This window comes from Xyrauchen texanus, chromosome 47 (genome assembly GCF_025860055.1).
Source record: "Xyrauchen texanus isolate HMW12.3.18 chromosome 47, RBS_HiC_50CHRs, whole genome shotgun sequence".
NCBI lineage: Eukaryota > Metazoa > Chordata > Actinopteri > Cypriniformes > Catostomidae > Xyrauchen > Xyrauchen texanus.
In genome coordinates, this window is record NC_068322.1 from 10,868,084 (window position 1) to 10,940,172 (window position 72,089).

General features: G+C 38.0%; 3 protein-coding genes across 5 annotated transcripts in view; all 3 read left to right on the plus strand.

Annotated features, from left to right (window-relative positions):
• The first annotated feature begins 4,386 nt into the window (after positions 1 to 4,386).
• LOC127638733 (cullin-associated NEDD8-dissociated protein 1) lies at positions 4,387 to 23,920 on the plus strand. Its single transcript, XM_052120425.1, has 15 exons — positions 4,387 to 4,665; positions 7,006 to 7,149; positions 7,629 to 7,783; positions 8,270 to 8,393; positions 9,014 to 9,270; positions 11,542 to 11,647; positions 13,751 to 13,896; positions 15,704 to 15,996; positions 16,186 to 16,327; positions 16,574 to 18,067; positions 18,200 to 18,295; positions 18,917 to 19,086; positions 19,186 to 19,350; positions 19,739 to 19,846; positions 21,983 to 23,920. The coding sequence occupies exons 1-15, from the start codon at positions 4,598 to 4,600 to the stop codon at positions 22,205 to 22,207; spliced, it is 3,693 nt and encodes a 1,230-aa protein (XP_051976385.1). The 5' UTR covers positions 4,387 to 4,597; the 3' UTR covers positions 22,208 to 23,920.
• A 1,328-nt stretch (positions 23,921 to 25,248) lies between these two features.
• LOC127638736 (uncharacterized) lies at positions 25,249 to 31,516 on the plus strand. Of its 3 annotated transcripts, XM_052120430.1 has the most exons (7): positions 25,250 to 25,479; positions 25,629 to 25,810; positions 26,499 to 26,562; positions 26,827 to 26,929; positions 27,167 to 27,360; positions 27,543 to 27,665; positions 29,717 to 31,516. In XM_052120430.1, exons 3-7 carry the CDS (start codon positions 26,543 to 26,545, stop codon positions 30,318 to 30,320), a joined length of 1,044 nt encoding a protein of 347 aa, XP_051976390.1. In that variant the 5' UTR covers positions 25,250 to 25,479; positions 25,629 to 25,810; positions 26,499 to 26,542; the 3' UTR covers positions 30,321 to 31,516. The 3 variants fall into 3 exon arrangements, with proteins under 3 accessions (XP_051976393.1, XP_051976390.1, XP_051976391.1); XM_052120433.1 differs by lacking the exon at positions 25,629 to 25,810 and having other exon boundaries at positions 25,249 to 25,479; XM_052120431.1 differs by lacking the exon at positions 25,250 to 25,479 and having other exon boundaries at positions 25,529 to 25,810.
• A 31,940-nt stretch (positions 31,517 to 63,456) lies between these two features.
• Positions 63,457 to 72,089, plus strand: part of LOC127638735 (dual specificity tyrosine-phosphorylation-regulated kinase 2-like) — a 14,485-nt gene continuing 5,852 nt past the window's right edge. The window contains exons 1-2 of the mRNA XM_052120429.1: positions 63,457 to 63,903; positions 64,555 to 64,685. Of these exons, the coding sequence (XP_051976389.1) occupies positions 63,855 to 63,903; positions 64,555 to 64,685 (180 nt within the window). The 5' untranslated portion in view covers positions 63,457 to 63,854. The remainder of the gene's footprint in view (positions 63,904 to 64,554; positions 64,686 to 72,089) is intronic.

Sequence of the window (72,089 nt, forward strand, 5' to 3'; positions counted from 1 at the left end):
TTTATTGAGTGAAAATACCTGTCTATTAACATACTGAATGTTTTATCTACATTACATTATTACATGCACATTTACATTATTATGCAATTACTATTTCTACTGCTTTTTATGCATCATTTACTATTCTGTTTCATGCATTTCTGTGAACTTCAATAGCATATGGAAGAGCAAGGTTGTGTTTCACTGCATGACCATACTCTGCACTGCCAAGAGTGTCAAAATTGTAATCCTAATTAGATTTGACTTCCTGTCTCCAACTGATTTAAAAAAAACAATGTGAAGTGCATCTAACCTTGCAATATTTAATCTCAGATACAAATTAGAGATGACTGTGATTTTTTATTTTTTTTTATTTTATGCAATACTGATTCTGAATGCAGATTTTGTACTGCGAGAGCGGGTCAGACAATGCCGGGTTATCACGGCCCATTTGGACGTTTTGCAGACGACCCACCGGACCGCTTGGTTCTCCCAATGGCCAGTCCACCCATGATCGGCCCCAAAGTGCGTCGGCCCACCGGGACAGTGCCTGGTATGCCAGATTACAGTCCAGCCCTGGATCGATTTTATCTCAGTTGATTCCATGAAGCATTGGCTTTGATTATATTCAGACCCTCAATGCAACCCTGATGAAACCAAAACCCAGCCAGTGAAACATGCATTATGAGAAGGCTTAATCTGAATTTCATTTTCTCCCTACACTCAAAGAAAGAAAAAAAAGTGATGGTATAAACTTAATCCAAAATTAATGAGCTCAAGTATAACATTTTTGGTTGCTGCTGCTCATAATGAGACTGCAGACTGGCCATAATTACACTGTAAAAATATCTGTAATTTGAACAGTAAAAGACTGTAAAAATGCTACAGAAATTAAACATTTATTGACTAACAAGTATTAACTGTAAAATATACAGTACATTTTTTAAATATATTTTAAAAGATAATACAGCAGTTTTTACAATAAAATATATTTTTTTATGTAAAAAGTATGATTTTCCTGTATAGATAATAGTAAAAATGTTCATTGTTTAACAAAAGAGTACATGTACTTTTTACAGTAAATTGTTAAAATTACAGTCAAAAATACAGTAATCGGGTGTTCCCAGAATTCCCTGAGTGACCCATTACATTTCATTATATTTTATGGGAATAGTTATGTTTCTTCTGATTTTTAACATCAGCTATGTACTTTGGGGTGTTCTGTTTTTTATTTTATATAGTTTAGTTAATTTTATTACATTATTTTCATTTCTGATGGTGTTTAGTGTTTGTGTGAGTGACACTGAGCACTATCTCTACATGTTTATTGATCATTGCTCCTGGAAGAGCCCCTATAGGTGAACTTCATGTCATCATGTGCCCTTTTGTAGTTACTACGGTGATAAACAAATATCTTATAAAGTAACAGGCAGATTTTTACAGTTTCAGATGGCTAATATCAAGTTTGATATTTTTTTTACAGTGCCACTGTGGTCATGTTACAAAAGTTTTAAACTGTAAAACGTACAGGTTGTATTTTTAACAGATATTCTGGCAACCACAGCTGCCAGTTTTTGGTAAAAACAATAGGATTTATTTTTATTGTGTACAAATAAGCAATGAGCAAAAGTGCTTGATCATAGACAACTACTAATCATGATGTGGAAGTTTGTGACCCTTGTCTACTATTGTTTCTTAAAGCCAATTTCAGTCAAGTCAATTTTCACTTAGTTGTTATACTTAACATATCTGCAAGTTAATGCTTCACTTTTAGTGTATAATAGGTTTCTATGTCAGAGTTGTATCATTTACAAAAAGATAAGGCTGTATGAATGTGTGTGGGCTTTCTGTATTTGCTGAAGGCTACTGTAAAGAGATATTTAGCAATTATTAAGGTGTAATAATTTGAGTTTCAAACCGCACCCTCTTTTAGTCAGTCGGCTAGTTTCTGAAAACCACAGAAAATGCAGAAGTTCTTGGGGGGGGGGGGGGCATGCATAGACTAGACCGATTGGCAGTTCGAGACTTCCATGGGAACGTCAATCGCGCCATCCACGTGGCAGTGGAAAACACAGAGGGAAATCATGACCAACCACACAGACACACAGGAAAAATACAGAAGACACACCAGAACCATGGCAACAGCCTTTTATGATTTATTCTGCTTGTAGAAAATCAACAGTGTTTATTTTAGAGCTACAAGTACATACATATTTCACAAATGAATCTCAAAATTGGCCCACTTTGCACATCCATGGCAACAAATCCATTCCTTACCACTAATGTCAAACAATTTGTTGCTGAGTTACAGGGGCTTAGGAAGGTCTAAAGTTTCTAAAGTTTTTGGAGAAAATAAGCAATATGTGCAATAAGTATTTTACCATTTATCATATAAAACCATGTTATTAAATTTACTAACATATTACCTGTTGAAAACTGTAAATCATACCTGTTTGAGAGGAAAGTATGCAATTTATGGGAAAGATACAATACCCAGTGGAGCACAGAACATGGGCTAACATTTTGAAAATGTGAAATATTTTCCAGGTCAAATTTGATTCACAGATGTACAAAAAATGATTTAAAGCTCTATGCCATTTAGAAAGTCAAAACAAAAAGGTGAAAGGTCAAAACTGGTTCTTTCCAAATGAGTCAACATTTTCTTTTTACTTTATTTATTTGTTTTGTTTTGATGATCTTGACAAACCACAACATTTGGTTCCATTATCAAAAGCTATGCAGTATTCATATATTTTTTTATTGACTTTAAGTCAATAAAAGGAAAATTCTCTCAAGATTTACTCACCCTCCTGACATCCCAGATGTGTCTGACTTTCTTTCTTCTGCAGAACACAAATACAAATGTGTAGAATAATTTCTCAGCTCTGTAGGTCCTCACAATGCAAGTGAATGGGTGCCAACATTTTGAAGCTCCAAAATCCACATAAAGGGAGCATAAAAGCAATCCATATGACTCCAGTGGCTAAATCCATGTGTTCAGACACAATATGTTAGGTGTAGGTGAGAAAATGGTAATTATTTAATTAAATTATTTATTATTATAAATTCTCCTTCCTGCACAGTTGGGGGCGATATGCACACATAATGTAAATCACCAAAAACAGAAGAAGGAGAAAGTTAAAGTGAAGGAAAAAGGACTTGTGCTGCGATCCATTCAACTCGGAAAGTTGGATTTTCCAACTTCCTACTTGGAAATGTGCATTGGAACGCCACTTTAAGTCGTAATTCCAGCAGAAATTTTAAACTCCAATTTCAGGTGTGTGATGTCACACTTCCTGGCACCCAGGAAGATATAAAAAATAAGTGATAAATATTCACTTGTATTAAATTTTATCGATAAATGAGTCAAAGTTCCTACATTACATGATATTAAAGCATGTTTAACAAACGTTAGCAGAGTAGCAGGTGTGCAAAACATGGTAATAATACTCTCTTTTGAAAATTGTACACATGTAGCACAAATGCTTGCGTTGCAAATTGTTTATGAATTGGGTTGCTAGGAGACATCACTGTTGACAGTCAAACACATGCTACGCTAACAGGAGTGTTGCAGTTTTGTTTCCTTAAATGTCATCTTTCAATTATCTGGCAATGAAATGCATTTATGGTTAGAGATCGGAGCTATCAAATAGAAATATCCCACATCCAATTTGAATGGAATGCAGCATTACATTTTTATCTATTTCTCACTCACACCTATTATATCACTTCTGAAGATATGGTTTTAACCACCAGGGTCATCTGGAGTATTTTTATGTTGCCCTTATGTGGATTTTGGAGCATCATCTCATAACATCATCATGATCTTAATAATCAACAATATCAGTAACAGTATCATTCATTTTCTTTCAGTGGATTTAGAGCAGAGATGCCCAAACCAAAGTTGGACAGTGATGACTTTTGATTTGGCCTGTCTTGCCTATGACAAGAGGAAAAAAACATAAAAAACAATATGCCATTGACACAGCTCTTCATTGCATTAATTAAGCAGACTGAAGAGTAGTGTTATATACACAGTATAGCTACAGCTATTATGGAATTATAAATGTGGGGAACCAGGGTAACTTTTATAATGTAATACCATACAGTTTGATATAATGCAACGTTTACTTTCGGCCCACAGCTCTCAACAAGTTTGATGTTTGGCCCTTCGTAGGAAAAAGATCGGATATGTCTGATTTAGAGGTTCTGAGTAATAAGCTGTCTCAAAACATTGACTGTATTTGTGGGCAGAATATGCTCGTTGGACCTCATAGTTCCGATCGTTCAAATCGAGCATTTCTGGCCCTCATAACAACGTTTCGAAGCTGTCCACATAGGCAGCTCACTTGGTTTTGAACACACAACCACACTCTCACTCAAGACTCAGCTCCACCCTCCTGCAGATTCAGAATTGTGCAGCACCTCCATTCAACCCCATCCAAATTCAAGGCATGAGCGTTTGTTCTTCGCTGCACCGCTGCTGTTGCTGCTGAACACCTGCCTGCACAACAAACTCTCGTGATTTTTATTATACCCCCATTTACCTCCAAAAACGAGGCGGACTGGATAATTCTGGCCCTAAACACACACACAAGTGGTTTCCCTTACTGCAAACATGGCGAGTGCCTCCTACCACATCTCTAATCTTTTGGAGAAAATGACATCCAGCGACAAGGATTTCCGGTCAGTGGCGATGCATATGTCAAGAATGAGTGTAAAAGCGCATGCATGTACATTTTGAAACTTGTGATGTTGTTTAAATGTTTTGAATAGGAAAGAGACGATCGCAGAAAGTTTTAGGCCGCGAATCGCGCGACAGTTGTTTAGCTAGTTAGCTTAGCGCGTCATACGCGTACTGTGTGCTTTAATTTAGGTTCTAAAGGGTATTTGTTTGATTGTAAACTAACAGTGCACACTACATTGCCAGATATGGCGCGTTGATTGTCTTTCCCGTTGAAATAGAAGCTGTCCAAAGTGTTTGGGGGTGTATGCATGAATGTTAGCCGGTTAGCAGCTAGTATGTTAGCCGAATAGCTTTAGCGGCTCGCATTGATTTCAATGAACTAGTACTTTGTATTAAGCTTTATCCGAAACGTGCATAAAAGTTACTGGAACAAAATAAAATTATTTATTTTATCCTTCCCAACCTAGTGGTCATATAAGATGGCTAATGCTAGCGACAATGCTTGCCAACTTGTCATAAGAGCACGTCCGAGATAAATGCATGAAATGACAGTCAAACTAACCTCTGGAATAGCAAGGGAATCCTTAATAGTTGACACGTCTTTAATGCAGAGTGATCAGTATCTCTACATTTGTTTAATACTTGGAACAGTTGGCATATGTCACCTCTGAGTTATATCTATTCAAGTAGGACAGGTTTTATTTAAAATAATGACAATTTGTTCAGATTTACACGTATTTGTTAGGTGTTTATCCACTTATTAATACATTTAGAAACCCCTTTTGTTATGTAAAAAATGTCAATGCAGTGGCTAGATTCCTCTTGCTTATTAAATTGTCTCTCTAGGCTCTGACTATCTGATTTGAACATGATTGATTTGCTGTCTAGTCAAGCACTGGGAAATTTTAGCAGTGAAACCAGTAGCTTTTGCAGTTATATTTTCTAAGCAATCAATGCTGTTACTGTTACAACATTGTTTTTTTATTCTCCTTCAAAAGGGATTCCCTTCAATGATGTAAGTTCTTATATTCAACAGCTGCTGTCTGGAGGTTAAATATTTTTGAGTTTCATATCTGACAGTTCTGAATAATAATATGAACATGAATACTAATGCAGTCAACGGATCAGATTCCCAGAGCCTTTCCTGCCTGTCATCCATGTCAAACTGCTAGCAGTTCTCATTCTGGCTCTTTCTACATTTCACAAGACTACCCCCCTGGGAACATTTCACTTGCGCACCATTCTTGGTCTTTGTGAGTGTGTGCACACCAGTTTGTGTTGGTGCTCCTTCTATCATCCTGCTATTGGAGCGTATGCTTCTCATGCATTATTCATTCTTAATTGAGCTCTTGTTGGAAAAAGAGATTCCATGCCTTCAAATATGTGCCAGAGCAGCCATGCCTAGGACTGTGTGTGTGTGTTTAAGATGGCTTGTAATATGGTATGCAGGAGGTTTTCGATGAGATTCAAGTGCAGTGGCTTTGATGTTGGCACCCAAAGACAAGATTTCATTTTAATCCACTCCAGTTTAAACTCGGAAGTGGATTATGAATTTAGCAAACCATGAAAGTGAGATGAAAAGAGAAAAGTGCTTCACTCGGCCTGCCTGTTCTGACATAATGCCTGTTTGCATTTGCTACCAGCAAGCACACCATACAGGTGGCCATCACCTTCGGGCTATATAGGTTAACAGAGTTTTTCTAGAGCAAAATGGGTAATTTTTCAGTTCAATATTTTCTGTTAGTGCTGAAATTATGTGAAACATTCCATCTTGTCCCATCTCGTATTTAAGTGTGTCACTGTGTCTAGATCATCGGGAACAGCTGAAAAATGTCCTGCAACTGCTAGTCATGACTTGGAATGTTGGAATTTTTCAGACCTTAAACTCAACATGAAACAGCATTCACAATGTACATTCCGTAGTGTCATGTGTTTTCAAGTGAAACAGTAAATTAAACGAGAAAGAAATGAAAGAAAAGATTTGATCCATCAAGTATTAATTGGATCATGAAAAGTAGTCTTTATATGACAGGTGGTTTGATGGGAGGGGTTGAAGAGAGCTTAATGATGTCAGTCAGCCCAAAAAGAAAGTCATTTCTGAGGCAGGCCAAAAAATAAATAAATACATTTTGATTAAAAATTGAAAAGAAAATATATGTTTTTCTCCTTTGGAATAATGTGCACTGATGAATCATGTACAATAAGACCAGGAATGTGTATTAGAACCAACATTTTCAACACATTTTACAATTAAAATGTGTATTAGAACCAAAAACATCAGAGATGTCTTTAACTTTTTTCTGTACACACCATCACTGAGGTCTTCTTCATTCCCTCAGATTCATGGCTACCAATGACTTGATGTCTGAGCTGCAGAAGGACTCCATAAAGCTGGATGATGATAGTGAACGGAAGGTTGTCAAGATGATCCTAAAGCTCTTGGAGGACAAGAACGGAGAAGTTCAGAATCTGGCTGTAAAATGGTAAGAATTTTGCCATCATTTGTTTATTTCAATCTTTCTTTGATGAAGCTATGTCAATTTGAAGCATATCTTGCTTAATGTGTTTTGAGTTGGTTGTTCCCTTATTGAGGGGTATTGCTATTAGTTACATTAGTTTTTCTTATTTATATACTCTGAATATATAAAAATATACTCTGTGGTCTTTATTTTTAACCTAGATAGTTTTGAAGGGATTGCATGAATCACCTGCAGTAATCTGTCATTGTTTGGTTTAGTCTTCTTTGTCCTAAAATGCAAATTTGCTTGCAGTGACTGCTAAACCTGATGCCAGTTCAAGCCATCTTGCAATTGGATTAAAAAAATGGATTTAACCGTTAAGTACCATTTTGCAGTACTGGGACCAGTGTTTATTTTTGCAAGAGGTTCAGCCTATTTATGCATTGCAGATAAAAGGGCAGCTTTTTGCAGATTGCCCTATATACCTTTGTTATTTGTTGCAGTTTGGGCCCACTTGTCAGCAAAGTGAAGGAGTACCAGGTTGAAACCATCGTTGATACGTTGTGTACAAACATGTTATCAGATAAGGAGCAGCTTCGAGATATTTCCAGCATTGGCCTCAAGACTGTGATCGGAGAGCTCCCGCCAGCATCCAGTGGTAAAATTACATGTTTTCTCTGCTTAATGTTCCTGTGGTTCAATGCAAAAACTCCTTAAGCATTCCACAAAATTTTTTTTTTCTCTATCATGTGTTAAAGAGGACAGAGAATTCATTGTCATATGAAAGGAGCTGTTTGGTTATTTTTTAATATGAGCAGTCTTCCTCGTTAAAGTTCAACCAAAAATGAAAATTGTCATTTACTGTTGATCCAAACCTTGATGAATTTATTCAGTGAACCACAATAGGAGATATTAGGCAGAATGACAGCTTGAGGAACCATTCACTTTCATTGTTTGGAAAAATATACAGTGAAAGTAAATGGTAATTAATTCTGTCATTCTGTCTAACATCTCCATTTGTGTTCCACAGAAAATGTGTTCCACATAAAAGAGAAAACCATGAATTTGGAACAATGCAAGTAAATGATGACAATTTTCATTTTTAAGCGAACTATCCCTTCAAGTCCATGTCTCTTTGCTTTAGGCTCTGCTCTTGCTGCTAGCGTTTGCAAAAAGATTACAGGCCGCCTCACAAGTGCCATTGCCAAGCAGGAGGATGTGTCAGTTCAACTGGAAGCATTGGACATCATGGCAGACATGCTGTGCAGGTATGTCAGTCCAGCCTTGTGATGACTACTGCTTTTGTTTGGACCCAATAAATTTTATAAGAACATATGAGTTCCTGCCAGGTAAGTTCTGGATGTTTGTGCATACTTAAATGTGCATCTCCCCTCAGCTCAATGAGCTGAATATACATTTGTCTTGTCAGTTCGTATGCTAACTCTCGGCTCTGTTGTTTGTTTATGTACAGACTTTTTAATGTGATGTTGGTCAATGAATTGAAAGCACGAGAATGGTGAGAAGTGTCTGTCCAGGGTAAAGACTAAATGTTGGTTTAATGCACATGTTTAGCTGTGGTGCTCATTTTGGCATTGCAGGTTTGACTCTAGCCTGTAACGTGTGCTGATCTCTTTCCAGTAATTTTCTGTCACTCTCCACATATGTGGAACATCATCTGATCTGGGTATTTCATGCATACAGTAAATTTGAAAACCGTGCACAGGATACATACAATATACAGCAGACGATGTAATAGTATGGCAGTATGCTATTCTAAAAGCATTCTGTCTGATAAACAGGTAAAAGCTCAAGAATGGTGGTCAGTGTGTTGCCTCTCCAATGAACCCTTTGCTTGAATATCTGACATTGTTTGTGTTCATTTTTCCAGGCAAGGAGGTCTCTTAGTGAATTTCCACCCTTCCATTCTGAGCTGTCTGCTGCCTCAGTTGACGAGTCCTCGCCTGGCAGTGCGGAAGAGGACCATCATCGCCCTGGGACATCTGGTCATGAGCTGCGGAAACCTGGTCTTTGTGGACCTCATCGAGCACTTACTGTCCGAGCTCTCTCGCAATGAATCCATGTCAACCACACGCACTTACATCCAGTGCATCGCTGCCATCAGCAGGCAGGCTGGCCACAGAATCGGTGAGGATCATCCGGTGTTGCAGATCTCGGCGTTAACTTAATGTCTTCAGAGATCAAGACCTCAACTCAGTTACCCTTAAGTGCTGAAAGCAATTTTAGCGTGCACTTATTGAAGCCATCAGCTGTGATCTTCTCAAGGCGGCCATTAGTTTCTCACTGATCCTGTAATTTGGACTCCGCTGGAATGAGCGAAAGCAAACCAAAGCCATCTTCAAAGGTTTTTAATGAAAATGGTTCAATTATTACAATTACTGCTTAGAAGGCACAATATAAATACATTTGTGGAATGATCACTTCTCTTAGGTATTGCTTTTGACTGCAGTGCTTTATGGTTTGCTCCTGCAGTCCTTGGTCCTTTCTTGTGATAGAAAATGTTTCACTCAAGATTGAGGTCACCAGTATTGACATGGAATCTTGATTACATTTTACTTTACTTTGCTTAGATTGGAGATCGCATCTCGGTCTGATTAACTACTATCTTGTTTCATATTCATTTTGTATTGATGAAAGATTATAATGCCATTTCATTAAAAACTAAATTAAGATTTGTGATACATTCAACAATTAGTTCTGGACAAGCGGTGTTTCAGGAGTGCTGATATGTCTTATAACAGAAATAGGACGCTTTATTGTTTATATTATTCAGCTTTTTTGTTTTCTCTGAATTCCAGACAGACAGTCTGTCTGTACATTGCTTTGTGACACTCACTGAGTTTGATCCTTCTTTTGAAACTTCTCATTGGCGGAGCAAATATAAAATAGCTGGTTATGTTGTGTCTAAAATGTAAGTTACTAGTTTTGTTGTTTATGGAACTGTTGTATAAAGGAATATCGCTCTCAAAATAGGGTTGGGTGATACCGGTATACACGATAAACCAGTAGAAATTTGGCAATACATTTTATAATATCGTCTGTATCATGGCAAGAACTGTGCAACTCATTCTATCCACATAACAGATATGCGGTACACATTCTGTTATAGAAATGGAGAAGGTAGGCAGAGCAGCTTCACGTGAGACTGGCATTGAATTTGCTCATTCTTCTTGTGATCTAAATATGTTTCTCATCTCACACATGCAGTTGTGTTTCACGTGATTTTTTCTTGCGCTGTCACTGAAGCATGAAAGTGCGTGTGAGTCCAGCAGGCTTTAAGACTGTGCTGCACATACAGGAGAACACAGCGTGTGTGATCACTCCCAGCCACTACTCTATCCGGTTTCTCTTTATCGTGGCACAGGCTTCAAAACTTCTATGACCTATTTGAGTTTTTTACCTTAAAGCAGTATGGAGGAAGTTAAACATCTCAAACCTCGAGAGCCCGACATTCTAACCAACACTGACAAGGAAAACAGCTAAAACCATGTCATGCGAAGGGGTGCAACTAACGATTATTTTGAGTATTCTAAATATCTTATGCTGCTTCTCAGGTTAATGTGTCTTGGTTCAAAGATTTTTAGATATTTTAAAATATTTAATTATATAATATTATATTCAACATTCTCAGATAAAAAAAATATATATATAGCTCCTATAAAAGTATAGCTCCTAACGTAAATGTAAGTTGTTTACACCCCTAACTCGCAATCATTCTGTAACCTACGAACGAATCGCAGTTGTGGTGATATTCAGTACAACAGCACTCTTGCTTGTTATATTGCTTCAATACTATAGTCAAACATTTCAAAGTTGTCCTTAAATATTTACAACTTTGGAGATGGAAATGTAGAAACAGTAAACAAAGTGCAATTGTATGGGAGTATAGGCTTAAAGTCAATTTTCCTTGAAGTTTAACTGAAAAAATTTCCAGAATGTTATTCCTTGACAGGAGATAGAACAATCTCCAGTTCGGTCATTATTACCTGTCACCTTGTCATCCACATTGTACCATTGCTGCAATGCCAAGGCGATTCATGTGGCACAAATGAAATGAAGGGAAAAGTCATTTAGGTTTGCTGCCGTGATGCGCTGTTCCCCCATCAACCAATTATCGCCCTCGTTTGATGAAACAAAGGCAGCTGGAAATAAGATGTGCAAGATTACTTAAGTAGAATACACTCAAAGCTGCTTTGCAGCTATTTCTTATGCTACTGTTTTAATTTTTTGTTCCCCCATATTAAGAATTTTTCTTCAATTGTGCTGAACTATATCTTGCAGCTCTACAAAGTCAGTTATATTAGACCATGAATTGTTATTGAAGTTTGATTTAAAATTTTTGCTACCCAATGTTTGTGTGTTGGTAAATTAATTTAAACAGTGATTCAATCTCTGCAGGTGAGTACTTGGAGAAGATCATCCCATTGGTAGTGAAGTTCTGCAATGTTGATGATGATGAATTGAGGGAATACTGCATCCAAGCTTTTGAGTCTTTTGTAAGGAGGTAAGTCTACATCTAATTACAAATGATATAAAGATATGATACCAGTCAAAGCTTCACCTTTGAAACTGATGGAAAAGCTTCCCAAGCGGAGACCTCATGAAGTTGGTTAATAGTGTGCAGAGCTGCAAATGTTGGCTACTCTGAAGAAGCTAATATTTAATTTTGTTTAATGTTTACACATGTATCAGATGGTTTTACTATTATTCTAAAATGTGGAATTAATTCAAAAGGTTCAAGTAATGAAAACTCATTTTTTAACCACTCCACAGATTTCATATTAGCAAACTATTGCTTTGGCAAGTCGTTTAGGAAATCTACTTAGTGCATGACACGTCATTTTTCCAACAATTGTTTACAGACTGATTGTTTAACCTTTAATGGAATATATCACAATTCCAGTTGGTCAGAAGTTTACTAATCTTTAAGTTAACTGTGCCTTTAAGCAGCTTGGAAAATTCCAGAAAATTATGTCAAGCCTTTAGGCAATTAGCTTCTGATAGGCTAATTGAAGTCAACTGGAGATATACCTGTCGGTGTATTTTAAGGCATACCTTCAAACTCAGTGCTTCTTTGCTCGACACCATTGGAAAATCTAAAGAAATCAGCCAAGATTTCAGAAAAAAAAAATTGTGGACCTTCACAATTTCCAAATGCCTGAAAGTACCATGTTCATCTGTACAATCAGTAGTACGCAAGTATAAACACCATGGGACCACACAGCCATCATACCACTCAGGAAGCAGACTCATTCGGTCTCCTAGAGATGAATTTAATTTGGTGTGATAAGTGCAAGTCAATCCCAGAACAACAGCAAAGGACCTTGTGAAGATGCTGGAGCAAACAGGTAGACAAGTATATATTTTCCACAGTAAAATGAGTCCTATATTGACATAATCTACCATAAAAACTGCCATAAAAAAGCCAGACTACAGTATACAAGTGCACATGGGGACAAAGATCTTACTTTTTGGAGAAATGTCCTCTGGTCTGATGAAACAAAAATGTAACTGTTGTCCATAATGGCCATTGTTATGTTTGGAGGAAAAAGGTTGAGGCTTGCAAGCCGAAGAACACCATCCTGGCCGTGAAGCATGGGGGTGGCAGCATCGTGTAGTGGGGGTGCTTTGCTTCAGGAGGGACTGGTACACTTCACAAAATAGATGGCATCATGAGGAAGAAAAATGATGTGGATATATTGAAGCAAAGTCTCAAGACATCAGCCAGGAAGTTAAAGCTCTGTCACAAATGGGTCTTCCAAATGGACAACAACCCCAAGCATACCTCCAAAGTTGTGGCAAAATAGCTTAAGGAAAACAAAGTCAAGGTAATGGAGTAACCATCACAAAGCCCTGACATCAATCCGATAAAAAATATGTGGGCAGAACTGAAAACCTGACTCAGTTACACCAGTTCTGTCAGAAGGAATCGGCCAAAATTCCAACAACTTATTGTGAGAAGCTTGTGGAAGGCTACCCAAAAAGTGTGACTCAAGTTAAACAATCTAAAGGCAATGCTACCAAATACTAACAAAGTGGATGTAAACTTCTGACACACTGGGAATGTGATGAAAGAAATAAAAGCTGAAAGAAATAATTCTCTCTACTATTATTTTGACATTTCACATTCTTAAAATAATCCTAACTGACCTATAACAGGGAATGTTATCTATGATTAAATGTCAGGAATTGTGAAAAACTGAGTTTAAATGTATGACTTCATGTAAATGTTGACTTCAGCTGTATATCAAAGTTTGTGAATCCTTATAGTTTTACAGCAGTTGTGGGAGCATTTGACACAAATAGTCTTTGACTCACATTTTAACTTATCTTGGGTTATTTAAGTTGTCTTGTTGAGGTTGATATACATTTCATAATTCACAGCAGGAATGTCATAATGTGCATGGTATTAATTTTGATGACTACTGCGTTTTGAGAGATTTAAAATGTTCTCTATGTGTACTAGTGTTCCCTGTGGGTGAGATGAATATAGCCAATGAAAAATTATAACATTGAAGCTTTCCAGTTGCAGCCTTTCAATGACTTGATGCAGTTTGATTGCTTAAGTATACCTAATGCAAATTCTCTTCTTTCCTCCAATTCCCAGGTGTCCGAAGGAAGTCTACCCACACATCCCAACAGTCATTAGCATATGTCTGAAGTATCTGACGTACGACCCCAACTACAACTATGATGATGAGGATGAAGATGAAAATGCAATGGATGCTGATGGTGTAGACGAAGATTACCAAGGTACGAGACTGGGCTCATTTCTCCTCTCTGTCTGAGGGAAGAATTTATTCTCTCTCCCGACCCAAACAGTTCAGTTAGATGTAAGTTATCAGCTCGTTTTGTGAGCTCTGGTGCGTGTCGGCCTCTGCTTTGAGAGTAAAAATCTCATAACATCAATAATGGCAACTTTGGGTTTATTTATTTCACTTTTTGAGGGAATCTAGCTCCAAGATTATCATAGTGTATGAGGAAATGAGTTGTTCGACATCTGCAGGGACTCTTGGCCAGATCATCGAAAATCATCTTGTTATTGGAATGAATGAATGGTGGTGATTGGTCCAGTCTCACAGTTTTGAATAATGCCCAAGTCTTCACAGCTTATAAAATTGGATCTAAGGTTGCTTTTGAGTTAGACTGAAATATGTTCTACCGTAAAAGTAAAACTGTAGACTCTGTAATGTCCAGACAGGCTGAAATGTTTGCTGCAGTTATTTTCATAACCTTTGACATTTCAGTAAAGCATGCACCTTTTACCCTCTTAAATGCATGTGCAGAGCTTGTCATGCCTTGTGTCTCTGACAGCTGTTATGCATTCTAGACATCTTTGAAAAACTAAGCGCTCTTTTAGCCATTAGTGCTCTGAAGCACAACTGAGTGTGAATCTACTCAACATTGCATGCTGAAAGTGTAACGGTGAAAGTGTTGGGATGAAGTGTTTCTTGTGGAAACATGCGTGAGGAAATGTGGGTCATTGCACTCTAGAATTTGACAGGATATGGCCATAATGACAAGCAAGCCTTTTTCCAAAAGCTTGAGTTTAAGATTCACTGTCTGAACAAAACCACCCTGATGACTGCTGCCTTTGGTTTGCTTGATCCTTTCTGGCAAAAAGGAGATTTATTTTCAACCTCTACTTTATCCTTTTCCTTTATTATCCTTTTCATCCATAAATCATACTACTACCTATTTGCTGTTTTCTTCTTAATAATTGATTGTGCTGGCTTGTAAGCAGCCTTAGGTGGCTCACAGGCTTTGGCAGAAGACTTGAGGGAACTGATGTTTTTCTCTCAGAAGACCATGCTTTAGAAATCCATGCTCTTTGTGCTACTGAAGAAGAGGGATCAAAGAACAAAATTGCTGCACCATATATTCCACAGTGTCCTGAGTGTTGACAAACTTTTCAATACTGCTTACTTGGATGCAAACTATCCATGCTGCCTTAAAAGTCCTACTACCAAGTTCCTATGTACAAGATCAGAAATCCTAATTATGACCTGATTTGCATTGGTTATTATTTTAGATGGAAAAAATGAACACACTGGCCAATTTTAAGAAAAAAAAAGTACACTATATATTATAGCTTTCTCGTTTTGCCACAGAGTATGAAATACTGGCTTTATCAATGTTCAGCAGCCACATATAAAATGTGTAAATTGTCATTTGTACAGTCAGCATTTACAGATTAATACCAATTAGCTTCCAGTTAGATTCAGTAATCATTCAACACGCCCTAAACTTAGAGATTTGTAGCTCTATGAAATTCTAGTGTTTCCCTCTGGTAATTACAACAGTTTGGTAGTGTTTGTGTACTTTCTTGTAAATACAATTACTCCAACATGACTTTAAGGCAGCACCAGACACATCTACAGACATATTATGCCAACTATTGGCTATTTATGCTATTATTTGCTAATAATGATGCTGATGCCTAACCCTGCAAACAGTATGCAAAATAAATGCTGTATTTGCAAACAGGTGGATTATGCAAATTAGTGACTTTGCTTTTAATCATCTAATTCTCTTTCATTTAATTCATGTGACCCAACAGGCAGCGATGATGAGTACAGTGACGATGATGACATGAGTTGGAAAGTGAGGCGTGCGGCAGCTAAATGCTTGGACGCCGTGGTGAGCACACGGCACGAGATGTTACCCGAGTTCTACCGCACGGTTTCACCAGCACTCATCGCCAGATTTAAAGAACGGGAAGAGAATGTAAAAGCAGATGTGTTCCATGCCTACTTGTCACTTCTCAAGCAGACACGTCCAGCCCAGAGCTGGCTCTGTGACCCAGATGCCATGGAACAAGGAGAAACTCCTCTCACAATGCTGCAAAGCCAGGTAGAGAAAGATACCCTTTTAGGGGTTAGTTTACACTCATCTCAGAAATTGTTTTAGGTGTTGATTATGTCCATAAGCAACTTGGAAAAAATAAAACAATACTGGTTCCTCCAAACTTTCTGGCTTCCTAATTATTGAAATGTATTTATAGGGATTTGTGAGGACAATATATAATTTGTGGCTTTGCAGGTGTCCATGATAGTGAAAGCATTGCACAAACAGATGAAGGAGAAAAGTGTTAAGACCAGGCAGTGCTGCTTTAACATGCTGACAGAACTTGTGAATGTTCTGCCAGGGGCCCTGACACAGCATATTCCAGTTCTCATCCCAGGTATGGGCCACAGGCAAGCTGCTACATGTTAAAACTAGGACAGTCATTTCTGTGGTTATTATATGCTTAATGCTAAGTGTGATCAGCATTACATCTGTGACATTTATAAAATCGCCAAGAGGTAAATCTTGAAATGTTGGCTCCCTTTTAGTTGAAAATCCTATGTAGTCATTAAGTTAAGTCTCTCATATTCTTTTTTTTTCCAGGATGTAGTGACATTTGTGAATTTGTTTTCTTTCTTTCTAGGAATTATATTTTCTCTCAATGATAAGTCAAGCTCCTCCAACCTGAAGATAGATGCCCTCTCCTGCTTGTATGTGGTCCTGTGCAATCATCAGCCCCAAGTCTTCCATCCCCATGTTCAGGCCATAGTGCCTCCTGTAGTTGCTTGTGTAGGTGATCCATTTTACAAGATCACCTCTGAAGCCCTGCTGGTCACCCAGCAGGTGGTCAAAGTCATCAGGCCCCTGGATCAACCAGATGCTTTTGATGCTTCACCCTACATCTCTGACCTCTTTGCATGCACCATCAAAAGGCTAAAGGCAGCAGATATTGACCAAGAAGTTAAGGAGCGAGCTATTTCCTGTATGGGGCAGATTATTTGCAATCTTGGTGATAGCCTTGGAGCAGACCTACCAGGGACTCTCAACATCTTCCTGGAGCGTTTAAAGAACGAGATAACAAGGTTGACCACTGTCAAAGCTTTGACGCTTATTGCAGGGTCACCTCTGAAGATCAACCTTAGGCCCATCTTGGGTGAAGCTGTTCCAATTCTGGCCTCCTTTCTGCGTAAAAACCAACGAGCATTGAAGCTTGGCACACTGGCTGCCCTGGATATTCTGGTCAAGAACTACAGCGATAGTGTAACACCAGCCATGATTGATGCTGTGCTGGCTGAGCTGCCACCTCTTATCAATGAAAGTGACATGCATGTCTCCCAAATGGCTATCAGCTTCTTAACAACACTTGCAAGAGTCCACCCAGACTCACTGTCCAAGATCAGTGGCTCCATTCTGGCTGAACTCATCGCTCTGGTCCGTTCGCCGTTACTACAAGGTGGTGCCCTTAGTGCCATGTTGGAATTCTTCCAAGCTCTTGTAGCCACGGGAACTGCCAGCTTGGGGTACATGGACTTGCTACGTATGCTAACAGGTCCTGTGTATGCCCAGAGTGCAACTCTAACCCATAAGCAGTCCTACTACTCCATCGCAAAGTGCGTGGCCGCTCTGACGCGCGCCTGCCCTAAAGAAGGCCCTGCAGTGGTGGGGCAGTTCATACAAGATGTGAAGAACTCGCGCTCCACTGACTCCATCCGATTGCTTGCTCTGCTTTCCCTGGGAGAGGTCGGCCATCACGTTGATTTGAGTGGCCAGCCAGAGCTGAAGACTGTCATCCTGGATGCGTTCTCTTCAGCCAGCGAAGAGGTAAAATCAGCAGCCTCATACGCATTGGGCAGCATCAGTGTGGGAAACCTCCCGGAGTACCTGCCCTTTGTCCTGCAAGAGATCTCTGGCCAGCCCAAGCGGCAGTACCTGCTGTTGCACTCTCTCAAGGAAATAATTAGTTCTGCCTCTGTGGCAGGTCTCAAACCGTATGTGGAAAGCGTGTGGGCATTGCTGCTCAAACACTGTGAGTGTACAGAAGAAGGCACAAGGAATGTTGTAGCAGAATGTCTGGGCAAATTAACGCTCATTGACCCAGAGACTCTTCTGCCCAGACTAAAGAGCTATCTGTTATCAGGTGATTGACAACCTCAGTCTGCTGAATCTTTATCAAAACACTTAATTTATGATTGTTTATTTCAAGTTTAAAACTAGTATGCAGAGGTTTAAATTTAAAAACTGTCTTATCAAGTTTCTCTTTTCTTTTCAGGATCATCTTACGCCAGAAGCTCTGTAGTTACAGCGGTTAAATTCACCATTTCTGATCACCCACAGACAATTGACCCCCTTCTTAAAAACTGCATAGGCAAGTACTTTTTATTCAGGAAATACCTACTCAGTTGGATTTCTACACAGACATATCACTTTTCTCCCTTCCTCATCAAGTTATCCTTAAAGAGTGCAGTCTTATAAACGTGCATATAAGAGCAAATATCGGTCAACATTTTCATTAAATAATACATTAGATTTCGATTTGTTGCTCACCAAACCTTATTATATGATTTCTGAACAATTATGAGTGAATTATACTTGTCATTTTCAAGCTTGAAGAGAGCTGGTCACCATAAACTGCCATTGAATGACATCACCGAGCACAATTTATTCAGTTATTTCCTTTGTGTTAAGAAAAAGAAAGCATGTCATATGGGGTTATAACATCACAGGGATGAGTAAACAATGTCTGAATTTTCATTTCTGGGAGAAGTATCTCTTTAAAAGAATACTTTTTTAATGTCAACAAAGAGATCAGAGTTGCACCTTTTCACCTTATAAACATTTCTGCTTATAGCTGTTGATCCAAATGGCCTAGAACCAAAATTGCTATAAAAGTTCCACCCATGCAAGTTAAATGCACACTGTGGTTACAATTTTCACCTAACAAAATTTGTGTTAATATTATTTTATTGCAATTTGCCTACAATTCTAGGTGATTTCTTGAAAACATTGGAAGATCCAGACCTCAATGTACGAAGAGTTGCTTTAGTTACCTTCAACTCTGCAGCACATAACAAACCCTCCCTTATCCGAGACCTATTGGATACAGTTCTTCCTCATTTGTACAACGAGACCAAAGTTCGCAAGGAACTAATCAGAGAGGTAAACTGCTCTTTCTCCAAATCTTTTTTCTGTTCTGTCTCTTGCTCTAAAACCTCTTTGCTATTCAAAAACCCAGAACTCAATGAAATTTGTCTCTAGGTTGAGATGGGTCCATTCAAACATACAGTGGATGACGGGCTGGACATTCGGAAGGCTGCGTTTGAGTGCATGTACACTCTATTAGACAGCTGCCTTGATAGACTTGATATCTTTGAATTCTTAAACCATGTTGAAGATGGACTTAAAGACCATTACGATATCAAGGTAAGACATGAGACTCTATGCCATGAATCTTTTATGAGACACAGGCTTTTTGCCATGCAGATCATGCAGTGAGTGACCAGTGAAGATGAAAGAGTGAATTGATTGAATTGATTAACAAAGAATCAGTTTGCAGGCATATCAAAGACATAATGCATTATGCATTGACAAGAGATGAGGTGGTCAAACTTTATTTTAAATATACTTATTGCCAGGTGTTTTCTTATGGTAATGAAGCTGGAGCATTAACTACCATTTCATTACAATTATATACAGTACAATCTAATGGAGAAAATGCAGCATTTTTTGTTATGTTAGAATTCTTCTGTATTATATAGTTACTATGGACTTGGTAGTCTGTCATTTGTTTTCTCCATTAATATCTTTGTAGATGCTGACATTTCTCATGCTGGCCAGATTGTCTTCTCTGTGTCCCAGTGCAGTGCTACAGAGGTTGGACAGACTTGTAGAGCCACTCAGGGCTACATGCACCACAAAGGTAAAAATTCAAACGGCGTACATAAACGCAGAACAGTCTCTGTTTGCTCTGACAATAGTAGAAGTCAGAGCTATAGCATATTGCAGGGTTCCCACGCATCCTGGAAAATCTGGAATTTTGCAAGGCATTTTTTCAGAAAATTTGAAGAATAACATTCAAACCCAGTTCATGTATTTCTCACTATCAAAAATAATTTTGTGTGCCCCCTAGTGTAGAATACAAGGTCATAAAGGTCAGATAAACATACAATAAAATAACTTTATGAGTCACAAGTATCTTTTTTCACTAGCACAGCACACTGCTAGGTGACGTAGCTTAATGATAGCAAGTAAAATTGATACTTCACTGTTTTACCAGACTCGCACATGTCATTCGATTTTAATTTGTCTGTTTGTTTTTTCGCAGTTTAAAACGTAATTTGTATTTAAGGTTAGATGCATGTACCACGACACGATGAGAGGGGAGTTTTCAAGTTAGTTATATCATTCATGCAGTTATATCATATCTAGCATAACAATCTCAATTGGTAAGCCATTTATTCAATATGTATTTGATTAATATATCATGTACAAAATATGTAAAAATATAACATTTGTATAACTTTGTTTTACAAATGTAATTGTGTTAAATATACATATTTTAAAAATGAATTGTGTGAATGTTATCTATGCGTTAGAAGGGGTACACGAAAGGATGCTGAATGTTTGGAGGGGTACGTCACTGTAAAAAGTTTGGGAACCACTGATGTAGCTGACAAGGATTTTTTTGTACAAGTTTTAATATAGTGCAATATTTTTTTTTTATTCCATCACTGCTTTAGTGTTAATTACGAAAACATTTGAGTTGTTAACTTAATACAACATCAACGATGGTTGGACTGCAGATAAATTTTTTTTTTTTTAAATGAATTCACACCCTAAGGTGGTAGTGATGATGTGGTGATGATGTGGCCTTTACACCTCATTATAATTATTCAACAATCAGAGTCTGCTTATACCACTGTTACCCTACCATGTAGGGCCCTATGATCACAATGCAGAAAACATGGTTCACTGAATCCAGTCATAAAAATTGCATACGCCATAAAATGTGGAATGTTACGGAATTTAACATATTTGGGAGGATTTTTTTTTTTTATAATGCACAATTAATCAAATTAAAATCTCTGTCCAAGTGTGATTATTAAACCACAAAAGGCTGCGATTTAGGCTGATTGTATGTGTAGTAGATTGTAATTAAATCATAGCTTTTTGGGGTTTAATAATCACACTGGGCCATGTTTAAAGTGCTTATCCGGAGGTGAGAAACTACTGTCAAAAACGCACAGAAATGGCTAAATAAAAGCTCGATTTAAAGGCATGCGTGAAATGGGGAAAAAGATAATGTTTAATGCAATTAAATAATCATTATGATAATAATAATGTATCTAAAGCAATATCTCATGTCTGTGATGTTCTGCTGTGCAGCACTTCATTTGATATAAATATCTCCAGTGTTGTTTCGGATTGTGCTGCAAGGTTTTTGTAGAAAAGCACTTCATTTGATAAAAATAATGCAGTGTTATGTTGAAATATTTTATCAATTAGAATAAATATATTTTCGTTTGATTAAAGTTTTAACAAATTAATTTACCGAATTGTAAAAAATACCTTGCAATAACCACAATTTTAATGACTTCTTGTTTTTGCTTCAGTATTACAATCGTGTGGTACATAAAATGTCCTGGAAATGCCCTGGAAAATTGTGCCTTGAAAAGAGTAGGAATCCTGATATTGAGTCACGCTGCTCATATTAACTGAGCTGTATTTACCCCCTCTTCTCCCTAACTTTTCCTTTCCTCTTTCCACCATCCTCATCAATACAAGTGTCAAAATGGTCAACTAATCAAAGATGTGGCCTAGCAGTTAGTGTTCTAACACATTGAGCCAGGGTGCTTAAGTGGGTGACATGGGATTGAGTTTGCTTCTGATCAAGTTCCCCTCTCTTCTCTCCATTTCATGTCCAGCTAAAATAAAAAAGACTATCTCAAATACTAAATCATTAAACACTTTACCAGGTTTGCTCTTATAATTAATAGTGCTCCTAATCAATTTTCTGCATATGGAATCGGCTCAAAATATACCTGTTCTTTTCTAGGTAAAGGCCAACTCTGTAAAACAGGAGTTTGAAAAGCAAGATGAGCTCAAACGATCAGCCATGCGAGCAGTGGTGGCCCTACTAACCATCCCAGAGGCAGAGAAAAGCCCCCTAATGAGTGAGTTTCAGTCTCAGATCAGCTCCAACCCTGAGCTGGCCGCCATCTTCGACAGCATACAGAGGGACTCCTCCAGCGCCAACATGGAATCTATGGACACTAGTTAAATGATGACTCCAACGAAAGCGCGCCCGTCACTGTCGCTCCCAAGAAAATACAGAGATTACCAACCCTGGGGGACCCTTATATTGTTCCATGCATTGCACTGAATCCAAAATAGGAGGAAAACAAAAATCTAAAATAAAAAAAAGAAGAAAAAAAAACTAATGAAAAGACAGACATTCTTTCTCTTAAGCTTTAAAGCTTATTACCACATTCTTTGTGTTTTTCTGTACATGACAGGAACTGGTTTCAGTTGATCTCTTTTCTCCATTCCTCCCTCACCCCACACCAAATTGACAGCATAGAAATGGACCACAGTATTTGAGTTACCATTGGAGATGTATTTTTTACATTCTAGGCTGCAGACAACTGAAATTGGGAACACAGGGGTAAACAATAGCACTCAATGAGTTTCAATCGTTCAGGACCATTTTTTTATTTGATTTTGGTCATGTTTCTTATCAGACAAGTTTTATTAGGTTTTTGTATGATTCTAATATCATCTCTCTCTCCTCTTGTTACTGTTGACATCTCGAGTACAGAGCAAGATCTTAGAAATATTATCCTGATGAGGTGTGGCATAGTTAGAGTATTACATTGGATGAATGACTTTGTTTTTTCATCATTGCATTTCATTACATTCCCACTGTCCGAAAAAGTCAGTCATCCGCATGTGTCATGCTTCCATAGAAATTAGAATTTAGCTGCCCACAATGTGCATACTATTTTTCTTTTTCTACTTAATAACAGTTTTGTTTGGCTCAGTCATATGGGGTGAAATATGACATCAAACATTGTTATGAGGAAATATTTGCCCTGTATCGAACACACATATGTGAATAAAACGAGTGGAGAATCTTCTCTCTTCAGGTACTGTATTCTGAGACCATAAGGGTGTTGCTCAGACTATTTAGATCTGATGGGTTGGTTTAAGATGCTACCTTGTTTGTACCAACTTGTTTGAGTAGCTCACTTGTAAAATTGGTTGGGGAAATGATCATAGTACTAGTTTTATTTATTGCAATGCTTTCAGTACAATGTTTAGTGTACTGTACAATTCTCTCTTAAAGAATGTCTGAAAGTTGATGAATCAAAAAGCACCATACATCTGAACATACAACAGAGCCACAGGTGAAAAGAGTTTGAATTCAATGCCCTGGAATCCACAATGTGTTGAATACACAGTCTAGGCTTATTTAGTCATTTACACTGCATTCTACTTCCCATTAAAGTGTGACAGTATGGCAACATTGTTTAGTAAGAAATCAATAAAATGGTCCATTGCTGCCTGCATCCAAAATGTCATTTTATGGTCCTTCCAGTGCAGTTCGTACCATCACTGTCACATCAAGCACTCTTCAAAAGGCAGCAAATAATCTAAGATTTGGTTTTAATCTGAGTTGAAGAAAAATGCAAGAATGCTGACGCTTAAATCATTACCGTGACAACTGATGGATGTGGATATTTTGGATATTTACTACACTGTTCAAACTAAAAGATTTGATGTTATTACTTGCTAAATGTGTCCAGTCAGTCCTACCAATCAGAGTTTACAAGTAAATCAGATTTGGTTGCAGTGTGAACAAAGCTGTAGTAGAATATTTTACTTTTAAAGTTGATTAGTTTTGTTCAACTATACGTAACCAATAGCAGACAAATGTAACTTTTTTTCAAAAGCTGATGTGAGTTATAACTAAGTTCTAATTAATTAGAAGTGCAACATGGGGGATTTTTTGTGAAATGATTTTATGATTAACGATGAGATGAACTGGTCAGATCTGATGTTTAGCCCTCTGTCAGCCTGTGTTAATCATTAGAAAACCAAAGCAACACTGCAAAGGTCATCGATTCCATTCATGCATGACGAACAACCATTAGCGATTCATTTTATAAGCTTGCGAAGACTTTAAAATATCACTGTGTCAACATGCCACAGAGGACAAACAAATCCAAATCTGAGGGCTGAAGAGTCTTTCTAAACAGACCTTTGATCAGCTTCAAGACTGCCTGAAGCATGAAAGTACATTAGCTAGGTTTGTCGTAGCTTAAATTAACCCACTCCCAATTTGCATGCTAATGAGTCATACAAATGTTATTAAAGCCCAATTTTTAGCAACATGATTCGTATCAGAGGTGCGAGGACTAATGCACAGGCATGATAGTTTGCTCATCAGGACACATGGGCCATCGTACTGACATTGCAAAGTGTTCTGTTAACGATAATTTTAGAGATGTAACTTGTCAAAACAGGCTTCACCATGGCCATGTTTTTATGTATCTTTTAATGATCATCTCTAACCCATTCAACTATATCTTATACATTTGCCTTAAATAAACATGGCCTTAAACAAGAAGAGAATTCTAGTTCCACACACTTATAAAGCTGAAGTGTGTAACTTTTTTTTAAGTGTTAAAATGCTTTCTCCTGTCCCAGCTTAATACGCAGAGACAACTGAAAGCCATTTGAAGGTGAATAAAAAAAAAACTATAAACACTGTCTCTTAAATTGCTCTGTTTTGAACGGCCTATCTGGCTCAACCGATGGAGTGAGCTGGGGGCAGGACTATCTGTTGGTTTGATCAACAGCAAAAGGGGCGTATTCGAAAAGCTGTGCAATTCCGTTCGGTGGCACTAGTGGCTCATAAATGACACACTTCAGCTTTAAAAAGCTGGGTTTGTTGTATATCCATGCTTACCAACTTTAATCTTTACTTTTTGGCACTCAACATTTCAACCAATAAAAAAAATCTGAATATCAAAAGGATTCATGGAAACTTCATAAAGTTCCAAACTGTGCTGTATTTGTGATCATATCTTTGTGAGCAAGCAAAAAAACTAATGATTGTAATAGATGGAATGTGTTTTATGATGATGACAGAGTGTTTATCTACAGTACCCTATGGGAGAACACAGCAGGAGGTCGTGAAAAGGCACAGCAGTGTTTGCACACTGCAGATTAATGCCTCCCTACCGCTGTCAGACCCGTCCACGGCCCACTGAGCAGTCGCTTGTAGCAGCTTTAAAAGCCTCAAGCTTAATGTTTCACCTCTAAGCCGGATTCAAACAATGCATAGAGAACTCACCCCCTGATGCGGGATATAACTAATATCATCTCACTAATGATGCTTAGCCTAGCTATGTGCCAGGGTTAAGTCTATGCACTGACAAATGTCTGTGTGTTGAGGCAGTTTCCAGAACTAGAATGTGAATTTGGACTACTAGTTGATTTACAGAAGCATTTGAATGAGCTTATTTTTTGGCAGGAAACCAACTGAAAGTGAGTATTATTTTTCTTTTAATAAAGTAGCAGACTTTTAGTATATTATGCAGACAACATCAAGTTATGGTAATCTGTATTACTGTTACTCATAGCTCTTTGCTTACTTATTTTATGATATTTATGACCCATTACAAATTATTGCACAGGAAATGTAGTGCTCAGCTTGGTGTGGGGTTCTAGGACACAACCCTCCAATCAGCAGCAGAACTATGTTGTCTTTGACTGGTCTGTTAGTGTAGTCATGGTAATGTACTGTGGATTATCCAAAGTATGTGGAAGTGGTCAGCACTTCCTCCAAGCGGTCCTGTTGAAATTTGGCATGCCCATGGTAAGTTTGAAAGGATTTTTTTTTGTTTATGCAGTTTTCTTTAATCAAAAACAGTACATGTGACTCATTGTTTTTTGACACAGGTAACAATTTTGTTACGCTTCAAGGATTAGAATTTTGTTCAATAAAACATATTTAGCATAACTAATAAAAGCATATGGGCTATATTAAAGCAATGTGCAATTTATATCCTTATTGGTTATTTTTTTAATCTGCTGTTGGCTGAAATGCACAAATAAACTAATTTCTTCAGTTTCCATGCTTTCATTTAAAGCTGCATTAATCTGGCATTGACAGATTTTAGATGGAGAAAAAGAAGGAAATATGTGGTTTATGTTGGTGAAATGGGGAAGGCAACAGGAGCAATATATTTCATGGCGGATTGAGTGCTTGATTAATATCTGAAAGCATGGGATTGATTTAAAACAATCCTGCTGCATCAGTAAAAAGACAAATTATCTCCACTGTGGCATTGAATTAATGCAATGAAACTCCTATTTATATGTTAATGAACTGCAACAATAAAAACATTTTGGATATCACAGTGCTAAAGATAAGTACTGAATTATTGCTCAAGAATAATACAATTATATTTATGATGGAGTGGTTTGGGTGTATTAATCAAGGTTTATTTGGTCATTATAAACATCCCAGTAAGCACCAGTTCTAATGATGTGTTCTCTTTAAGGGTAAATAAGAGTCAGGGTGGGCTTTTCTGGCAAAGGTCTTGCCATGGATGGGATTGGAGACTGGTAATGTTTTCCTCATTGTTAATGTGCAACAATAAATGCAAATATTTTTAGGACAGCATTTTTAAGGTATTTGTCTGTAAAAACAACCGTTATGACATTGACAAGATCATTTACAGAAGTAACAGTCATCATGCATAATAAATGTTAATCAATCAACAAAAGTAACTGGCAGTGTAAATATATCTATCTCTTTTTTATTTATTTGAAGTTTTGCAGCTAAATGACCCTGTGTGTTTTCAACAAAATCACTTACCTCTTCAACAGGCCCTCCAACAAAATCAGAAAACGAAGAAGCCAGTCTCCCTTTCGTGATGTTTCACCTGTACCGTCACATTTCTCAGAACCGGTCTCATTCTTACAACACCGGGTAACACTGCAAAATCACCCAACCTTTTATTATAGAGTTTTACAGTATATAGGTGTACATGCCAGCTTCTATACAGAAATGTAAAACAAGATTCTAAAGCAGTAAACTGTAGTTAAAATATAAATAATGTAGTTTGTCACCTACTTTGCATTTTGAATTTTGAAACAAAAATAATAGATGTGTTAATAATTAAGGTAAATCTACACGTATGTGGCTTTGTACACTTGTATTGTATAGGATGTAATTGGTTGCCTTCCTCGCCTCCCTGGTGTAAAGGGGGCACCAAGGGATGACGATGATGATGACACTCGGAGTCACAAGAGCCTGCCAGCGGTGATGACTGCATTAACCCTCCAACCTAGACACAATAGGTCACACAGAGTTTCTGAGAATCAAGTCATTTCCAGACTCCCTCCTCTTATAAGCTCCAGGTACTGAATACAGACCATTCCAGGAGGCCATATGCAATATAAGAGGTTCTGCTATGAGCTAAATATTTTAATACAGACTTCATACATCCCTCCAAACAACAGCTACACTTTTAATTATTAATGCTCATTTTCGATTGCATACCACAATAAGATAATTCAATTCTGGTAAACATGATTCCCAGGTGCAGTTTGATTGTGAAAGGCACTGGGTGCAAAACTGACTTAAAACTCCCACCGATCACAAAATTCAGGAATACTTGGAAGGAAATGGTACCCCCAAGACCACCTTGCAGGGCTGGATGCAGGTATAAGCTCATTTTGCTTTCTTACCAGCCATTCTGCTTGGTGCTTCAATGAACTTACAATGGTCAGGCCATATAAAAGTCCAAATGAAAGATATACAAATCTGCTATTAAAGAAATCTGAATTGATCGACTACTGTTCTGAACATTTGGGGGATGGGAGGGATTGGGGGACATATCCCCCACAATGTCTGCGGTGGTAACTGGCCTGGTCCATAGATCAAACCAGTTGTCTATCAGCTAGAAACCCCTGACAATGAAAACAGGACTTATCAGCAGAATTCAATAGCCTTACACTCTTTGGGCTAGAGGAAGGTTAATTTGTTTCCATACTTGTCGCTGTGTGGGCAGTAAACACTTTTTTGCAAGTCTCGATTTCTTGCTGCGTTCATTCAGTTCACAGATCAAAAATGAAAAGGTACAGTCAATACCACGCCCTGTAGATACAGCATGTGCAAAGTCATCGAAGCCTGGTTAGTCTCGGCATCACGTGGGCAAGTATTTTTGTGCTTCCCTCATATATTTGATACTGTTAAGTGCATGGTGGAAGGTGTAGAGCGCTGAGAACTGAGAGGTAGTGAGAGAAACCACGCAGGATTTCTATTCAGTTACTCTCAGCTCCCACAGCTGAGCCAATAAAATGATATTAAAGTGGCCCAGTAAAAGTGGAATTGAACAGCGCAACAAGAGAATAGTCAGGACTGTGAGCTTGTAAAGTGAGCAAGTTTAAATGGCTCCTCTCTTGTCTCACTGGTAAACACATCACTTGCTATTTGATTTAAGAGCAATTAGTTGGAGTATGCCTGCGCTTACCAAATGTCAAGGCTATCACTGATAAATCTGAGCGAGTAACCGAAATGGTAATTGGATATTAATGTGATTGAAAACCTGATAACCTTCCTCTGTTTAACTGTTGCAAAGTCTACAGTAGAGAGGGGAAGTTTGATGTCTAGTGATGGTATAGTTTTATGTTAATTTGCTAATATGCCAATATGGCACTGGCAATAAATATGAAAAAGCCAATGAGAAATACTATACATGTATAATTTTCTCTCTTCTCACATTCTTCTCACAAAAAGTGATTGGTGATTGCCCATGCAAAGCTCTTGCCATGATGTTGGGGTTTTATTGGTGGTTGCCAGGGCATAGCAATATGGTTGCTAATGTGTTTTGAGTCGTTTTTATTGTTGCAATGAGGATTCTGGTTGGTTGCTAGGCACACAATTTGAGATATCATTCATGTCTATATAGCACAAAAAGAAAATATGTGGCCTAATTTGTAAAAGTTTCACCCCAAAATTGGTTCAAATCCCTATCCCTAAAGACTGAAAAATACACGCAATGACATAGCCAAGGGTGGGCCTGGGCACACCCAAATTAGACAGAGGCCCACCCAGAATTTAGAGATAATTTTTTACTTGAAATATATGTTTATACAATAGTAATTCATAATTATATTTCCGCAATTCATAACACAATGCAAGTATGCATTGCATTCTCAGTGTTGCTACCAGGGGTGCTATAGTGAGATGAGTTTGAACTGTCCACTTCTACTTCTACATCATTTTCTCTTCTAGCCAACTACTGTCATGGTAGAGCAACAATTTAAAAAGAATATTGCTCAATATATTTATAACTTACCAGAATAATATCACATCCATTTTAATGTCACAGAAGTTTGAAAGTAACTCAATCGCCACCTTGAGTAATGTGCCCCCAACACACGCCCGTTAAGCATGTTCAACCGGACCATGCATTGGCAATGTGCTGGCCAAGTGCTCACATCTGTGTTCACATACTTACATAGGGTGTTTCAGATTGAGAATGAGCTAGCACCCCTAATGTTTACACATCTGAGTTACATATGTCAATGGCAGATTCTTAAAACATTTAATTGGTCACCCCATGCACAAAGAATGCAAGTGTGCATGTAGGTTGTTGTTTGTTAGTCCTATATATTAACACTATAGTTCCATATATTCATGTAAACTGCTTTTAAAAGATCATAGTATTTCAAAATCTTTTTTTTTTTCTTTTTATGTTTTTATGAAAAGGCCGGATAAAATGGAAACCAATTCATCTAAACCTGTTCATGCATTCATCCATCCGAAAATTGTACCTGTCGGCCAGACGGCTCTGTCTGTCAAGGTGCACAGTGTTCAAGGAAACGGGCCCTACTTGTCCCATTCCAAAGCCTCTGGAGTGTCTCGGGGATCTCGCATCACTTTCCAGAGGCCTGTAGTGCAGGCAGTGTACCCCATCAGTCCTGACACTGAGCAACAGATGAGACAGACTGACATAGCATGCCAGTCCCTGAGGTCTGTACTGAAAAAAGGACAGGCACCATATGGCGGAGTGTTTAACTGCACACTGGTGCCCCACCTGCTAGAGCCATTTTCTGGTTTCCAGGAGCATCTGTGCCGCCAGATCCTTCACTCTCCCCTACCTTATCGCGCAGCTCTGCCGCAGGTCCATATACCTTGCCAACAGGACCAGGTGGATTTGGTGCCTGCCCGCAGAGGCCCATACGGCTCCCTGATGGAACGCACTGTGGAGCTCTGTAACTCCCAAGGACAGAAGCTTCCCAGGATCACCATGACCTGCCCAACACCTTCTCCAAAATACCTCTGTCGCACTGAGACTAGGCATGCAGCTTGACAGACAATACAATCACTGCAGCATTACTGAGTACTGCCCCTTTAAAGGGATAGTTTACATGGAAGTTCATCATTCTTTACTCACCCTCATGTCATTCCAAACTTGTACAGTTGTCTTTCTTAAGTGGAATACAAAAGATGTTTAGCAGAATTTTGACACTGCCAAAAATCACACAAATGAGAATTGACAGCTACTGTAGAGGGGAAGTTTTTAAGTTAATTATTTAAATGTTGGTCTGTTCCTCACACAAAGCTATTGTGGCTTCAGAAGAATTGGAATGCAGTGCACAATTCATATTGACTATTGTTTTGGTACTAGCTTGACGTTCCAAAAGAGCTTGGAATAGGGCAACATGGACATCCTGCCTAACATCTTATTTGTGTTCCACAGAAGAAAGAAAATCTAAGGGTTTAGAATGATATGAGTTTAAGTAAATGATGACATAATTTTCATTGTTGGGTGAACTATCCCTATGCACTGCAATTCAAAGTTAATTCATTTTGTTCATGTTAAGAGACTATATAGCCAAAACAGACACATATGTGAAGTCTCTTGGCACTGTTCCCGATTGCCCAGCAATTATTAGACAGGAGTTCATATCACTTCTGTGAGGTCCTCTGTTTAGTCAAGTCATTGTTAAATCACGTGTCATCTTTCATTTGGTTGCCATGGAAAACTTAAGGATCATTAAGGCAAGCTATGTCAGAACTAGACCCGGGGGCTGCACTGTTCCACAGGAACAAACTGAGAGGTACAGGAAGTGCCTAAGAGGAGCTATATAAAGTCTTGCTATACATTTTACGGGATGTTAAGACCCCTGGGGTACAAATCATTTGTCTGTCTTACTAAAGAATGGAATAATTTTTCTTCGCCTCACTCTTAATGGATTTATCTTCTTTTTCTAAGTACAATCAATGCAATTTGCTGAGTACAGCACAATCTTAAAGTAATATACAGTATGTACTTTAATAATATGCATTAGAGCTATTGCTATTGGCAATATACTGTAAAGCTGCCATGTGCCATTTAAGACAGTTCTTACCAGAACTACATAATTGTTTATTTCATGATGATTCAATAGTACGTGGGAACTTCATTTGTTCACATTAATGTTATTAATGAAACAATGGTCCAATGACCAGCTTCAGTTTTTGACTTTGCACTGTGTTATACTGCAGAAATAAAATATATATACTGTACCGGTCTGATTTTAATAGTGAGATTTGGTTGTTGTTGTCATTGTCCTTGTTGTTGCTGTTAATGATAATGTTATACTGTAAGGTTATAGAGTAGTTATAAATTAGACATGAATCACAGCATCTAAATCATTTTGAAATGGTGCATTGTGAGATTTATACTAATAAATCTCTGCCAACTACCCCAATCCAGCCAAATATTTTGAAGAGCTTTTAGGTTTCCAACATTCATGCAATATATTTTATTAGGCCATTTATTATAAGGACATTCAATTAAAATGGAAATTGCTGTATTTTAGCTGATACTCTGCCTCTTAGCTGTTGTCTCAGACTAGTGGTCAGTACAAGATCTGGCACAGCTCTCAGAGTGCTTTCAGTATGGCCTTCAATGCACAGACTGGAACAGTGAGGCAAAAATGTCACAACGGTGAATTGTAAAGCATGATTGTGCACTCCATTGCTACTTCAGCTATGAGGTCAGAGCAGAATTCTCCCATTCTTTACTCTGCTGTCAGAACACAAGAAATAAAAGAGCAGCTCGGTGGTGTCACAGGGTGAGGAATGAGATTTTGATATTGGAGCAGATGGAATTAAATGTTTTTCATATTTACTTCACAGTGCTTAGGGCAGGTACATACCTAACAACCTTAGAATGAACATAAGCAAACATGTCAAAACTGGGGTCTTCAGCAGCCCAGGCTTAGCTCCATTGCTGAACCAGTGTGTATAGGAATATTCTAGGTTATTGGCCCAATTCACTTCCATTGTGAGTGCCTCACTGTCATCCAGATTTTGTATTCTTTTAGGGTGTGTTCACACTTGTAGTTTGGTTCTCTTGGTCTGGACCAAAAAAGAAAATGATACATTTAGTCCTGGTTCGCTTAGCGTTCACACTGAAGCGTTTTAACACTGAACCTAATGATACAAAAACCAAAGGCATCAGGAAAAAGTCACAACTTGATCGGACAACTTTTGTGACGCATTTTATTTGACGGAACTTGCCAATCATCCAAAGCAATGCTGGCTGCTGGGCGAAATGTACTTGTTATATTTATATATGTACATATGGTGGTATTTATACCAGCTGAGATCAAATGAAGAGCCAATAAAATGTGTAAAGAAGTCAAAACAGCACCAGGAATTCCTCAGTTGTACACACAAACGAAGATATGCTGCAAGGACGGCAGTTCCAACGCCTGTACCGAACTGTAATGGGAAACATAGCTCCTATGACGAGAAGAACCAGGTATGCTTGAGGTCAGTATTAGGCAAATTACTTCCTGTTTTGTGTGTGTGTGTGTGTGTGTGTGTGTGTGTACGTGTTTATACTACATTGTGGTAGTATATCTCCAGTCAGCGGTCAGATGTCAGATGTTTTTTTATTTAATTTTTTTTAATGTAAATATACAAAAAGATTTCTGTTAGGGGTAAAGGATAAAATATCATAAATCTGAATAAAATCCACAATGATATAAAAACAAGTTTGTGTGTGTGTGTGTGTGTTATATATACATGTGGTCTGTTTCTCAGGTTTTGTTCCTCCGGCTGTGCTTGTGTATGGGTTTAACGGCTCCCTGGTTTCACGCTCTGATTATCTGGTCAGCTATTACCCATGGCAGCACCCACCCCCATACTGCCTCTGCTCCGTCCTGGCACCGCCTGACCCTTTCTCTCCCACTGATATGCATTCCTCTCATTCCTGCAGCGGATATTGGCAGTATGGACACCATGCCAAATATACAGGCACAAACTACAAATTAGCAAAAGCTGACAGTTGTTAGCTTCCCAAGGTAATGTAGCAAAATCTTGTTTTTTCGTACTTACATGTATCTCAGCACATTCGTAAACAACATTTTTTTTTAAATAAAATAAGTCTAACCCTTGAAAAAAGCGTCTAACTATAAGAAAATAAAGGGACAAACAACAGAAAATTGGAGATGTACAAACCTGCTAGCCAATATGCACTGAAATGTCTTTACCACTAGAGGGCGAAAGAAGCCTTTTTCTGTTACCTCAGAGTTCTCTACTTGCAATATTAACCACATGAAAATAAAAAACAGCATCATTCTAGTATACAATTAACACACTTTGCTAAAAACTAAATTTGAATCATTGTCACTGTGGCAATTATTTGAAATGTAACACAAGCACGTTTTTCAAGCAAATCATTTCACCAAAAAAAATAAATAAAAATATTGTTCAAATTGTATTTAAAAAAAAAACAATAGATATAAAATTCAAAATTGACCCATCAAACAATTTTTGGTGAATGTTCTGTGAAAGTTAGTTGCTGGTTATAAAAACTTACTATTAAGGAACGTTATGCGTAAGTTCCCCCCAAATGCTAACATTAGGGAAATGTTCTGTGTTTTTTGGGGATGAACCATACCTATGACTACACATGTGTGAACTTCCTGCATCCAATACAAATAACCTTGGCAACAGTTGGTTGAAAGTAACTGTAAAAAAATGGCTCATAGATAGTTAGTTCTAAGAAAAGTTTTTGCATCATTTGTTTGCAGATGCCACTTGGTTCGAAATGTTGTCATTTAAAAGTCTCTAAGTGTGACTTCAGTACCCAAAAATATCCAAATTTGACTGGAATATGGCATATAAGGAAAACAGCTGCAATGCATTTACAGACAGCTCTCTTAAAATGTGGAGGTCATTCATCAGCCTATCAGATTTCTTGCGAAATGTTAGGATTACTGCAGCAGTTGCTACTTCAGCATCAAGCCTGAATCCAAAACTGGAAGGACACTGGTATGCGGGCACACGTTCCAATTCACTTACAATGAGGTGTCAATCCTGTGTGTATGTGAACCTTATGCTTGATGTCATATAATCTCATCCAAGGCATGTGTGTTTGTGTTAATAAACTTAATCCAACATGTTATTGCCTGTCTAAGATTATGTAATGCCATCGGTTAAGCATTCAGCACTAGTCTTTTTTTGCACTGCCTTTTGTAATCTATAGTTTCGCTCAAGCAACATGCACCCGTGTGCATGAACAACACCTGTTCTCGGAATACGGCATCATGCAAACTTTATCTCTCATAGGGACCATCACCTTCTCAGTGTGCATGGTGAGATTTTACATGTGCCTATGCATTCATGTAACTTTCTATATTTGACTCCAAGCGCAGCAGTGCCAAATTACCACCTCAGCACTCAGTATCAATTCATGAAGATTACGACATTTTCAAATTGGTTACCAGAAGATCTCACATCAGCAATAACCAGAAAAAGATCTCCAGATTTCTATAAAAGTTGTTCTTCATTTTATTCAGTGCTTTTAGGAATGACTGCACAAGACGTGGATGAGACTCATCAAAAATGCCCCCATAAAAGTGAACAGAGCAAGAAGTCAAGAAGTACTGTATTCAAGTCCATTCACTAATATAGTAGCAGCCCAGATCTGCCTCAAAAGTTTTTCCATGCTCTTTTGTTTCATTTTGAATTATAAACATGGAGAGTTATTGCAAGATACACTCAGTTCTTTTAGTTGCAACACAAAATGCTGAAACCACTTTTAAAATATTCCAAAAAGCAGAATCTGTTATTTTTGATTGCATATGAGTTGCAACTCATGCTGCAGAACAAATCAAAAGAACTAGTTGGCAACCAACAAATAATAAGCCAAATAATAAGCAATAAACAGGTGATGTCAATAGTCTTTCCTATTACAGTCGGCTTAGCCTGAATGTGTCAAGTCCCTTGTCTCAGTCCAAGGTTTAAATGACAATGTGAATGTGCTTTGAATATTTTATGGGTCACCATACAAGACATTCATTGTAAACAGAGAACTTCTGGCATCATTGTACTTCACAACACTTGGTTTAGCAGAGGAATCGTGGTTAATAATGTACGTAGACACATGAGTAGTTATATAACAAGCATCTGTAATAAAACCATATAAAGACCAAGCTCTGCATAGCTTGGAACAGGACAAGCTTGTCTTAAAAATAAATCTATAACACAATAAAAGCAAGACTAATCGATGCAAATACACTCATTGCTAATATGATTTGTTCATTACTAGTCTTAAAGGGTCATAAATATAGGGTGAATACAAGTAAAGTGAGACACTTGCTGTTTATTTGTCACTGGCTTTTTTTTTTTTGTAGGTACATCAATTGTTTTGGATAAACTTAATGCAGATTTTTAGTAATGGAAGACTATACTGTTTATAGATAATTAAGCTTTAATAACACACTTAACAGGATAACTCAGTGGCTTAGAAAATAGAGGTCAGGTTGAATGGGTTCATTTGGATCACACTCTGTGGGGCCTGTATTTGGAACCGCATCATTCAATAACTTTCAAAAAGGCCTTTGCCAAGACTGCCAAAGCAGATCCCCCCTTGTCCATCAGCACATGCCAGGCGCTTGTCTTTAAACGGCTGCGTCCTCTGTGACTTCCGCAGTGTCCTGATGCACCATGGGCCAGAGAGAGCTGACCAAGCCATTTATTTAAGGACTCTATTCAAACACATTTGTGAGTGTGCATGCTTGTTAATTTCCACTGTATCAATTTAAACTAGCACATATCCACAATGCTCTGCTTTGATGGCCGGGTGATATTTCAGACAAGATTGAGTTGTTCAGTGGGTAGTGGGCAACTAATCAGTGGCAGGGTGAGAAATCACATGGACTTGTCAAGATAAACAGCAGCAATGTACAGCAGATGTCCCGCACGAACTTGCTTAAACAAAGGATTTTATTTGATGTACATAACTTACTATAAAAGAGCTATTTTGACCACAGTGTGTTAGATACTAAAAAATATATTATCTAAAGTGAGGTCTGGAGTGGTACCTTTTAAATTCTTCAGAAAGAAGTCGCTGTCTATGTTTAAGAGTGTTGATTTTTACATAGTGAGCAGTTTAAATTTGGAGGTGTGACTAAGATCTTGAGTTTGTGAAACTCTTTGATGACTTTCTTGTTTTGAGAGTTAATTCTCCCCAAAAGTGTAAACACTGGAGCTTTCAACATTAATCTCTTTATTTGAGTGGCTCGACATAGCAACATTGGCTCAACCAGTGGCTTGAGTTTAGGGCTGTTGGGGTGAAAAATGGATGACAGGGAAGTGTTTTCAGAGTCATTCAATTTTACAATTCCGTTTGGTGCCACTCGTGGTACATCAGCTTTCATTTTACTAAACGTCTTCATATAGCTCAAATTCCCAGAAAAATTTATTTTAACATCATTGTAATGCCATGTGAGTCTGTAAAAGTTAATTAGACTGTATTGACAACACAACTGAACATGTGTCAAGACCATGCGTGACATGATTGTTTCATCAGCTCAAGAATGATGTCCTTGCACTGTGGTCTCAAAACCCCTTGAGAGTAAGCATGGCTAATGGAATTATTCTCCAAGCCTCAGGATAAACAAACATTAAAGAACACTGATAGAGAGTGTAGGAAAGAGAGGAGGAGAGTTGAATACAAATTGGCCTCTAACTGGACAAAACCTGCTGAAAAGAATTTGCAAGAGAATCTACTGAGTTTTTGTCACTACTCTGAAAATCATCATTATGGAGCTGTTACTTATCATCAATATGATGATTTGATCACTGTGAGGAGCAACCAAGTTGTTTTTTAGTTGTTTTATTGGTCTTGCTAACTTAAACCACACAGTCTCTCTCCAAAATCTCCAAAGACAAGTCAGCCAACCCGATGTCAGAAATCCAGAATACTTAATCACTCCTTTGACTCTTTTTGCTGTTTACAAAGCCAATAGTTGTCAAACACCTGTGATATCTTTCAAGTACTTCATATTTGATATGCTATTCCATAAATTTGTTTACAGCACTTTTAAGTGATGTATGAAACTGGCTTATGATAAAAAACATAATGCGGTTGCACTTTATTTTACAGTACGTGGTTTTCCTGGTACATACAGTACTGTGCAAAAGTTTTAGGCACTTGAAAAATGTTGCATAGTGAGGATGTCTTCAAAAATAATGCCATAAATTGTTTTCATTTATCAATTAATGTCATACAAAGTCCAGTAAACATAAAAAAGCTAAATCAATATTTGTTGTGACCACCTTTGCCTTCAAAACAGCACAAATTCTCATCGGTACACATGGACACAGTTTGTCTTGGTTGTTGGCAGATAGGATGTTCCAAGCTTCTTGAAGAAGTTGCCACAGTTCTTCTATCTATTTCGGCTGCCTCGACTGCTTCTGTCTCTTCATGTAATCCCAGACTGACTCAATGATGTTGAGGTCGGGCTCTGCGGGGGCCATACCAACTGGCCTATTCTATTCTGTTTTATTCTATTCTATTCTATTTACAAAAGGAATGTTTGGTAGTCTAAAATTGATATTTCCTATAGACACATTAAAGCTGAAGATATAAATAACATCTTAAGACAATTGTTTTTGTGAAACATCTTATGTGGCTAACACTTTTGCACAGTACTGTATATGGTAAATATGTTGTACTTACAGACAAATGTGTAGTAACAAGCGGTACTTACCTGAAATGTTCATAAATTGTAACTTATATGAAACCTTACTGTACTTACCAATGGTACAAACATGGTAATTATGTTGAACCTCCAGACAAGTGTGGGGTAATAACAGGCACTTACTTATGGTATACATACATGGTAACTTAAACAAAACATTACCAATGGTATATACATGGTAAATACAGTATGTTGTACCTACAGACTAATGTTGCATAACAATATGTTCTTATCTAAAGTGTACATACATGTTAACTTATATGAAACATTAAAGAATGTCTCATTACTGCACACATGGTAAATATCTAGTACTTACAGACAAGTGTGGGGTAATAGCAGGCACTTACTTATAGTGTATGTACATGTTAACTAATGTAAGACATTATGGTACTTACTAATACTAATGGGATCTTACATAGAACCTAATATGAAGCACAGCAGTAACTATACAGTACTTCACTGGGTTAGTACACAGTCATTTTAAGCAAGGCCTTCTTCACATGACAACTGGTAAAGTCAAATGCAAAAATATGAGTCTAGTAGCTACTGCATATGTCCAAAATGAGAACTGTCAACACACATAATTATTAGGTATGTCATAAAAAATCCATCCATCAATTGCCAGAAATTACTGATCAGTTAATAGAATCAGTGCTCAGTTAAAGATTGTTTGGTAAGGTGAACTGCAGTGGTACTTACCAATAAGTATTAAATTAGCATCTTTATCCACACTTGTATTTACTTGAAATTTAGAATTTAAGTTCAACCTTTGAATATGTTTTGAAATGAGCACTATGCATAAACAACATCTAGATTAAAAAAATACACACACACAAAAAATTATTTGCACTCTCGCATAGAAACATACATTCCAAGTCATTGTAGCAAAACGATTACTTTAAATAAAGACAGAATTTTCTTTTAGGGTCATGCATCCACAGTGCCAACCAATGCATTGAGTTGTAATGGCAAGATTTAAGTGAGAGAAGCAGTTTCATTGTTGCTCATGGCAGGCAAGGGTACAAATTAATATCTCTCACTTCCTTTAAAAAATGACTATCAGAGTTTCTGCCGGTCCGTTGCACATGTTGACCCCTATATTATAAATTCACAGAGCCGGCCCAAGGCATAAGCGAACTAAGCGGCTGCTTAGGGCCATGGTGGCCACCAGGGGGCCCCCAAGAGCACATAATTTTTTTTTTTTTTGTGATTATACTGTCAATGGACAATGGTAATTATACAAAAACGCAATATTAAATGCAATATTATGTTAACGGGCTGCAGGATGCAAGCACATTCAGACAGCAAAACAGCAATGTCACAAAAAAGGACATATCCTCTGGTGCAAAGAAAAGGAAAAAGAAGAAAACAGAGGAAGAGAAAAAACAGCACGATAAAGGTATGTTAAGTAGCTAGGCTAAGTTATGAGCTAACATTAGCTGGCCAGTTAGTTAACATTGCCTATGTAGTATATCTTCTTTTTTAGGAAAGTTTGATTAATCATCCGTAAATAGCCTTGACATCTTAATATATTATTTTACTTTGCTAGTTTTAGATTAAAGTTTTTGTCTTCTGTGTAAAAATAACTTTCATGGGTGTATATTTTTGTAATAAAAATAAGCTTCTGTTCCATAAACTTGGTACTGATAACTGACAACTTAACATTATTTACATTAGTCTACCATTTTGGGATCTTTGTTATTATATTCCAATATCATTATGCCTCAATTAGCTAGTTATAGATTAAGAGTTGTTGTTTTAGGAGTACAGATGGCTTGCTGCGGTGTATAATAATTTGTGTTGAGAAAATAACATATTTTGTCAAATATTCTGTCAAATATGTACTCTTATGAAACTTCCCTAGGAGCACTGTTGAAATATTTTTGAGGTGGGGCACAACCAACGCCACCTGCCCCAAGTTCCAGTGCTACAGCTGATGATGATTTTTCAACAATCCCAGATCATTATATTTATATATATAAACCATGCCTTTGTTTTTGACAGACAGTTGCATTACCTTCTAATATGACATCTAACATGGCTAGCTTTTATTATTATTTTCATCTTTCATCAGGTCCATCCTCTGCATGCGAGGAGCACTTCCCAGCACGTGCATCCACTGATGTTGTCATCTATCCTGTCCGACTCAGAAAGGACTGATCTGGTAAGCAGAGGGCCACTGCCTATAAAGGAAAACTTCACATTCCCTGAAAAACCTGATGGACGAAGCTTCCACTACACCAACAGAAAGTTAATTAATGGGGAAAAAATGTAAGTGGAGCTGCTCACTTAGTCAAAAAGAAATGATACCATCTACAGCTTCTGCTGCAAATTGTTCTCTAGGAAGTACACAAAACTGGTAACAGAGGATCAACTGGATTGGGTAAATATAGGTGTGCTACTGTTACATTTAAACCGTAGAAGGGTAAAATCATGCCAGGCAGACATTGGTATGTTGTAAGCAACACAGCTACATCTAATAAAATTGAGTCTTACTGTTCTGAGGGGTGTGTTAGATTTTATAGTGTGCGAATAATCAAGCATTGACAATATTCAATCATATTGGCGGCACCGAGGGGCCCCCAAATCAAATTCTGCTTAGGGCCCCATAAAGGCTTGGGCCGGCCCTGTAAATTCATATTCAGTTTATCTCTGCTATAGTGCCTTTGGTACCATGCTTGCACTGTCCTGCACATTATCTTACGTGTTGTATGTTATACTTGCACAATCATGCACAGTATCATTTACTACTTATGTAGTTGCTTGGTTATTTAATATTTTTTTTTTCGATAACAACTTGATGCCTTTACAATAGATTATATTTCACTAATTGTTTATATACTGACACTGTCTATTCTATTGTCCAGAAAACTTGTATTTTACTTAAAATGTTGTTCCTTGTGTATTTAATGTGTAATTTGTATAATTTCATGTGTAACTATTTGTATGTCTTGCACCTTCGCTTTATCTTGGCCAGGTCGCCGTTTCAATTGAGAACGTGTTCTCTACGTGCTCAACTGGTTAAATAAATGTAAAATAAAATAATAATAATTAATCGAATTGAATTTTGAATAGTGTTTTACTAGTCAAATACTTAAAACTGAATGAGTAAGCTATTAATCGATTACTCATGCACATCTATATTTTTGGAACTGCCCTACTTTGTTGGTCAGTCAGTTTTCTGAGCAATTCAAAGAGTCATAAATGACCACAGGGCTGTTGCGTCAACAACAAAAGGTGTTTGCCCTAAAGGGCTATTTCAGGACAGGCAGTATTCAGAGAATAGCTGCACTGTTGATTCACCTGCATCTACTGTGTGTTAGCATTATAAAGGCCAGTAAGGAGCCTGGTACAGTCTCTCATCCTGTCACTCTCCTTGGGAGTGTGTGTGTTTGTTTGTGACAAGCAAAAAGCAGATTACCCCTGCAGAGGTAAACTAATCCTGCCCTAAAGAAAGCCCTGCACCCAGAGTCCAGGACAGCTGGACGGGGTTAGTGGCTGTCTCGCCATGCCATGTAATGGTTGCCAAAAATAAAATGATTTGTTCCCGGAGGTTAAGTTGGCTAGCTTGCTCCTTTAAGTCTGTTAATAGACATGCAGTGGAGCTAAAGGGTAGTCCGTCAATTAAAACAGCAGGTGAAAAATTATCTTCTTTTTTAAATTCTCCTGCTAGCTGTCAGATGCAGCTCTGGGGGACAGAGATAAAGTGTTTCTGGGAATTGCATGATATTTGCAGGGCGACGTGGGGCAGGGCATGGGAGGGATAGTAGTATGTGGCAGAGGGCATAAGAGGTATTTCTCAGCTGATCTGTGCTGGACGGGAAATAGGTCAGCAGAGTGTCACTGTTCCAACCTCTGACTTCATGGGGTGGACACCCAACCTGTCAATCAAGGAGCCAACACCGCATCCCTTACTCTTAAACAAATAAACAAAAGACAACGTATCACTCCATAAGTGAAAAAAAAAGTCATGTTTTTTTACTGATTCGGATACTATAGCTATTTGATGGCTCAAACCACCTCCAAGCGTAAATGCCCTCCAAGATGAATTCGAGATGGAAAGCAATCTGATTATTCAATCCAACTCAGGTGGTGGTTTAAGACACATGTGTTCAGGTTTTGAGGGGAGGGTCTGTAATTTCATGAAGACATACATCAATCAGAATATCATTGTGTTACCACATGAAATATACTGCAAATAAGTCATAAAAGCATGTAGTTAACATTTGTTAACTACATTTGTTAACTTGCGAAACAGCGAAAAATAATATTACAGCATTTGTTAATCTTGGTTAATGTTAAGTTCAACATGTATTAAAATGTTTATAAAATAAAAATTTTGACCCAAAAAATTGAAACAACGAGGAATTGTGTTTCTATCAATTGATATTAACCAAGATTAATACATGCTTTTTAAATGAATTGCTCATTGTTAGTTCATGATACCTAATGCATTTACTAATGTTAACAAATGGAACCTTATTGTAAAGTGTTACCATTCCTTCTATTCATAAATACAACATTTTAAACAGAATTCTAGGCTATTTTAGCGGATTTCCTTTATTAACCTGAGCTTAAGATGCGTGTGCTTGTCATTTTTGTCCCTACTATTTTTGATATCAGACACACCGAAGAAGATCTGTAAAGTTCTCATGCTTGTACATCAGAATCAGTATCAGAATGAGCTTTATTGCCAAGTGTTTTCACGTACACAAGGATTTTCTGGTGATAGGAGAAACAAGTGCACACAGAACATTGCAGTGAGACACAGAATATAAAACAAGGTAAGAGTATAAATAGGCATAAAAATAATAGGACATATAACAGAATGGCATATGTACAAATGCAAGTGCTAATGTATGTGCAAGATAGGGGTATGTACAGTTATTTAATTAAATATGTGAATTTACATATATACATGAGATGTATTTACATTATTAATAAAAGCAGTTTAATTGTTCATGAGGATAATGGCCTGAGGGTAAAAACTGTTTTTGTGCCAGGATGTCCTGGTGCTCAGTGATCTGTAGTGCCGTCCAGAGGGCAGGGTGTGTGGGGTCCAGAGTGATTCTACCTGCACATTTCCTCACTATGGAGACGTATAGTTCTTGGAGGGTGGGCAGTGGGCACCAATAATCCTCTTAGCAGTCCTGACTGTCCGTTGTAGTTTCATTCTGTATGATTTGGTGGCTGAACAAAACATATGTTCATATGTGCAGGGTTGGGGAGTAATGGAATACCTGTAACTGTACGTATTTAAAATACAAAATATAAGTAACTGTATTCCACTACAGTACATTGGTGTTTAGAATACAGTTACATTCAAAAAGTATTTTGATTACAGAAGAGATTACTTTGCATTTTATTGTCATTTGTTTCATTTAATATTTAGTCCTTTCAGATGGAAACATTTATAAATATAAATGATGCGATCCAAAGTGCATTTGAACAGCGGTGAAACACTTTCTTATGATGTGTCACATTCATACGAGCAGACAGAGAAGTTCGTTTGAAGTAAATTTGGAGCAGAAGAAATATAAATAATCTTTGTGTAAATTGTCCGCTTTACGCTAAGCTAAAATTATATTTCTAGTAATTTTACATTTACGTTACCAGACAGAATCATATTTTTTTCAAGAAAATTCAGGTTGGATCATAATTTCTTTTTTTCTAGTAAGACCTTTGATAATAGGGCAAAAAATATATTCTTGATAATAATTTTTGTATTTTTTTCCTGTAAAAATATCTAAATATCCTTTTATAGTAAAAAAAAAGAAAAAATCTACCAGTTCTGAAGAAGTAATCCAAAGTATTTAGAATACGTTACTGACCTTGAGTAATCTAACGGAATACATTACAAATTACATTTTAAAGCATGTATTCTGTAATCTGTAGTGGAATACATTTCAAAAGGAACACTCCCAACCCTACATATGTATATGTATTTGCTTTTTCTAATTTTCTGATTGGATGCTTTTTTCCTTTTAAAGCTGCACGTAACTGTCGAAGTTTAAACTCTTGATTTAGTCCATTGATTTAGTGATTGACAGGTGAGGGGTGCTTTGCTGCTGTCCGAGATGCATTCAAGACGGATTGCGTTTCACACCTCAAATGCAATGTGGTCACATGGATTTTGAACTACATATGGGTTTTTTTGTGATCCAATCCCAAAATTTTTTGGACCCCATTACCACCTGTATTTAGCACTGAGCACTTGTGATTGGATCAACAAAATGCATCTTAATACCAGATGGAAACGAGCTCTAAGTGTAAACAGCCTCTAAGAGGCCCGATCATATGCCTTACATGCAACTAAGCAACAAAACAGAGGGTTCTCATGGGGGAACATGTCAAATAGGAGAACGGTTAGGTGAAATATATTACGTAATCGTAAAGGGCAAGCCACATCTCATGCATGTGACTAAATTAAGTTTGTGATCAGCATAATGAGTGTAACAGTACAATTGCTCTCTGTGACCTAGTTAAATTAAGCCTGCGGACACACATGAGGTTAGTGTGACAACTTGTGTGTTAGTGAGTGTATTTCATGATACTTTGAGATTTACACATAGGTGTAGCCTAACAGTCACAGTGAGCATCCATCTGTGCCATGAGAATTACATGCTACTATATACACACTGTTACACAGACAACATGCCCTCATGATCACACTGTGCCATTATGCCAGAGACCCTCAGTCTGTATGCTTTCATAGTAACAGCAGCACAGATGGTCACAGATGGCAGAGGGGCAAGCAAAGACACAGAACCAACCAACTTTCAGATTATACTTGAGCTGGACATCACGCATTGAAAATATCTGCACATATCCTAGCATTTTCTTTTTAAATGTATGTTAGTTTTTTTGTAAGTAGAATAATGTTGAATTTAAGTCAACCTGAAGACTATTTCAGTAATCTGTATTGCAATTGTTGTAAAACCACAATTATTATTACTCATACTAGGGTTAGGGATTTTTCAAAATAAGTATACAGTAACATAAAATAATATTTAAAACCCTTTCACAACACAATCATATCATTAACCTTATGAACGCAGTTTTATTCTATACAGAGAGGATGCAGTTTGAATGAGGCTGCATTCACACCACTAGGAGTCAGTGTAAGCCCAAGATGACACAAATAAAAAAGTTACTGGATGCACCTTTAAGCAATTGGACCTTTGATATTCACTTGGCAAATTATAAAACTCAAGGAAAAATCCCTTTGATGTACATTGAAGCAGGGGTCGGGGTTTTCTTCTAAATGTTGTGTTTTGAGCAATTTTCTCAGATATATTATTATTTTTGCTCAGATTTAATGTCGACATGAAATGAAAATTCACCCTATCTTTTCTAAATGCATGTTATTGATCGTATTGTGAATGATTCGTCCATGCATATGTTTTATTTATTTATGTGTTTTACCACGTAATCTTTAATCAAAATGTCATAACACAATCTTACAGTGAAATGGCAGACTTCTCTCTGGTGACGTATGCAGGACTTCTCCAATAATACAGGCCGCTTAAACCCAGCCCCTTTCTTACAAATACCACAACCTTGCATAGAGTTGAACGAAGTGTCAATCGCATGTTGGTGAAGATGGCAAGGTGTATTTTTGTCTGTTTTCCTTCAAAACTATTGTTCCTTAACCCAAACTTCCTTGGTTACTGGTCAGCTGGCTTGAATTTACATTTCGAATGAGGTGCAATAATGGCAAATTTGTGGTTGTGTTCAGACGTTTCATACTTGATTTGCTGAGGTTATCACTAATAAAAACATTGCTTCAGATGCCTCTGGAGTTTATTTATATTTCTAAATGCAGTTATCTTGGGATGCACAAGTAAGTGTTTTTATTCCTTTATATTTAGTGTATTGTGATTCAAAATGTTAAAATACTGTATGGCACGAGTCGGCAACCTTTCTGACATGGAGTGCCATTTTTTGTTTTCCTGGTCAATCGAATCCTGGTCATGAAATTGTGTGGAATCTTAAACATTTTGTATATTATGTTATCATGTTATCACTAGCATGCAAGCAACAGCAAGAGTGGAGCAGGCTATTTTATATATATATATATATATATATATATATATATATATATATATATATATATATATATATATATATATATATATATACACTCACCTAAAGGATTATTAGGAACACCATACTAATACTGTGTTTGACCCCTTTCACCTTCAGAACTGCCTTAATTCTACATGGCATTGATTCAACAAGGTGCTGAAAGCATTCTTTAGAAATGTTGGCCCATATTGATAGGATAGCATCTTGCAGTTGATGGAGATTTGTGGGATGCACATCCAGGGCACGAAGCTCCGCTCCACCACATCCCAAAGATGCTCTATTGGGTTGAGATCTGGTGACTGTGGGGGCCATTTTAGTACAGTGAACTCATTGTCATGTTCAAGAAACCAATTTGAAATGATTCGAGCTTTGTGACATGGTGCATTATCCTGCTGGAAGTAGCCATCAGAGGATGGGTACATGGTGGCCATAAAGGGATGGACATGGTCAGAAACAATGCTCAGGTAGGCCGTGGCCCAAACGATGCCCAATTGGCACTAAGGGGCCTAAAGTGTGCCAAGAAAACATCGCCCACACCATTACACCACCACCACCAGCCTGCACAGTGGTAACAAGGCATGATGGATCCATGTTCTCATTCTGTTTATGCCAAATTCTGACTCTACCATCTGAATGTCTCAACAGAAATCGAGACTCATCAGACCAGGCAACATTTTTCCAGTCTTCACCTGTCCAATTTTAGTGAGCTCTTGCAAATTGTAGCCTCTTTTTCCTATTTGTAGTGGAGATGAGTGGTACCCGGTGGGGTCTTCTGCTGTTGTAGCCCATCCGCCTCAAGGTTGTGCGTGTTGTGGCTTCACAAATGCTTTGCTGCATACCTCGGTTGTAACGAGTGGTTATTTCAGGCAAAGTTACTCTTCTATCAGCTTGAATCAGTCGGCCCATTCTCCTCTGACCTCTAGCATCAACAAGGCATTTTCAGCCCACAGGACTGCCGCATACTGGATGTTTTTCCTTTTCACACCATTCTTTGTAAACCCTAGAAATGGTTGTGCGTGAAAATCCCAGTAACTGAGCAGATTGTGAAATACTCAGACCGGCCCGTCTGGCACCAACAACCATGCCACGCTCAAAATTGCTTAAATCACCTTTCTTTCCCATTCTGACATTCAGTTTGGAGTTCAGGAGATTGTCTTGACCAGGACCACACCCCTAAATGCATTGAAACAACTGCCATGTGATTGGTTGATTAGATAATTGCATTAATGAGAAATTGAACAGGTGTTCCTAATAATCCTTTAGGTGAGTGTATATATATGAGTATATATATATATATATATATATATATATATATATATATATATATATATATATATATATATATATGTATATGTTTTCGCACCTGCATTCCAATCTTCATTTTGAAGTAATCCTTTCTCATGATGACACAGCATGTTTTTATCAGCTGAATGGGAGACTAAACACTTTTAAAGTGTGATGAGACTCGTGCTGCGCATGCAAGACATTCACGCACCACAAGGCAAGCAACTATTTAGACATTTCCGTTGAATCTCATCTGCAAAATCCTAAAACTTTATTTCCAGGTTTAATTTATATTTTGAACAGACTCTTTTTTTATCTGTTTGTGTCCACTGCAAAAACATTTTCTTGTTCAATAAGCTGTTTCACTCTGAAATACGCCACAATACGGAAGTCGGCCGCAACTTCCGATTCATGTCGACTTCAAATGAATCTGATACTGTTATGTATACTGTGGATTAATTGTGTACCTGATGAGTGTGTTGTTCAATGCTGTTCAGGTGGCATTCTACCAGAAGATATCATTTCTGAACTTCTGTGAACTTTAGAAACCCAATGTCTCAAACACAAAGCGTTAAACACAGGGCTTGTTTTATATCAACAAGCCCCCAGAATTTAGTGGTGTAACTTGAGAAGCAGAGAGGGAGAGCAGCTCCAGTGACATAGATAAAAACCCTCCATTCCTCATTGGATTTCTGTAGACACTAAGTTTGCACTGGTGAATTAAGTGTCTATGGTGTGGAAATGATTAGTTCTATACCATAAGTGGCTGACAGGCAGAGTAGTCTACCAGATCACAGATTAATCTCCTTTTAGCATGAAGGAGCATCAACGTGGCCACACACCATTGGCCTTCAGATACACGTGGAGAACTGTCATAATTTCTGCAAATCACATTTCTCCCAAAAATGTTTTCACATCGTTGAAAGTTTCGCAGAAAATAAAGAGAGCACTAAAACTCCGCTTTTGTTCAATGTTCAAGCCCTTGGGTGGACAGGGGTCGTCTCAACAATTTAGGTAAAATTGCAATTCTGTTCTACTGTATGTATAAAATGGAGTGGTATTTATTTTGGTACCATCAGACTCTGTTTACACCTGGTCACTTAGTTGAGTATCCTGTGACCACTTCCAGATTTCAAGGGGAGGGTCTCTCATGAGGACATTTCTGTGAAAATCACAGTAGTATTTAATAAAAGAGGGGTCAAGACCCCCCAAAGTTTAAGTTTGTTTCTTTTTTGGGGGCATCCTTCCCTCCTACTCATCCCCCAGCCCCCCGCAATTTAAATCAGATTATTTTCATTTTATTGTCAAATTTTTTTAAATGTGTTCAAATAATTTCATGATGATGAATAAAGGCTCAGTTCTGTTGTCTATTTGGTGTCAATTAAAAAGACTGAGAAGAAAATAATCTAGACATTCATTAGAAGCGGTGGTACTTGTTTTGGAACACCACAAAATGAATGAAAAATATATTTTATATTGACACCATCACCCAAAATATTTCTCTTTATAACATATCTGGTTGTTTACAGTATATAAGTGTGAACCTTTATCTAGGGGCAATGTGAGATAACGTGGGAAAATCTGATCTTTGGTCTGTATAATTACTACATTGATAAAGGATAAGCTGATAACCTACAGACAACAGAAAGGGATGAAGGCAGTATTGATTGCTGCTTAGCGAGAGTCACAGTGATAAATACCAGCAGCAATAACTGAGGATTGATATTGTGCTCAATGGCTGCTGTTTGAAGGTGCAGAGTACTAAGAGGATGAAGTAAACTGAGGGAGGTTAGGAAAGAGCTAAACTATATGACTAAATTTAATTTGTTTTGTCTCTGTTTTGTAATCTGATTCAATCTGAACACTCAGTGCCGTTCCAGTGTGGATGAGAGCCATAAACATAGGGAAATTGATGCATTTTCAAAAGAAAACCTCTTAGTGTGGGCGTGGCCTTATCTGTCTCACAAACACACTATGTCACAAACATGTTAAATCTGTTAAAAAACACTTGTCATGCTGTACAAAGCAACAGACAAGAAGAAGAACCCCACTGCATACAGTCCATGCTGCCACAAGACCATGATATTCGACTGACTAACATGGCATTAAAAGAAAAAGGTGTTTGAGTTATTAATTTGAAACACATTTGTATTTGTGCAGGTAGCACTACATTCCCCAGAAGAACTTCTTGAGTTACATCTGCTGACCATGGCAGTCTAACATATGAAGCTCAAGCACTTCTTGTAAGTCCCTCTGATAAGAGCATCTGCTAAAAGCTTTACATGTAAATATAAGTTTAAATAATGAAGGCTGTAACTGCATAAAATTTAATAGGGTGAATTTAATCTTGGACATTTTATGCACTTTCGACTTCTGCAAATTACTGTGATTTTTAACCCAACATTTCAGACCAAATAAAATTAATAATAAAATAGACCTTATAACAAGACAACCCAAGTAGTATAAGGTAATGTTAACACAGATTTATGATTTAGGTGTCCCCACATTACCCAATGTCTCAGATTACCCAAATTCACCCTCTAAAATAACTGGAAAAATCTCAAGTGTAGCCTACTTCTTCTGCTGAAGCACTAATGTCACTTACAAGTAAACAGGTATAGTTTTCATTGTCTGAATGGGTGCTGATGGAGAGACTGTTATTCCTGATGGTTAACTTAGGCAGTCTTTTCATTGTTACTCACAAGTTACTTACTGGGGTACCTCAGGGATCAGTGCTTGGGCCACTTCTCTTCTCCATATACACAACATCACTGGGACCCATCATCCAGTCACATGGTTTCTCTTACCACTGCTACGCTGATGACACGCAACTCTACTTGTCTTTCCAGCCCAACGACACCACAGTGACCATTCGAATCGCTGCCTGTCTGGCAGACATCTCGGCCTGGATGAAGGAACACCACCTTCAACTCAACCCTGCCAAGACCGAACTCCTTGTCTTTCCAGCCAACCCGGCTGTTGAACACAACATCACCGTGCAGCTGGGTCCAACTACAGTTTCAGCCTTCCAAAGCGGTCAGAAATCTAGGGGTAACCATTGATGATGAGCTAAATTTCACAGACCACATTTCAAAAACTGCAAGATCTTGTAGATTTACACTCTACAATATCAGGAAGATAAGACCCTTCCTCTCTGTACATGCCACACAACTGCTCGTTCAGTCCCTTGTCATAACTAGACTGGACTACTGTAACGCTCTCATTGCAGGCCTTCCTGCATGTGCTATTAGACCTCTCCAAATGATCCAGAATGCAGCAGCACGTCTGGTCTTTAATGAACCTAAGAGAGCACATGTTACACCACTCTTTGTCTCTCTCCACTGGCTGCCGGTTCATGCACGTTTTAAATTCAAGGCCCTGATGCTGGCATATAAAACAGTCACTGGGTCTGCTCCAGCATACCTAAAAACATTTATGCAGAGCTACGTTCCCACCAGAAGCCTGCGGTCGGCTAAGGAACGTCGCCTTGTCGTACCAAAACAAAGAGGCACCAAAACACTTTCCCGGACTTTCAGTTTCATCATACCACGGTGGTGGAATGACCTTCCCAACTCAATCCAGGAAGCTAACTCACTCTCTATCTTCAAAAAACGGCTAAAAACACATCTTTTCCAAAAGCACTTAACCGGTCACTAAAAAAAAAAAAAAAAAAAAAAAATATTTACATTTCTTGTTGCACTTAAATCTGTTTTGTATACTATTATGATGATAGTGAAACTTTGTAATATGGCACTTTTTGTACCACTGTCTCCCTAAGATGATTCGCTGATGTTCTTCCGCTTTTGTAAGTCGCTTTGGATAAAAGCGTCTGCCAAATGAATAAATGTAAATGTAAATGTAAATTGTGAGAGTGCACAGTGAAAATAAAACTGTGGAGTCTAGCAGTAACGAGCAAACCCTACAAAGGCAGATCATTTGGTAGATCAGTTCCACACACAATTTTCACCCTCATGAATAATTAAGCAGTGTAATATTACTTTGTCACACATGTACTCTGTACTCGTCCTGGCCTACGGTCAAACATAAGGTAGCGAGTCACAGGCTCCTCCTAATTACAGAGTTCTGAAATCCAACAGGGCCCAAACTGCAGTGCATGCACTCCAGTTAGATGGATCCACTACTAGGAATGACTCATTTGGTATCTTCTCTCTGTAAGGACACACACTCAACCAACAAATTTAAAGCATAAACTGGAAACCAGTTGGATTGTTAACCTGCTGGAGACGGTTAATGGCTATCAATGGGAAATGTGATGAGCTGTGACTGGCGATATTGCATAAAGGCACATCTTCTGAGGTAAGATGACAACACTGAGGACACTTTTAAACAGAAGTGGGGGTATAACCGTGATGGTTTTAATGGTCTTGGTGTTAATTTCTGAATCAATAGAAAGAAAGAAATCAATAGGACTCTCTTGGGGAAAGGCAAGTGCAGAAAATTAGAAAATGCTCCTTTATTACAACCACCAAGATTGTAATTGTGACAACAATTAAGATCTCAAACACTGTGGCACTGGATCTCACAAAGGTGGAACCATTCATCTTTATTAGAGAGAGATGCAAATTATGTTCCATCCACACAGATACTATAACTATAATAGAAAGTTTTATAACTAATCTGAAGCATTGTCTCTAGAAGGTTAGTGGTTGATCAATACAGCAATAAGCCATGAGAGACTGTACATTAAGATATTTTACAACAGGTAAGAGGTGCTCTTAAGCACAACGTCCTCTTTCCTACCTGTGGTAAAATGTGTCTCTGTAACGCCCAGACTAGTGGTTTATTGTTACAGGACTGTGGTAAATGATGGCCATATTCAATAAAGAGTTTAATTGATTAATAAAAATGATCAGAATACACTGTTCTTCTGCCAAGTAATATCGTTCATTATCTTAACTTCTTGGCAGTTTACGGTTGCCAAGCAATGTAGCAACATGCCACATTAATACAGAATGTGCAGTCACAGTGGCTTAAAATGCAGCTCATTTAATCAGAATTTACAGACTGAACCATCTGTTTTATAATATGAGATCTCTGCTGGTGGCCAAGCATTAGCCTGCATTCTTGTTCTTGAAATATAATGGCAAAACAAGAGTGTGGCAGGGCCTAATACGGGACCGGGTGTGTACGATCACGACCCAGCACGCCCTCCGCTCTGCCACAAAGAGCATATGAGAAAACTCAAACAGTATCCACTTTCAGACTAACATTGCAAGTCATCTGAGTGCAAGAAAAAAGGTAACTTATGAAATAAGAAAAAGGTCTCCAAACCTCGTGTTTATCTCTAGTTGATTATATGATTCCATCACTGTGACCAGAACTGCACATTAAACTCCTTCATTATGGTAACTCTGGTGGAGCCAATGACAGTGAAAACACAGCTGCAGGAAATGCAAAGCTCTAGTTTGAACCCCAACAGGAATGGCTGTGGTAATCCTGCAGTGTCAATTCATTTGCTTCATTGAAGCATTTCAGCAGCTCCCCACCTGAACCTGGAGTTGTGTCTGCAGCCAGCTGGGTTGTTTCTTTGCTTTGGTGCTGGGGGAAGTCAGTTTGATGGATGCTACATTCTGTTTGTCCTCAGGCAAGAGGTATTTTGCTTATTGGTTATGAATGGGTGGATTCATACTAGGCTTTGTGTGTTGAATGCAGATTTCAGTGTACCAAACTGTTTACAAAGTAATTCCTTAACTCACATCATTAAAAAGCTCTTGCCACTCTGAGTTATACTGTACATACAATATTTATGCATCTTTAGAAAGACTGAATATCAATGTGGTTAATTATACACATATTTAAGAGCTTAACAAGTGCTGTTTTCTTTCCTGAGTTCATGTTTTTCCTATTGAAACAGTAAGTTTGGCTCGAAGCCTTTTTTTAAACAACAAATAGCCTTTTGTTACATGGTATGCACTTATATAGCGCCTTTTTTAACCTTAGAGGTTACCAAAGCGCTTTACACTGTGTCCCATTCACACACACTCACACACCAATGACGGTAGAGCTGCCATCCAAGGCGCTAGCCTGTCATTGGGAGTAACTTGGGGTTCAGTGTCTTGCCCAAGGACACTTCGGCATGTGGAGTCGTGTGGGCTGGGAATCGAACCGCCAACCCTGCGATTAGTGGCCGACCCGCTCCACAACCTGAGCAGCAGCCGCCCCACATCACAGCCATGAACCATGATTTGCTACTAGCTAGTTGGTTGCAGGTGGTATGAGAGCATATGTTTAGATAGAAATGTGTGCAGTGCAAGATATGTCACTATTTTTAATCTGTTTTCTTAGAAGAGAAAGACTGTACATTTTAAATGAGCATGTATTTTTTCAAGCACAGCAGCTAAGAATGGAGAGAATGATTGGAAGATTTTTGAACCATTATTGCAGTTCAGCCATTCCCAACAGCCACTGTTCAGTCAACATCATTGAAGAGTGACAGCTAACCAGTGGTGGGGGATATTTAAGAAGTGCTTCTGAGTCTCAGGTTGGGGGTCTGGTGTCTCTTTACACTCTACAGATGGCACTCTCCTGCTGTCTTTGTCCACACCCACAGTGAGTGTTCACTTGATTGGTTGTTATCCTCTATTCATCACTCTTTTAATGAGCTGATTGGTCCACAGGTCTCTAGTTAACCTTGTTTGAAGAAAACCACTTTGGGTATTTGAGCCTTCAGCATCATTAATCAAATGGATGTGCCAAGGCCCATTTCAGCTTGGGCTTCTTTTGTGTTAGCTATGCCACTGTAGCAGTGCCAAAAGTAGGTGGCGTGTTGTCAGCCGTCCACATGATTGTGACAACAATAGCCCTGAATTTAAATATCAAAAACCAAATGTAATTTGATCTAGACCTTGTAAACTGTGGCTGTTTTGGGATGTAAACAAGGCCTCTGATATTCATGCTGTCTCAACTGATAAATGAGATTCAGTATTGCCAGGCAACCTATTATTTGCAATACAGTCCCAGACTGGTCCTGGTAGTTAGTGTAAGGCTACACGTTGAACACAAGATTACAGCCATACTGAGTGATGGCTCTTTAAACATGCACAATGCTATAGTGTGCCCCGAGAGCATGTGGAGCGTGTCCAACGGAAATCCATAGTTTTTTACAAAGTCTCACAGTACGATTACTGCAACAGGCTGAAAGATTGGGACAAATGTGTGCTTTGTTTAATTTCCTCTGTAATCAATCCATTTGGACACTTTATACAGGCCAGATGTGGCTCCAAATGCCACAGTGACCATCTCAGTATGCTGGAGGTAGGGTTGGACTGGATTTAAGAAAGAGAGAACACTCTGAACTCAGCCAAGATCAATAACCGAAAGGTCTGCAATAGGGCTGAAATAATTAGCCGACGTTTTCGACAATGTCGACAATAAAAAATTGTCTACAAATATTTTAGTTTAATCTCATTTAAAGTAACGTGAGATCACTTTAAACTCTAATGATGGCACGCGAGAGCAGCACTGCAGCTCGAGTCTGACTGAGGAGAGAAAGAATAACACAGATCACTGTCCAGATGCACTCTAAACTTTCCAAACAGCTTCAGGTGATGTAGATCACAAAGTAAGAGGGAATATAATGCAAAAAATACAAAATAAGTAAATAAAGAAGCACTCTCCTAGTGGAATAAACGGGGCTGGAGCTCTTTAAAGGAAACACCCTGGCGTTACATCTCAAATGCAGCTATAGTTATTGCGTTATAGCTTTAATAAAGTTTAAATAATATGGAAGCAGATTATTTAAATAACTAAAACTCTGAAACTGGCATTTCTCTGTGCGGTCAACGCCTCCTCTATGAGTTGCGCGAAGTGTCCTGATCTAAGGGGGAGGGATTGAAACTGCACTCGGCTGATGCACACTCTGTTGTTGGGATGCTCGTCCCTTGAGCACGTGCGCTTAATGCAGCTAGATTATAACATGATGGCTCTCGACTTATTGAATCATTAAATATGTGTCATTGTGCATTTCTTATTGTGAAGAGAGTTTATTTTTTGTGAGTTAAAGATGTATTGTAAAAATGAGAGAGAGTAGTCTTCGTCCCATTATACACAGCAACAAAATAATGTTTTGGCTTGTTTTCCAATGCAAATATCTAAAACTCCTATAAAACAATGTATATTTTCAGCTATACTGCAGAAGAAAATTTGTTTTTGAGAATGTTGAATATTATATTAAAAATACAAATATTTGAAAATATCTAAAAAATAATTTAAAAAAGATGCATTCACCGAAAAGCAGCATATAAGATATTTAGACTTGCTTTTAGAGAATAGATCTTGAATATAAGTATATTTTATCTTTACTGCACTCATAGAAGTATAACCAAGAGAAAAAATACAGTTATATACAAAATACACTTATATTTAAGACACATTCTCTTAAAGCAAGTCTAAATATCTTATATATTGCTTCCCAAGTAAATCTTGTTTTAAGGATTTTTAGACAATTGTAAAAGGAAAACAAGACAAAAACTTTTGATAACAATAGGATTTTTTTTACTTCAGTTTCACTTCAGTGAATGTCATTTAGAGGTATTTTTTATAAGATGATTTTGTCCACTTTATTGTTAGTAAGCACGTTTAATACAACCTTTTATGTCGAGGTACAAGCTAAATAATCGGTTAAAAGCTAATGATTAATCGTTGCAATAATCGCTGAATAGTCAAATGATAATTTTAATAAATGTTAGATTATATTAGAATCAAAATAATCATTAGTCGCAGCCCTAGTCTGCAATGTGGCAACTACTACAATGATAAACACCCCCTTTACTCAACACTCTGCTGTTAAAAGCCATGGATCAGCATGCATGATCATGACTGTGGCCTGAAGGGTTCTCCAAAGGCAGGAAATACTGGGAATGAAAGATAGCTCATGCTTCCACCTTTAGCTCAAGGCACTGAACCATTCAAGCATGGCTAATGTTACCTAAAAGCTTTGAATTCACTTAACAAATGAAGAGACATCAACTCCCTCCACTGTGCAGTGACAAACAATAATCCAAGCATGCAAAACACAGCCACATGAAAAAGCCTAATATTTGAAGGCTATGATGCCTAAACAAGATTGGGGATGGCTGGGTTTTGATTCTGTGCATTAAATTTAATTTGTGAAAAACCTCAGAAATATTTAAGTGTGCTTTAATATGACCAAAGTCTTTGTGGCTATTGAACATGTGACTGAATTAGAAAACTGTGTGAAGTAGCACCTGTAGCTTTTGTGGTGTGAGTCCGCTTGAGTCAACGCCCCTCTTCTTATATACTGTGCGTATGTCTTCCTCATATTTGATTCATTGCTGCTGTGAATTTACCAAAGCTGATCATTTTCAGAGGCGTTTCTAAGCATTTCTGCAAAAATCCACCAGATGGCTATAAAAATAAACCCTGCTAAATATGTGCAGTGTGGGTGAAAACATGACAGTAGAGCTGACAAAAATATTCTCCTTTGCCTCTGGCAAGTTTCTTTAGGAAACAGATCTGTAATGCACACAGTCAGAGAAAGGAACTCTATGTGAACAATGAGCTTGTTTTTGTACCCATCAGGCTTCAAATTGTCTCCAGAAAATGTTAATTCTCTGGTCATGTGGTGACAGACACATTTTTCAACTATTGTCATTGTGACTTTTGTTATTTTCTCTTGCAAGTCATGTCCAATTACACTCTTCATAGAAGTATATATCAACATTTTGAAACTGAATATCAAAGGGACAACATACAACTTACCGTGCAGGACCCCCCTTAGCTGGTTTGATGGTCTTAGCTGGTCTCCCAGGCTGATCAGACTGGTCTGGTTGGCTGGTTTTAAATGGTTTTGGACACTTGTCAGATGGGTTCCAGCTGGCCGACCAGCTATACACCAACTTGGCCAGGCAGGGAGATCTACCAGACTTGCAAAAACTAGATGAAACCAGCAAACTAGCTTAGGCTGCTTTAAGATATTTTATTCAGCAGGTACTGTAACTAAGAATGTATTTTTTTTTTTTATAACATCTGAAATACTATACTCAGTGATTATTCATGTGTTCACATACTGTTAAAGTGTGGGTTGAGGAAAAACAAGAATTCTATTCCTACAGACAGTATAAAAGTCTATGTTTCAGACTATTTTCAAAGGTTTATATATTTCCTTTTTTGTATCTTTGTGCGATCGCATGTTTATATTTGTTCAGACAGTCTGCGTGGGCAGGGAGTGTGCATGCAAATATAGTCTAACGTGTGAACATGACTCATTTATTACGTAACAGTCCACCATTTTGTCAAGTGTCTTATCAGTCAAGCTGTGTTTCAGGAGTATTAATTTGCAAGATAGCTTCCCAGCCCAAGTATGTATTGATTCTTTTTCCATTGATGTGAGGGGATGTCAGCAGATTGAATCGCTAAACATCACACAGGCTCTTTTCATAAATCTCAAAGTATTATTGACCAGATGGAAACACTAAAGGTTGTTAGGTTTGTTTTGGGGCACAATCCTAACTGGCCAAAAGCAGCCTTTGTGCCCAGATGGTTTGAGCTTTATGTAAATTGGGTGAATATAAAAGTATTAATTAAAGGGATAGTTCACCTAAAAATAAAATTCTCTCATCATTACCCTCATGCCATCCTAGATGTGTTTGACTTTCATTCTTCTGCAGAATGCAAACACATATCTGTGTATGTGAATGCAAGTGAGTAGTGGCCAGAACTTTGAATCTCAAAAAGCACATAAATTCATCATAAAAATAATCCATACTTTCCTCCCTAGTGGTTAAATCCATTTCTCCAGAAGCAATATGATCGGTGTGGGTGAGAAACCAATCAATATTTAAGTCCTTTTTTACTATAAACCTCCACCTTTGACCAGCCCCGTAGGTTGCGATACACACAAAGAATTCAAATTGCTTAAAAAAAATTAAAAACCAAACAATAGAAGAAGAATGTGGAAGTGAAAGTGAAAGTGGAGATTTTGGGGTGAACAATCCCTTTAAATGTGTCTGTACTGGGTATGTGTCTCACTGAATGAGTGTTGGCATTGGTGAATAAATGATTACAGAGGTTCAGAAATGGTTAAAATTAGATTTTGACTGGACGCACAGCCTTTGACATCAAAAATAACACATACAATATGGAAGCATTTTCTCCTTCCATTTCAAAAGTTCATAACCCCATTTATTATGTTTTTTAACCACTTATTTGTTATATGTTCAGTTTAAGAAGGGCTCTAATGAGCTTGTAGTTTAATTAATTGTAAGGAATACAAGGAAACTGCATGTACAAAATAGAGAACATGATTTATGAACTAATAAAACATGATGGAAACCATAAAAGCCCTCAGGTGTGAGTGTTTTTGGAAAGCTCTTAGGTGTAACCTCTCCCTATCTATCTCCAGGATTATCTATCTGGATATCATTATGAGTATATTGTCTGCAGAATTCATTATTGTTACAGCAGAGCAGGTGAAGTTATACACACTTTAATTAGTCACCAGGGGTTATGGGTTCAGACTATAATACAGGGAACTTTGTTTCATTCAGGCTTTTATCAGACAGCTATGGTGTATCTTTCTTTTTTCTCATTTTCACAAGACAGATGCTACCAGAAAAGTGCTTTATCTGGTGGACCTGTAGTGAGTATGTATGTCAGGTACTTACAGCAACATGTATAGAACAAGCTGTTCTGTGAATTTCGGGTTGACAAAGATTTAATAATATAATCAGTATAAACATGTAATGTTTAAACCTTATTTAAATTTAAGGTGAAGTGTGTAATTTATTTGCCAAATGGAATTGCAAAAATAATGGCCAAAACATTGTCTTCCATTGATCAGAAAACAGATGGAATAGAAAGGTAATAAAACTGATTGATTCTACAACCTAGCATTAAACTGTATTGGGTGATTGTGCAAACCATCTATTAATATTTACAGTATATTTTCACATACATCCAGCAGCTTTGCGCTGCATATATGGATCAGTGAGCATGTTGCCAGGTGAAGAAATCTCAGGCTGGAATCACCATGCATTCCCAGAGCACCATTCTAATGCCTGGATGCTCTTCTAGTTCTAAAGGCAAAGCAGCTAAATATAGACCAAAGCTTGCATCCTCCCCCTAAGCTGATGGTGTAAGTACAACAAGACACTGTGGCACTCCAGGCAAAGGACTACCATTTTATCAATCTGTTATCATAGTCATGGCTTGCGGAACCAGAAGTAGACACAGAAAAGTGTTTAAAAGATTGGCAACAAAACAACCATTTGTCTGGGGAGACTTGCTTTACTAGGCTTCTCCATAATGATGCTGAAATTATTGAAATGTCAGGAAAGGCAGTAGGAAACACAACAGCCTGTGATAGTGGCTGAATCATCATTTATAGATTAGAAATCCCCTAAAAGAGTGGGCACAAACATCTAGATTTGGCCTTTTAAAGGTTATTTTTTCCGAGAACAGGTTCACAGACCCTTTGTTAATAAAAATAAAGTCTGGTGATGGAAAATGGCATGGTAGTATTCACATTTATAAAAGATCTGGGTATATATATATATATATATATATATTGCATCAAAACATGAACATGACCATTTTCAACCATTCATACTGAAATAATCACAAAAACAACAACATAACTTCAGATTTCACATAGGCTAAATCAAACATATTAATAAACACCAGCACATCACAGACACTTAATAAACGCGTTTTCGGCAATATAGTAAGACTGGCTATCTTCTGCACTCAACAGGAGTCAGAAAGCACGTCTTTCTGTTATATAAATTTTAATCGTGGCTGGCTTGACTGCAGTGACCAGCGTGCATATATAAACTATAAACAAATGTATAACGGTGAGTGATTTCAGGAAAAGAAAGAAAAAAATACCTTTATTGGTATTTGCCATTGCCAGCTCAGGAAGATGCTCATGGAAGTTTTTCTTTCCTGTTCGGGCGTCATGTTCCGCCAATGGAAAGGCGCCCAAACTAGCTCTTCTGATTGGCCAAAATTCTCTGATCTCTGAACAGTGCCCGCCTGCTGCCTGTACAGATGCACAAATCACTTTTGCTCCATATTTTACACAGACAAGTGGTACAAAAGGGAGAGCGCGTGAAAAATGGTGTTTGAGACTTGTAGCAGCAGAATCAAGCAGTTGTAGTTTTGTACTTGTGTTTGTGCGAGAAAAATATCAAAGAAAAAAAAAACATTTGTGAGAAAATATTCTACAAGAGGGCAACTCTCGTTGGATGAATTCACATACTGATTTGCAGATGAGCAAAATTTGTCTGACTTCACATTTTTTGATGCGGGTGTGTGAATATGTTTTGCACCATATTTACTGCAACAACTGTAGCAAAAATGTGAGCGTATGAGTTTCTTAAATTGTGATTCGTAGAAAAGGATTTATGCACCTTCAATGAAGAATTTGAGGTGTAATTGTTGTGTTTGTGTTTGTGGGAGAGAAAGAAAAAAATCTACAAGCTTGCAACTCTTAAAATACATTTTTATGTGACTTCAAATAGTGAAACACATGTGTGGCTAATCTCTACAACTACAAATTACACTGTCACAGGTGCTCATTTGATTTGCACCAAATTTATCTTCATTCGCACTCCTGCGGGTCCATTCACTGCTTCAAGCCTCGGGTGATAGTTTCATGGTGCCAGGACTCAGAATGGGTTCTGTGCCATGCCTCAGCAAAAAGGTTCTATCAGAAGCCACAATACCATGACGTGAGACTTGACACGGTCCCTAGATCAGCCCTTCTTGCTCTGAGATTTCCCAGTAACCACAGTGACAAATGCCATGACAGCCATATACACCATACCCTGCTCCAATCTGACCACACCCTAACATGTGACACTACATTGAGTAGCTTCCTGAGGAGTGGAGCTGGGAATGATTGTGACTGTTTTACTTTCACTGTGAATGAAAGACATGATGTATGCTGCACTGTGTTTTCTTCATTATTTTTTAGCATGAAAGCTAAGGTAGATTAGATTGTAACTTACAAATCATGTGTTGTGAATGCATATGTTGTTTTTAAACTAAAAAGTAATTTTGTGGTACATTTTCTTTTTCTAAATTGTTTTTTAAGAGCACTTACTGTGGCCACAAAATATCTGGACACTTAATTATCCCTTAAAAATTATTGTCATTGTAAATATTACATAATACAGTATCAAACCAAATGGCATTTTGGCATTTAAATAAAGATAGCATAAGCACACTTTTCCAGCACAATCTTTCACAAAAATAATTTTGTCAGGTTTTATAAAATGAAAAATTAAAAATATCAACCCTATTTGTTTTCTTAATTTCATTTATATAAATTTCTTGACCTCGTAATCTTTTAACAAAATGTAATAACTTGCTATTCCGCTGATATGGCAGACTCTTCTCTTCTGAAGTGCAAGTACGTGAGACCGCTTGGCAGTTAAGCCAATAGTCAAAAGTTTTTAGTCAGTTTTAACCCTGCCCCATCAAGAGCCTGTCATGTACACAAACCCTGCATCAGCTGAAGTAAACACTAAACGCAGAGATGATGAAGGGTGTATTTTCAGCTGTTTCCCTCCCAAAATGCTTTTTCGTGAGCCTACTGAAACACTTCCTGTTTCAGTAGGAAATATGTCAAAACACCAAACCGAACTGTGCTTGTAAAGACTCTTCGTGTGGTTACTCTGCAAGGTCACCAGAGTGAACTTTTTACACCCACTGAAAATTACCATTCGACAAGTTACTTTAAAGTAATCGCAAAGATGGAAAAGAAACGTAAAGTTAGTTTGCTGCTTGGTTTGATTTTTGCTATCAAATGCAATTTTATTTCATTGTGACTTTAGTTTCCAAAAACATTTTATCAAAATAACAATTGTTCTCAAGAACTGCGAATAGAGTAATTTAGGTAAAAAGTATAAAACATTGTCTGCATGTACGCAACATTGAAATTGAACACAAAACAAGCTATACATTGTGTAGTAATGTTTTATATCAAAAACAAATACTTTATCATTACCAGAACAATTTAACATGGACTACTGTGAAAAGCACAAATAGAAAGTTAAAGTGGATATTTGTGAGTGGTAATCTGAGTCTTTTGTTTGGCCATAGCACAAACTGAGATACGTTCATCACTGTTTTTACCTTTTTAAATGCTGAGCCGGAAACTGACAACATCAACAAAGTGACTAATCATTATCAAAAACCTCAAACATTTAGGCAAATCCCATTATCCAAAGAATAAAATAGATAATGAAATTATCTGAATCACAGAGAAACTCAATCTACACACAAACAACAATATTTACAGGGAGAAGTATCAATCAATTATCAAGATGAATCATTGTCCTTGAGCTTAATTTGTGACGTTTAAGACAAGATAGCTTTAGAACAGACAATGTGGCATTCAATCACATTACAAATAACCTAATCACTGCAAAATGTGTTTTGATAAGTAGGCTATTGGCTACATAACTAGTATGGTTGTTAATTGTTTTATATAATGTTAATAATATTATATTGATAAATGTATTTACTTGCTCTTATAGGCATGGTGCACCAGCAGTTATGCAGTATTGTATGATGTAAAGATATTAGAAATGTAATGCAAAGCTTGATGATTTTGAAGAGTGTTTAGTTCATTTAACTTTTACTTAAACAAGATACTAATTGCACCACAATCAAGTGAATCCACACAGAACAATGTGACAATGAAGCATGGCTACTGTCTGGTAACTGAATGTACAGTACAAGCGGGGGCGGTTATGTTAAGCAGCACTCACTCCTCCCTCTAGTGGAAAGTAAGGTAACAAACTCATCAGCCTAAACCCAACACGTGCTAAAAGTGTACATGAAAATGCCCATCGATAATAATAAAAAGATAATTATATACGTGTATGCATCGACATCTTAGAACTGAAGTGCGTAAAATAAACCAAACCGTTAGATAGTATGATCAAGTATTATGTGGAAATGATCGAAAGCATGAAAAAACACTATACTCCAGTTTGAAATATACAGTATGTATAAATAAACAAACTCTGTGGCATCAGTGTGAGGCTGTGTGCTTTATTCGAGACATCAGACGTGGTTGGTGGACTCGCTGAGCGTTGCGTCCTGCTCGGGGAGGGGAGAGAAAAGAAGGTGGAGGCGAACCAGGGTGATAGATAAGCCCAGACAACACCCTAAACCGGTTTAAAGTATATTCCCAGCGGGTGTGTGAGTGCATGAGAACACGACCATGCGACTTCTGCGGGCCGTGCCGAATGTATTGGGCCCAAACCCGCGGAGCAGTGGAGAGCCATGCGTGCGTCTTTGTTTGTTTTGCGCGTTTCTAAGCGATGATAAACCGAATTCGGGTAGTGTTTGAAGAAGTAACACCTAGAGTTTGCTCGCACAGGTCTGGATGTAGCTGATTGGAGTAGCAACAGTCAGAGTGGGTGATCAGGGAGGAAGGGAGAGACTGAAGTGGGTTCTCTGCGTGTGCATGTGTGTGTGATTCTCAAGCAGCCATGTTAACCAAGAAACCCTGCGCTGTTGCTGCTGCTGTCTACCCGACTGGTAAGGAACCCAGTGTCCGGATCTAAGAGGGCGGCGAATATCACGATCCGTTCGCCGGGCGCGTTTGTTTATAATCCAGATTGGATTTTGGAGATGGATTATTTATCCGGTTTAAATGCTCCATAACGCTTGTAAAGGCTGGAAGCTTTACGTCTCATTGCTCTCCGTTGGCTATAGGGGTCGGGTACAGTAGCGTTCAGCCACGGTTCTTAGGAAACACATATAGAAAAGAGATCGTTTTTATACCTAGTCTTGTTTTTAAGTGAGAACATATTTAACGCGCTTTGAATTTGCGCTTGCATTACATTTTTAGTCGTGTTTCGACATCAGAGGTTTCCAAGTGTTAATGTTAGTTTTCGTTCGTTAAGATGATTAAACATTTGCCTTAAGCAAATCTTTCCTTCTGGTGCTCTTTGTAAGTTTCACAATCGATTTGCTCGTGTCTGATGTTTTGAGATCAACATTTCAGCATGTGGGGGGACACAGTTTCCCCCGTGAACCCTTACTGCATCCGCTAAAACCAGCTCCACATACAAAATAAATCCAAATTAAGAATGCCTTTTCAAAAGACTTCCTGATCCACATAATATTAAGCAGTTTCATCATAGCTTTCCAATGTTGCATTTTCCAAAATCATTCTCGTTTCTGCAGGCAAAGGGGGTGAGATTTGCCAGCTACAGTCTTCTCCCGGACTGGGCATCGGGGGTCCCAGGGTTGGAGCAGGGACTGAAGCCACATCACCCGTCACACTACCCCCTCTCAGGAACAGCAACTCCCTCATGGTACAAAACATTCTTCCACACACTTTGTAAAAGTGCATGTCTGCTTCTTTGTTCTCTCAAGCCTTGCTACAATGTGTCAATGTGATTTTTTTTATTAGTGCATGGGTGAGGAACACCTTACAGTCATTATAGCATGTGTCATTTGTTTTTAAGAGCATTGAAGCAGTGGCTAGTGACAGAATGCAGACCAATTATTGCATTCTGACATAATTTGCATACATGTCATTGCATGTACAGTAGGTGACTTTATGAAGGCAGCCATGTTTAGTGGAGTGTAGAATGACCACATTGTATGTCTAGTTTAGTCTTGCATGATAAAGGGGGCTTCTTTTGAATATTACATGGATCTAGCTATCCACTGCCTGGCACAATTTTGTATTTTTTTTAAATAAATGCTTTTTTTAAAAAAGATTTCAAGATTAAGACCTTGACAGCAGTTTCAGGCGGTTCAGTTGGAATATAAAAATGTGTGCTTTAAACCTATGACCTGTTTAAGTTTACATTTATTTTGATGATAGTCATAGAAACGACTTAAACAGTTTGTGTGCAATAAGCATTCAGACATGAACAGTGGTTTTGCTTAGTGGCTCTCACAGACTCATTGGCTAATGTATTGTATGGAGAGGTTGCCTTTAGTGGGGGATGGGCAATGTTCAGGCCATCAGTGACCGTGTAACCAGTAGGCAAAGCTGAATTCTGTGATCTCCTTATGTAAATCGATTTAATTCAAAGCCAGTCATTTGAGTATGAACGGCAAGAGGTTTTGCATTGTTTAGGAATAATGAACATTATCTTCTATAGAAAATAATTCAGTTTGCAGAATGTATGAAAACCACATTTTGATAATTAATTTGTTAATTAGTAACATTCGAAGAGTTGCATTTGCAGTAAATGTATTTTAGCACAGTCTGAATACAATGCAAGAATTGGATCGGTGCCATTTATGACTAAGTAGACTGCCTTGGCATTCTTTATTTAGCTGTCATTCTTAAAGGGGTAAATATAGACACAGAATGCTCAGGCCTGCATGGTAGGCCCATTTCTATGCACACTCTTACAGGTCAGAGATCCTGCCACAAATAGTCAATATAATCAGTTTAAGCTTTGTATTTGCAAATCTCAACTCTTAAATCATAAATGTAAATGTTTCTTACTGAGATTAATAGCCAAGCTCTAAACTATGCCATTGAAAATTTGCATTGATTGAGGTGTTACTACATTTTATCGATGATTGTAAATCATTCTCTTGTTTTATTTGCTGGAATAAAAAAAAAAAAACATAGTATTATTGACTGAAGAGTGTGCATACTTTGCACTTAAACAGACATCTGGCTTTTTTTCTGTCAGGTTTTTGCAGATGTGACATGAAAATGGGACATGACTGGGACATGTGGAATTATACAAGTTGCTCTCATTATTGCATCTTAGTACTTATATGGACATTAGGTGTTGAGATGAGCTATGGTGTGATGATGCTAAAGTTAACAGTAATGACTAATGATTTCAAGGGGCAGTGTGTTTAGCTCCTTCCTTCATTATATAACTGGTTATATCAACAAATTAGAGCTGATTATGTGTACATACAGGGTACTGGAATTACATTTTTCACATATTTTTAAAAGCCTGCCAAGTCAAATTATGTATGGACAGACTTTACTAGTACACTGAAGGACACATTGTGCAGTTTGCATTTAATTTGACTAGGAAGCTGTGGAAGGTTGCATCTAAAGGTCTTCACCAGTTCACCCTAACCTGAGGACCCGAGACCTGACCCGACCCGGGACCCATACTGGTTCGGATCCACAAAGCAGTCAATGTTATCTTATGCGAGACACATAAAAACAGCAAAGCTGATTCTAAACAAGTTGCGTTGAAATCAGTTCGATTGGGTCTGTGTCTCCCTGGCCAGGTCCTGGTCCCTGCTTTCAAATTAAAGACCGGTTCGGATCCGGGTCTGGCATTTCTCGGTTCTGCATGGGTATGTGTCCAAGCTTTCGAATAATAGACTGGTCCGGTTCGTGTCCGGGTAGTACGTTTCCGGGTCTCTTTGTGTTCGAGCACAAATATTTGGACCAGTGAAGACCTCTAGTTGCATCCAATTATATGCCAAATGTTTTAGATTGCTGGCTTGTATCAATGGGTGACACCTTTTGTGTCATATATCGTTCAAAAGCCAATTAACAACATTAAGACCAGTTGAGTCACATTTTACATCTTACAGCTCGTCTCATGCTGCGTGTGCATTTTATAGAGAAGATGAGCATTAGAATGAGTGTCACACTCACAGTATCACCCAAACGAAATGTCTTTTGTTCGGCTCTAGTTGTGTCCTCAACAGTTGCCTGTAAACCTGCTCTTTCAATGACCACCCCCATATATATATATATATATATATATATATATATATATATATATATATATATATATATATATATATTAGGGCTGTTGATATAACGTGTTAATTTAGTGTGATTATTGTTAGAAAAAATTATGCTGTAAAAAGATTAATGCAATTAATCATGTCCCAAGACTGCAATATGGAAGATTCATGAGAAATTCAAGCTTGAAGTACCACCTGTTTTCTCCAGGGAGCAGTCAGTGAAATTCAGCTGTATAGGGAACGTGCAGCGTATACAGAGAACAAAACAACCCTTCAGCATACAGCACAACACAAGGATATGTTCTTGCATTCAAAACACAGCTTGTTGGAGCACAAATCCGAATTAAGGGATCTCAAGACATGTTCTTCTAAGTTTAACTTGACAGATTGACCTAAAAATGGTATGTTCATTATGTGACGCAAGCAAAGTGAGATGCTCCAAAAGCATCCGTACAGGTGCACATTGAAAGGTCCTTAGACAAGCCTTCATAATAAAACTCTGACTGATTGACAAATTCACTTACAAAATATATTGCTGTGAACTGTATGCCAATGATTGGCTTATGTTCAATAATATGCAAATAAACAATACATTGGATTCTAAAGCAGCTTTTAGTATTGACTTATCAATACTTAACTCCTCTGCCACAATAATATAATGCATTTTAATTATCTGAATAATATATATATATATATATATGGGGCGGCAGGGTGGTGCAGCGGTTAGCACTGTCGCCTCACAGCAAGAAGGTCGTGGGTTCAAACCCTGGGTGCCCTGGCCTTTCTGTGTGGAGTTTGCATGTTCTCCCCATGTCTGCGTGGGTTCTCTCCAGGTACTCCGGCTTCCTCCCACCATCCAAAAGACATGGAGGCTAGGTTAATTGGTGTCTCCAAAAAAATTTCCCTAGATGTGGATGTGGAGGTGAGTGTGAGTGTATGTCTGTCTATGTGTGGCCCTGGCGATGGACTGGCGACCTGTCCAGGGTGTCCCCGCCTTTCGCCCAATGTTAGCTGGGATAGGCTCCAGCCCCCGCGACCCTGTACACAGGATAAGCGGTTGACGATGGATGGATGGATGGATGGATGGATATATATATATATATATATATATATATATATATATATATATATATATATATATATATATATATATATATATATATATAAAATATATATATATTTCACCGATATATATATATATCCATCCATCCATCCATCCATCGTTCACCGATATATATATATATATCGGTGAACGATGGATGTATATATATTTCACCGATCAGCCACAGCATTAAAAACACCTGCCTAATATCTTGTAGGTCCCCCTTGTGCCAACAAAACAGCTCTAAGCCATCGAGGCATGGACTCCATGAGACCTCTGAAGGTGTCCTGTGGTATCTGGCACCAAGACATTAGCAGCAGATCCTTTAAGTCCTGTAAAGTTGCGAGGTTGGGCATCCATGGATAGGACTTGTTGGTCCAGCACATCCCATAGATGCTCAATCAGATTGAGATCTGGAGAAATTGGAGGCCAAGTCAACACCTTGAACCCTTTGTCATGTTCCTCAAACCATTCCTGAACAATTTTTGCAGTGTGGCAGGGCGCATTATCACGCTGAAATAGACCACCGCCATCAGGGAATACCATTGCCATGAATGGGTGTACGTGGTCTGCAACAATTTTTAGGTAGGTAATACGTGTCAAAGAAACATCCACATGAATGCCAGGACCCAAGGTTTCCAATCAGAACATAGCCCAGGGCATCACGCTGCCTCCGCCGGCCTGCCTTCTTCCCAGGTAAACGACGCACACACACCCATCCGTCTACATGATCTAAAAGAAAACGTGATTCATCAGACAAGGCCACATTCTTCCATTGCTCTATGGTCCAGTTCTAACAGTTCTGCTTTCAGTGGTGGGCAAGGGTCATCATGTGTACTCTGACCAGTCTGCAGCTACACAGCCCCATACACAGCAAGCTGTGATGCACCGTGTGTCCTGACACCTTTCTATCATGGCCAGCATTAAGGTTTTCAGCATTTTGTGCTACAGTAGCTCTTCTGTGGGATCGGATTAGATGGGCTAGCCTTCACTCCCCATGTGCATCAATGCGCCCATGGCCTTGCCGCCGGTTCACCGGTTGTCCTTCCTTGGACAACTTTTGGTAGGTACTAAACACTGCATACCGGAACACCCCACAAGACCTGCCATTTTGGAGATGCTCTGTCCCAGTTGTCTAACCATCACGCTTGTCCATTTTTCCTGCTTCCAACATATGAAATTCAAGAACTGAATGTTCACTTGCAGGCATATACATTTAAACTCAGTTTGCACAATTCCTGACATTTAATCCTAGAAAACATTCCCTGTCTTAGGTCAGTTAGTATCACTTCTTTATTTTAAGAATGTGAAATGTCAGAATAATAGTAGAGAGAATTATTTATTTCAGCTTTTATTTCTTTCATCACATTCCCAGTGGGTCAGAAGTATACACACACTGTTAGTATTTGGTAGCATTGCCTTTAAATTGTTTAACTTGGGTCAAAAATTTTGGGTAGCCTTCCACAAGCTTCTCACAATAAGTTGTTGGAATTTTGGCCCATTCCTCCAGACAGAACTGGTGTAACTGAGTCAGGTTTGTAGGCCTTTTTGCTCGCACATGCTTTTTCAGTTCTGTCCACAAATTTGTGAGGGGATTGAGGTCAGGGCTTTGTGATGGCCACTCCAATACCTTGACTTTGTTGTCCTTAAGCCATTTTGGAGGTATGCTTGGGGTCATTGTCCATTTGGAAGACCCATTTGCGACCGACCATTAATTCCTGGCTGTTATGTTGATATAGGACTCTTTTTACTGTAGATATAAATTCTTGTCTACCTGTTTTCTACAGCTTCTTCAAAGGTCCTTTGCTGTTGTTCTTGGATTGAGAAGACAGAATGTGTCTCCTTCCTGAGTGGTATGATGGCTGCGTAGTCCCATGGTGTTTATACTTGCATACCCTTGTTTGTACAGATGAACTTGGTAACTTCAGGCATTTGGAAATTGGTCTGCAATGTTTTTCTGAGGTCTTCAGATTTCTTTTGATTTTCCCATGATATCAAGCAAAGAGGCACTGAGTTTGAAGGAAGGCCTTAAAATACATCTACATGTACACCTCCATTTGACTCCAATTAGCCAATTAGCCTATCAGAAGCTAATTGCCTAAAGGCTTGACATAATTTTCTGGATTTAGGAATGGATTATGACCCACTGGAATTGTGATATAGTCAATTCAAAGTGAAACAATCTGTCTGTAAAAAATTGTTGGAAAAATTACTCGTGTCATGCACAAAGTAGATGTACTAAACGACTTGCCAAAACTGTAGTTTGATAATATATTTTATATATATATATAATTCTATTATTTGATTATGAATGGCACAATGTGTCTACTTTGGGGGATTTCCCACCTATTTATTGGGATAATCTTACTTTTCTAGAGTAAACCAGAGTTTTGTTATTAGCAAGACATCACTGCAGTGTTTCCCCTATAGTCATTTTGCAGCGGTGCTGCGACACTGTTGAATTATGTGCGCCGCTGTTGCGATTTCACATGGTTAATTTAATATTCTTGGCGCAACATAATGCTTGCCAGCCCCAGTCAGATGTGCGCTTTCTACACTGCAAAAGGGACCCCACCACACTCACACAAATGCATGCACTTACTCCCAGTGATGTCACCGCATAACAACACGTGTCAAACTCGCTTTTTTTCAAGTGGCCCAGGAGCTCGTTTCTGAAATGTAGGATGGCAGGGGATCGCACCGTTTCACTGAACAATCAGTTAGTGCTTTCCTCATGAATATAAATTAGCCTTTCCCTGTCATATGTATGTTTTGGAGCACATTTTGCTCACTGGAAAAGCGGAATGAAACAGCAGAGCAGGTGCGGTAATTCACAGACTCAACTATGCACAGACTATTTTAAATGCACCTGTGAACCAGTGAGATGCGCTGCGGGGATTGCGAAACCCATTTGAATGTGGTACGGAATTGCCTGTTGCAATAATTTTACCATGAACTATTATAAATATCATTGATAAAACTATGGAAATACTATGGTGCATGTTTATATTTGTGGACCAAGCTATCAAGATAGATTTTCCATCTGTATAAAATATGTACTGTTGTAATGCTTTCTGATTGTAGGAAAATGTTAAGTTGTCTTGTTTGCCTTCAGAAATTCCAAGGCATGGCTGTAGTTTAATTAGTAGGATTCTGATGAAAGGAATCTGTAAAGAAGACCAATCTTATTCACACTGTCAAAATATTTCAATTTAGCCATATAAAACTGAGGTGTTAATTTCTTCCTCATATTTTACTGTTGTTAATATTTTAATTTGCATCCCAACCTCAAAATCAGTGCTGTACTGTTAAATGTGCATTTCAATGCGCATAACATGTAATATTATTTGCATGGGTGCTACCAAAGCAGGTGATGGTATTTCATTTTCAAAGGACCCTTTAAGGGCACAAATAAACCCTGATGTGCCCCACGGTGAATTGGAGTTTGACACCCCTGTTTTATTCTATTTAACCAACATGTGTTAATACAAGTTTGGTGTTGCTGGCTTGTGGACGTGCGCACAACAGCACTGCAGTTGAAAAAAAAGTCCTAGGGGAAACGCTGCACTGTAATTCTATTGTACAAGTTCTGCATGAGTCAGTGCCAAAAGGAGAAATATGGCTGCATTTTGAGTGTGCTTTAAGAGCAGATTGTGTCAGAGCCTTTGGATTTAGAGTTCAAGCTGGGTATTATGCTTTATCTTTAATCAGAGGTGTAGAGACATCAGCTGTGGTCATTGGTTGAGATGAAAAAGGATCCGTAAAATCTAAAGTGTTGTATTGGACTGGTATTCTATTCTACACTTGTATTATCACTCTCCATGTATGTGTATATGGGAATGCTTAAAAAATAAAGAACAATTAAGTTGATTACAACAGCATTACAATTCATATCACTTGCAGAAATAAGTACTAATCTGTT

What these genes read in the sequence shown, in the direction of transcription:
- LOC127638733 (XM_052120425.1), top strand. Translation starts at nt 4,598, where the DNA reads ATGGCGAGTGCCTCCTACCACATCTCTAATCTTTTGGAGAAAATGACA. An exon ending in TCCAGCGACAAGGATTTCCG is followed by an intron (nt 4,666 to 7,005) that starts GTCAGTGGCGAT and finishes TCATTCCCTCAG; the next exon opens with ATTCATGGCTACCAATGACT. An exon ending in AAGACCATTACGATATCAAG is followed by an intron (nt 19,351 to 19,738) that starts GTAAGACATGAG and finishes ATATCTTTGTAG; the next exon opens with ATGCTGACATTTCTCATGCT.
- LOC127638736 (XM_052120433.1), top strand. Translation starts at nt 26,543, where the DNA reads ATGGATGGGATTGGAGACTG. An exon ending in ATGGATGGGATTGGAGACTG is followed by an intron (nt 26,563 to 26,826) that starts GTAATGTTTTCC and finishes CCTCTTCAACAG; the next exon opens with GCCCTCCAACAAAATCAGAA. An exon ending in CCTCCTCTTATAAGCTCCAG is followed by an intron (nt 27,361 to 27,542) that starts GTACTGAATACA and finishes CATGATTCCCAG; the next exon opens with GTGCAGTTTGATTGTGAAAG.